This window comes from Caretta caretta, chromosome 2, assembly GCF_965140235.1.
Source record: "Caretta caretta isolate rCarCar2 chromosome 2, rCarCar1.hap1, whole genome shotgun sequence".
In the NCBI taxonomy this organism is placed as follows: domain Eukaryota; kingdom Metazoa; phylum Chordata; order Testudines; family Cheloniidae; genus Caretta; species Caretta caretta.
In genome coordinates this window covers 2,699,003-2,768,696 of record NC_134207.1, presented here as the reverse complement: position 1 = coordinate 2,768,696, position 69,694 = coordinate 2,699,003, and the positions used below count along the sequence as shown (strand labels likewise).

At 56.4% G+C, this 69,694-nt stretch overlaps 2 protein-coding genes across 3 annotated transcripts; one reads left to right on the top strand and one right to left on the bottom strand.

The window, feature by feature from the left end:
* The first annotated feature begins 10,698 nt into the window (after window positions 1–10,698).
* Window positions 10,699–20,164, top strand: LOC125630881 (cytochrome P450 11B, mitochondrial-like). 2 transcript variants are annotated; one of them, XM_048837082.2, is made up of 9 exons: window positions 10,699–10,990; window positions 12,614–12,769; window positions 13,500–13,699; window positions 14,384–14,587; window positions 15,542–15,696; window positions 16,952–17,118; window positions 17,632–17,710; window positions 18,639–18,830; window positions 19,448–20,164. In XM_048837082.2, exons 1-9 carry the CDS (start codon window positions 10,743–10,745, stop codon window positions 19,559–19,561), a joined length of 1,515 nt encoding a protein of 504 aa, XP_048693039.2. In that variant the 5' UTR covers window positions 10,699–10,742; the 3' UTR covers window positions 19,562–20,164. The 2 variants fall into 2 exon arrangements, with proteins under 2 accessions (XP_048693039.2, XP_048693040.2); XM_048837083.2 differs by lacking the exon at window positions 18,639–18,830.
* Window positions 20,165–40,045: 19,881 nt separating this feature from the next.
* Window positions 40,046–66,504, bottom strand: LOC125630887 (TBC1 domain family member 20). The gene is made up of 8 exons (XM_048837098.2): window positions 66,407–66,504; window positions 56,573–56,761; window positions 55,093–55,173; window positions 53,249–53,435; window positions 44,344–44,445; window positions 43,165–43,306; window positions 42,239–42,423; window positions 40,046–41,443 (listed from the first exon to the last, which is right to left on the bottom strand). The coding sequence occupies exons 1-8, from the start codon at window positions 66,477–66,479 to the stop codon at window positions 41,194–41,196; spliced, it is 1,209 nt and encodes a 402-aa protein (XP_048693055.1). The 5' UTR covers window positions 66,480–66,504; the 3' UTR covers window positions 40,046–41,193.
* Window positions 66,505–69,694: the final 3,190 nt, after the last annotated feature.

The following is a 69,694-nucleotide window of genomic DNA, read 5'->3' as shown; positions in this document are numbered from 1 at the left end:
GGACGGGTGCCTTGGGGGGACGGAGGGACAGGTGGGTTGGGAGGACAAAGGGACGGGTGCCTTGGGGGGATGGAGGGACAGGTGGGTTGGGTGACATGGGGACGGGTGCCTTGGGGGGACGGAGGGATGGGTGTTTTGGGGGGACAGAGCAGTGCTCCCACTCTACACACACTGGATCCAATGCAGCTGGAGCCCAGGCTAGGGAGCCAGGCTGGGGGCAGCCCAGGCCAGGCCAGTGCTAACCTTGCCCCAGAGTCTCAGCACCCAGGATGCCCGTTGGGGGGGTGTAGCACGGCCCCAGGCTGTGCATAGCAGCGCCCCGGCACAGGAGCAGGCAGCTACTGGCTTTCCCCGGGGGGGCCAGTCCTGTAGCTGGGGCTGGCGGTGCTGCTGGAGTTCCTGGTTCGATCCCCGCCCGCCGTGCCTCAGTGGATGTTGCCATCCAGGGATGCCGCGTCCACGTCCAGTGAATTCGTCTCTCAGTCGGGAACCCCTGAAGGACAAGGGTTCCGCGGTGCTGGGGCCAGGGGCTGCTGCCTGCTCAGGCCACGCCAGGCCCCACAGCTCCGGTACCAGCTTCTCCTGCTGTCAGAGGCTGCCAGGCCACGGCCGTGTTGTGGGGAGCAGGCAGATCCCCCTGTACGAGACACTGGAGAACCTGTGTTATGATGGCTCCTGCAGACCCTGCCTGGGAGCCCACCCCCAGGCCAAGGGGGGGACCCCTCCCGCGGGGAGGCTAACACGCAATGCACCTCTCCGCTCACGCTCCCTGGGGCCTGATTCCCCTCGGCACCCCGCCAGGGCAGGACTGGCCCCTCTGGGCGTCACCAGCCTGGCTGGCAGGGAGAGCGCCTGGCAGCTGCCCTTTCTCTTGACCCTGCTGTGGAGAGGAACATTGGGGGGGGGTCGTCTGCACTATGAATAGATCAGAGGGAGCCGTTCGCAAGACCTTGCGCTTTCCCTGCTCTGCCCGGCCTGCAGGGTATTTTTAGCACTCACGAAAATGAGGGATTAATAGCAGGGCTTAGAGCGAGGCAAAGCGCGGGAGGGGCTGTGTGAGCTGCACACACAGAGCTCTGCTGGGGCCCCTCAACCCCGACCTGCAGCCCCGGCTATCCCAGCCCCTCCCTTCCCCCCCCGACACACACACAGAGCTCTGCTGGGGCCCCTCAACCCCCACCTGCAGCCCCGGCTATCCCAGCCCCCCCTCACCCCCCCAGACACACACACACAGCTCTGCTGGGGCCCCTCAACCCCCACCTGCAGCCCCGGCTATCCCAGCCCCTCCCTTCCCCCCCCGACACACACACAGAGCTCTGCTGGGGCCCCTCAACCCCGACCTGCAGCCCCGGCTATCCCAGCCCCCCCTCACCTCCCCAGACACACACACACAGCTCTGCTGGGGCCCCTCAACCCCCACCTGCAGCCCCGGCTATCCCAGCCCCCCCCACCCCCCCAGACACACACACAGAGCTCTGCTGGGGCCCCTCAACCCCGACCTGCAGCCCCGGCTAACCCAGCCCCTCCCTTCCCCACCCCCCCAGACACACACACAGAGCTCTGCTGGGGCCCCTCAACCTCGACCTGCAGCCCCGGCTATCCCAGCTCCCCCTTCCCCCCCCCAGACACTCACACACAGCTCTGCTGGGGCCCCTCAACCCCCACCTGCAGCCCCGGCTATCCCAGCCCTCAGCTCCCTCCTCCCCACACCCCTACCTCACTAAGCCCATTTAGCCCAGTATCGGGTCTTCCAACAGTGGCCAGTGCCAGGTGCCCCAGAGGGAACGAACAGAGCAGGGAATCACCAAGTGATCCATCCCGTCGCTCATTCCCAGCTTCTGACGGTCAAAGGTTTAGGGACACCCACAGCATGAGGTTGCATCCCTGCCCATCCTGGCCACCGATGGCCCTATCCTCCTGGAACTTATCTAGTTCTTTGTTGAACCCTGTTATACTTTTGGCCTCACAACATCCCGTTAACGAGTTCCACAGACTGACTGTGTGTTGTGTGAAGAAATACTTCCTTTGGTTTAAAGAAAAGGAGGACTTGTGGCACCTTAGAGACTAACCAATTTATGTGAGCGTGACCTTTCGCGAGCTACAGCTCACTTCATATGGTAACACCCATTGTTTCATGTTCTCTGTGTATATAAATCTCCCCACTGTATTTTCCACTGAATGCATCCGATGAAGTGAGCTGTAGCCCACGAAAGCTTCTGCTTAAATAAATTGGTTAGTCTCTAAGGTGCCACAAGTCCACCTTTTCTATTAACCAGTATGAAGTGCTGGTGTCACGGCGTCCCCGGGCGATGCTCTGGAACTGCTCCCCATGAAGCCAGGCAGGACTCTGGGGAAGTCTCCTTTCTGGAAGCAGCCTGTCTCCAGGACACACAGCTCACCCAGCTTCCACCTTCCTGGGTCTGACCTCAGAGCATTCAGCCTCCTCTGCCCCTCCGTGGGCTTCCCACAGTGAGTCCGCTCAGGCAGGGCTCCTGGGGAAACCAGAGGGTCCTGCCCCCCAACTCTGCAGTCAGACGTGACTCTCAGCCAGCCAATAAAACAGAGGTTTATTAGACGACAGGAACATGGTCTAAAACAGAGCTTGTAGGTGCAGAGAACAGGACCCCTCAGCCGGGTCCATTTTGGGGGGCAGTGAGCCAGACAACCACGTCTGCACTTCACTCCATGTCCCAGCCAGCCCCAAACTGAAAACCCCTCCAGCCCCTCCTCCTCTGGGCTCTGTCCCTTTCCCAGGCCAGCAGGTCACCTGATTCCTTTGTTCTCCAACCTTTTAGCTCTCACCTTGCAGGGGGGAAGGGCCCAGTCCATCATTTGCCAGGAAACAGGGTGTCGACCATTCTCTGTGTCTAGACCCCTATGCAATGATCATACACCCTTACCCCACCCCCTAGATATTAAGAACTACCTAGGGGAAACTGAGGCACCCCCACACTATTCAGAGGAAACATTAAGAACAGTCCCACTCCAGTGGAAGCATTACGTCCTGCCCCACAGGGAAGGCCCATCGACACCTGCTGTGCCCCCCACCCCCGCTGAGTCATAGAATCATAGAATCATAGAATATAAGGGTTGGAAGGGACCCCAGAAGGTCATCTAGTCCAACCCCCTGCTCGAAGCAGGACCAATTCCCAGTTAAATCATCCCAGCCAGGGCTTTGTCAAGCCTGACCTTAAAAACCTCTAAGGAAGGAGATTCTACCACCTCCCTAGGTAACGCATTCCAGTGTTTCACCACCCTCTTAGTGAAAAAGTTTTTCCTAATATCCAATCTAAACCTCCCCCACTGCAGCTTGAGACCATTACTCCTCGTTCTGTCATCTGATACCATTGAGAACAGTCTAGAGCCATCCTCTTTGGAACCCCCTTTCAGGTAGTTGAAAGCAGCTATCAAATCCCCCCTCATTCTTCTCTTCTGCAGGCTAAACAATCCCAGCTCCCTCAGCCTCTCCTCATAACTCATGTGTTCCAGTCCCCTACTCATTTTTGTTGCCCTTCGCTGGACTCTTTCCAATTTATCCACATCCTTCTTGTAGTGTGGGGCCCAAAACTGGACACAGTACTCCAGATGAGGCCTCACCAATGTCGAATAGAGGGGAACGATCACGTCCCTCGATCTGCTCGCTATGCCCCTACTTATACATCCCAAAATGCCATTGGCCTTCTTGGTAACAAGGGCACACTGCTGACTCATATCCAGCTTCTCGTCCACTGTCACCCCTAGGTCCTTTTCCGCAGAACTGCTGCCTAGCCATTCGGTCCCTAGTCTGTAGCTGTGCATTGGGTTCTTCCGTCCTAAGTGCAGGACCCTGCACTTATCCTTATTGAACCTCATCAGATTTCTTTTGGCCCAATCCTCCAATTTGTCTAGGTCCTTCTGTATCCTATCCCTCCCCTCCAGCGTATCTACCACTCCTCCCAGTTTAGTATCATCCGCAAATTTGCTGAGAGTGCAATCCACACCATCCTCCAGATCATTTATGAAGATATTGAACAAAACCGGCCCCAGGACCGACCCTTGGGGCACTCCACTTGATACCGGCTGCCAACTAGACATGGAGCCATTGATAACTACCCGTTGAGCCCGACAATCTAGCCAGCTTTCTACCCACCTTGTAGTGCATTCATCCAGCCCATACTTCCTTAACTTGCTGACAAGAATATTGTGGGAGACCGTGTCAAAAGCTTTGCTAAAGTCAAGAAACAATACATCCACTGCTTTCCCTTCATCCACAGAACCAGTAATCTCATCATAGAAGGCGATTAGATTAGTCAGGCATGACCTTCCCTTGGTGAATCCATGCTGGCTGTTCCTGATCACTTTCCTCTCATGTAAGTGCTTCAGGATTGATTCTTTGAGGACCTGCTCCATGATTTTTCCAGGGACTGAAGTGAGGCTGACTGGCCTGTAGTTCCCAGGATCCTCCTTCTTCCCTTTTTTAAAGATTGGCACTACATTAGCCTTTTTCCAGTCATCCGGGACTTCCCCGGTTCGCCACGAGTTTTCAAAGATAATGGCCAATGGCTCTGCAATCACAGCCGCCAGTTCCTTCAGCACTCTCGGATGCAACTTGTCCGGCCCCATGGACTTGTGCACGTCCAGCTTTTCTAAATAGTCCCTAACCACCTCTATCTCCACAGAGGGCTGTCCATCTCTTCCCCATTTTGTGATGCCCAGCGTAGCAGTCTGGGAGCTGACCTTGTTAGTGAAAACAGAGGCAAAAAAAGCATTGAGTACATTAGCTTTTTCCACATCCTCTGTCACTAGTTTGCCTCCCTCATTCAGTAAGGGGCCCACACATTCCTTGGCTTTCTTCTTGTTTGCCAACATACCTGAAGAAACCCTTCTTGTTACTCTTGACATCTCTGGCTAGCTGCAGCTCCAGGTGCGATTTGGCCCTCCTGATAACATTCCTACATGCCCGAGCAATATTTTTATACTCTTCCCTGGTCATATGTCCAACCTTCCACTTCTTGTAAGCTTCTTTTTTATGTTTAAGATCCGCTAAGATTTCACCATTAAGCCAAGCTGGTCGCCTGCCATATTTACTATTCTTTCGACTCATTGGGATGGTTTGTCCCTGTAACCTCAACAGGGATTCCTTGGGATTCATGCACGTGGTTTCCTCCCATCAGCTGAGTTTGTGGCTCAGAGCACATGGCAGGAGGGGGATAAAACCCCCAGACAGAAGGAAATGATTATACTCTGCTTGGACTCTGGAGGGGCAGGTTTCTAGGCAGAAGCAAGAGATCCCCAGTGCTCAGCGTGGGTCAGCCCTAAAGGACGTATGGAGCTTGCGTGTGACAGATGCTTCTATTCCCTTTTGAAACTTGTGACTGTAACTCGGGTGTGTATCTATGGTTCCCTGCTTAACCTTGTCAATAACTCTCCTGTTTCCTTTTCCTGGTTAATAAAGCTTTAGACAGTTTATTATAGGACTGGCTACAAGCGTGGGCTTTGGTGTGAGAGCTAAGGTGCAACTGACCTGGGGTGAGTGACGGGTCCTTTGGGCCAGGGAGTAACCTGACTATTGCCGTATCCTTGGGGTAAGGGCCCAGCTATCACACAGGCAGCTCCCCTGGGTGGCAGGTCAGACGGGGGAGCCCACGGGGCCTGGCCGTGACTCCCGGGTTAGGCTGTTGTAGGGCCTGAGGAGCTCACCCGATAGCTGGTTGGTGAAATTGAATGCAGAGCTCACAGCCAATGTGGGGTTTGCTCCCTGGCTCCTAACAGCCTGCCCTGAGGCTGGTACCCATGCTTTTGAGTCACTGTAGGCAGCCTGACACCTCTGTCCCCCGTCCCCCCCCGGCCGGTGCCCCCAACCTGACCTGCAGTCCCCTACTAACCCGCCCCTGGCCTCCCCTCTCCCAGCGGAGTCCCACTGCTACTTGAGTATTGCTCCTGGGAACCCAGTGTGAATGCGGCCCACACACATTGCAAAGGCAGGGAAAAGCCTGCAGCAGGGGCTGGGAGCAGAGGAGAGCAGATCAGGGCTAAGGAGGGAAGTCTCTGGCTCAAGTTTCTAACCTTCCCTGATAACTGAACTCTGGGAAAGCCCATTTCGTGGCCCACTATGAGCCAGGCCCTGAGGCCCAAAGTGGGACGCAGCCCAGCCTGACCAGTCCCTGAAACACTGAACCAAAAGCTGGACCCTGAGGAGATGGGTGGCCAAATCCATGTGGGGGGGACAGCAGAGGAGGCTCACCCCCAGGCCCACACACAGAACAAGGGGCATGCCGTGCCAGAGAAGGAGGGGGTGCTCCAGCTGGGGTGGAGTGTGAGTAGAAATAAGGCACAGTGGTTTTCACCCTGTGTCACCTAACCCTGGCTAGATGTCCCTGGGGTCACAGAGGATGTGGTGTGGGGGACAGGCAGGGCTGGGGGATGCCGGGCGAGGAGGGACGTGGGGGGGATAGGCAGGGCCGGGGAATGCCAGGCGAGGAGGGGGGGACGGGACAGTCAGGGTCCAGGGGATGCCGGGTGAGGAGGGACATGGGGGAACGGGCAGGGCCGGAGGATGCCCAGGGAGGAGGGATGTGGGGGGACGGGCAGGGCCGGGGGATGCCAGGCGAGGAGGGATGTGGGGGGGACGGGCAGGGACGGGGAATGCCAGGCGAGGAGGGACAGGGGGATGGGCAGGGTCCAGGGGATACCAGGTGAGGGGGGATGGGCAGGTCCAGGGGATGCTGGGTGAGGAGGGATGTGGGGGGACGGGCAGGGGTGGGGGATGCCCGGGAAGAGGGGATGGGGGGGCGGGCAGCATCCAGGGGATGCCAGGTGAGGAGGGATATGGGGGGACAGGCAGGGCCGGGGGATGCCCAGGGAGGAGGGATTGTGACGAAGTGGGACTGTTCTTAATGTTTCCTCTGAATAGTGTGGGGGTGCCTCAGTTTCCCCTAGGCAGTTCTTAAGTATCTAGGTGGTGGGGTAAGGGTGTATGATCATTGCAGAGCCCTAGAGGGCATGTGTGTGCAGGAGTCTGGACACAGAGAATGGCCGACACCCTGTTTCCTGGCAACTGATGGCCTGGGCCCTTCCCCCCTGCAAGGTGAGAGCTGAAGGGTTGGAGAACAAAGGAATCAGGTGACCTCCTGGCCCGGGAAAGGAACAAAGCCCAGAGGAGGAGGGGCTGGAGGGGTTTTTCAGTTTGGGGCTGGCTGGGACATGGAGTGAAGTGCAGACGTGGTTGTCTGGCTCACTGCCCCCCAGAATGGACCCAGCTGAGGGGTCCCGTTCTCTGCACCTGCAAGCTCTGTTTTAGACCATGTTCCTGTCGTCTAATAAACCTTCTGTTTTACTGGCTGGCTGAGAGTCACGTCTGACTGCGAAGTTGGGGTGCAGGACCCTCTGGCTTCCCCAGGAGCACCGCCTGAGCGGACTCGCTGTGGGAAGCGCACGGAGAGGCAGAGGATGCTGAATGCTCCGAGATCAGATCCAGGAAGGTGGAAGCTGTGTGAGCTGTGTGTCCTGAAGACAGGCTGCTCACAGAAAGGCGACTACCCCAGAGTCCTGACTGACTTCATGGGGAGCAGTTCCAGAGCATCGCCCAGGAACTCCATGACAACTGGTGGCAGCGGTGGGATGTACTGCACCCCGTGGATGGCGCTTCCTGCAGTAAGTGACTGGGGAGCAGTAACACGAAGGGGGATTGCCGAGGACCAGGCCTGCTGAAGGCTCAGAAAGGAGCGGTTTCGGGGGGCGGTTAACCCCTGGGAGTGTGTGACCAGCGAGAAGTACTGTGCAGTAATGGGGTCCCCCTGGGGACTGCAGTGAGCAGTCTCAGGGGCGGAGGAGTCTGCAGCTCGACCCTGGCAAAGAGGTGGTGACCTTGAGAAGGGCTGGCACACTAGGGGTTCTCCCTGGAAACCGTGGGGAGCTGAGAACACACGGGCCTGTGAGTCCACAACAACTTGGGAGGAGCGGAGTGATGGCCTGTCACCGTCTCCTTAAGAAGGACATTGTAACCCTGTGCAGAAAGAGAGGGTTGAGCATTGGAAAGTTCACCAAAGCAGAGTTAATCGTGCAGCTGGAGGAGGATGACCGCTCTAAGGAACAGATTCCTGACCCCAACTGGGGCTATAGCAGGATCTGGGAGCAGCTGAAGCGGGAGCCAGGCATCGCCAAGACTCCTGTCCCCGACCAGACGAGGGTCTTCATGATCGGGTTCCCCATCGGGGGATCAAGACGGACAGGATTGCAGCTGAGTCTGAGAGAGCAAGAGGACCGTGGGAGACAGCGAGAGCCCGAGAAAGAGCTGCAGAAGCAGCAGCAGCATGAACTGGCGGTGGTGGGGCGGAGAGGCCTAGGGGACCTCCCCGGGGTGAGTGGGGATAGATCCCGGGGGGCCAGTTCCGCAGGGAACCTCGAGACTAAATTGCTGCCCCTGGTTAAGGAGGGGGGGGGTGTGGATGCCCACCTCACTGCCTTTGAGCAGGCTGGCGATTTGAACCAAGGGGACCCTGCGGAAAAGCCCCGGTGTCTAGCTCCCTTGCTGGGTCCCAAGGCCATAGACTCCGTCAGCCAGGTGGTTGGGGATGTGGACAGGCTCCCACTCCTGACCCCAACCTATATGTCTGTGTGGAGTTTCCTGGGGCCAGGCCCCCCGGACCTCCAGTGGGAGTAGAAGGTGATGGTCAATGGGGAGACATTCTTGGGGTGGCCAAAGGGCATGGGCTGCATAAACCTTCCCACATGCGGCCTGCGAGTGCTATCGACCACCCCTGACCTAAGGGAGGGCGTGAAACTGGAAGGGCCTGGTGTAACTCCTACCAAGGAATGGGAGAGATGCTGGGGCATCCATGGGAACGTTGGTGGCTTCGAACTTCCCCAGGTCACCGGCTAAAGTGACCCCGCTCAGTTCGATCTCGAAGGGGGGAGAGATGTGACGAAGTGGGACTGTTCTTAATGTTTCCTCTGAATAGTGTGGGGGTGCCTCAGTTTCCCCTAGGCAGTTCTTAAGTATCTAGGTGGTGGGGTAAGGGTGTATGATCATTGCAGAGCCCTAGAGGGCATGTGTGTGCAGGAGTCTGGACACAGAGAATGGCCGACACCCTGTTTCCTGGCAACTGATGGCCTGGGCCCTTCCCCCCTGCAAGGTGAGAGCTGAAGGGTTGGAGAACAAAGGAATCAGGTGACCTCCTGGCCCGGGAAAGGAACAAAGCCCAGAGGAGGAGGGGCTGGAGGGGTTTTTCAGTTTGGGGCTGGCTGGGACATGGAGTGAAGTGCAGACGTGGTTGTCTGGCTCACTGCCCCCCAGAATGGACCCAGCTGAGGGGTCCCGTTCTCTGCACCTGCAAGCTCTGTTTTAGACCATGTTCCTGTCGTCTAATAAACCTTCTGTTTTACTGGCTGGCTGAGAGTCACGTCTGACTGCGAAGTTGGGGTGCAGGACCCTCTGGCTTCCCCAGGAGCACCGCCTGAGCGGACTCGCTGTGGGAAGCGCACGGAGAGGCAGAGGATGCTGAATGCTCCGAGATCAGATCCAGGAAGGTGGAAGCTGTGTGAGCTGTGTGTCCTGAAGACAGGCTGCTCACAGAAAGGCGACTACCCCAGAGTCCTGACTGACTTCATGGGGAGCAGTTCCAGAGCATCGCCCAGGAACTCCGTGACAGGGATGGGGTGGGGAACAGGCAGGGCCGGGGGATGCCGGGCGAGGAGGGACGGGGCGGGGGACGGGCAGGGCTGGGGGATGCCAGGCGAGGGGGGACGGGGCGGGGGACAGGCAGGGCCGGGGGATGCCCGGGGAGGAGGGACGGCGGGGGGGATGGGCAGGGTCCGGGGGATGCCCGGGGAGGAGGGACGGGGCGGGGGACGGGCAGGGACGGGGGATGCCCGGGGAGGAGGGACGGGGGGGGACGGGCAGGGCCGGGGGATGCCAGGCGAGGGGGGCCGGGCAGGGCCGGGGGATGCCCGGGGAGGAGGGACGGGGGGGGCCGGGCAGGGCCAGGGGATGCCAGGCGAGGGGGGCCGGGCAGGGCCGGGGGATGCCCGGGGAGGAGGGACGGGGGGGGACGGGCAGGGCCGGGGGATGCCAGGCGAGGGGGGCCGGGCAGGGCCGGGGGATGCCCGGGGAGGAGGGACGAGGGGGGGACGGGCAGGGCCGGGGGATGCCCGGGGAGGAGGGACGGGGGGGGGACGGGCAGGGCCGGGGGATGCCAGGCGAGGGGGGCCGGGCAGGGCCGGGGGATGCCCGGGGAGGAGGGACGGGGGGGGACGGGCAGGGCCTGGGGATGCCAGGCGAGGGGGGCCGGGCAGGGCCGGGGGATGCCCGGGGAGGAGGGCCGGGGGGGGACGGGCAGGGCCGGGGGATGCCAGGCGAGGGGGGCCGGGCAGGGCCGGGGGATGCCCGGGGAGGAGGGACGGGGGGGGACGGGCAGGGCCGGGGGATGCCAGGCGAGGGGGGCCGGGCAGGGCCGGGGGATGCCCGGGGAGGAGGGACGAGGGGGGCCGGGCAGGGCCGGGGGATGCCCGGGGAGGAGGGACGGGGGGGGCCGGGCAGGGCCGGGGGATGCCCGGGGAGGAGGGACGGGGGGGGCCGGGCAGGGCCGGGGGATGCCCGGGGAGGAGGGACGGGGGGGGCCGGGCAGGGCCGGGCACAGCCTGTTCCTGGCGCTCGGCGCCGCCGTGTCCTTGCGGGGCGGGGCGGGCCCGTCGCGGGGCATTTAAGGGGCGAGCCCGGCGCCGGCTGCGCAGCGAGCCCCGCGGACCGCTCCGTGCGCTCGGCCATGGGCCCGCCGAGCCAGCTCTGGAAGCCGCCCGCCCAGCGCCGCCTCTCCCGCTGCCTCCCGTCGGGGGCCGCCCGCAGCTCCACGGCCCCGGCCCCGGCCCCGGCCCGGCCGCTGCCCTACGAAGCCATCCCGCGCAGCGGCCGCAACGCCTGGCTCAACCTGCTCCGCTTCTGGCGGAGTAACAGCTTCCAGCGCTTCCACCTGGTCATGCAGCGCAACTTCCAGCGCTACGGGCCCATCTACAGGTGCGGCCCGCCCGGCGGGCAGCCGGACTCCTGGGTTCTCCGGCTCCGCGGCGCCCCGGGGGCTGGGCTCCGCCGGGCGGCTGTTCAGGGATCGCGGGTTTGTCCCGCACCAAGCAGCCGCCTCCCCCCCTTGAAGGGGGAACTGGGCCCGCCCGGCAGGGCCCCCAGGCTGGCTGGTCAGGCGAGTGTGGGGGTGAGCCCCCACCGTGGGGAGCTGCCGGCCCCGGTGGATCAGCCCATTGCTGGGGTCTCTAGGGTGCCCTGCCCGGGCCGAGCTGCTCCCAGAGCCAAGGGATCCGACCCGGCAGCTGCTGAACCGGCCCCCGCTGGAGGGGACAGAGCCGAGCCGGGGGAGCCCGGCTCGCTCTGGGGTGGGAGGCGCCTGACAGCTCCGTGGTACTGGGGATGGCGAAGCTCCATCCGCCGACCTGTGCCCCGGGTTCAGAGCTGCATTTGCCTACAGCTGCTTTCCTGGGTTGCCCACCCCCCTCGGGCTGAGGTGTTCCCAGGGATGGGGGGCTCCCAGCACTTCCCTCCAGAGGGGCCAGCCCCTGTTCCGTTCAGAGCCACTGGCATGACAGGCCCAGCAGGGCCAACCCCTGGAACTCCCTGCAGCAGGAGATCAGAGTCAGACACCCAGGCTGGATATTTTGTAAAGGATAATTCCACAACCATCCCTCTCTGGCCAGAGGGGGGACAATCAGCTCTCATGCTTCAGGGCCTGAGCTGGCCACAGCTGCGGTCAGGAGACTGAGAGCACTGGCCCCAGCTTCCACACCAGAGCACCCAGCAGTGCTGGGAATCCTTTGCCCTGTGCGATACGCCCGTAGCTTGGGAAGAGGCAAGGAGAGGGTGGGTGATGGGATGGGAAGTGCTAGGGGCTGGCAAAGGATTGTCTCTATGGCACTTGCCCACGGGCTCTGGGTGGCACCGGCTCCGTCTGCGTGTAGAAGCTACATTTCCAGGAGAAGCAGCAGGACCAAGCCCAGCTCAGCAGCTGCTGGCACCAGGGAGCCTTGGGGAATCCGTCACAGTGACTTGCTCCACTCGGTTACCCTTTGGGAGGCCCCCCACCCGGGCCATATCCCAGCACAGCCAGGTGCCCAGCCAGTGCCTGGCCATGGGGGAGCGTGATGGGCCCCTGAGGGGAGAGGGACTCCCTGGAACAGGGCTGCATCTGGAGCGATGGATCCGGAGCACAGGGGAACCCACACTGAGCCTCAGGCTGCGACTGGCGCTGTGCCTGGCAACGGGGTTAGCTGCAGGTGCCAGCTCTTGGGGAGTGAACCCTGCTGGTGCCCACGGGGGCTGGGGCAGGACCAGCAGCTGGGAGAGGGGTGGGAATCCCCGATGGCTGGATTTTTAATCCCGAAGGCCTCCTGCCCTGAACCCTCCCTGGCTGGCTCTGGGAAGAGCTGCCCAGGACTCTGTACCCAGCCCCCGGCCCCTCGGTCCCCGGGAGAGGCTGCGTGACCCTCTCTTCTCCCCAAGGCCCTGCTCGCGGGGGTGGGGCAGCTGGGGCCCAGGCTGGTGCGACCTTGGAGCACCCGCTGCCAGGGCTGAGGCTGGGCTCGCCGGGCCGGGCAGCGGGCGCCAAGCTGAGGCCTGGGCTCTTTCGCACAGGGAGACCGTGGGCACCTATAACTGCGTCAATGTGCTGCTGCCCCGAGACGCGGCCCAGCTCTTCCAGTCGGAGGGGATCTTCCCGCGGCGCATGGGCATCGAGTCCTGGGTCGCCCACCGCCGGCTCCGCAACCACAAGTGCGGCATCTTCCTGCTGTAAGGGCAGCCACTCGGCTGGGCGGGAGGCGGGGCGGGGCGAGGGGGGAATGGGAGGCAAGGCAGAGGGAAGGGAGTTGGGGAGGGGGGTGGGCAGGGCGTGAAATGCAGGACAGGGAGGAGGGCAGGGGCAAGGCCTGGGGCAGGGAGAGACGAGAGGGGGTGAGAGACCTGGGGGACAGCGGGAGGGGAGGGGGAGGCTGGGCCCAGGGGAGCTTTCATCCCCCTGGGCATCGCCTGGGGCAGGGAGAGACGAGAGGGGGTGAGAGGCCTGGAGGACAGTGGGAGGGGAGGGGGAGGCTGGGCCCAGGGGAGCTTTCATCCCCCTGGGCATCGCCTGGGGCAGGGAGAGACGAGAGGGGGTGAGAGGCCTGGGAGACAGCGGGAGGGGAGGGGGAGGCTGGGCCCAGGGGAGCTTTCATCCCCCTGGGCATCGCCTGGTAGCTAGGATCTGCTAAGGTGAGAACTGAGCCAGTGACTGGCCACAGCCACGCAGGGACACTCCGCTCCCTGGAGCCAGGTGGCATGTCTAACTGTGCTCCCACGGGTGCCCCTTTGCTGCAGATGGTGGGGGCCAGGCGCTCAGCGCTCACACCCAGCCCTTCCTGCCCCTGGAACTGAAGGGGAATCTCCTGAGGCTGAGGGCAGTGCAGGGCTGATGATACACACCCAGGCAGTTCTGATGCCCCCAGCAGAGGGCAGTGTCGCTCACCAGCTCTCCCGCCCCCAGGAATGGGGAGGAGTGGCGCTCGGACCGCCTGATCCTGAACAAGGAGGTGATCAGCCCTGCAGGCACCCGGAAATTCCTGCCCTTCCTCAACGCTGTGGCCCAGGACTTTGTCACCCTCATGCACCGGCGCATCAGCAAGAACACGCGCCGCTCGCTCACCATCGACCTCTACGGCGACCTGTTCCGCTTCACCCTGGAGGGTAGGTGCAGGAGGGGCTCCAGGCCCTCGCCCCACGGCCCTGGTCGTCACAGCATCAGAGGAAGGCCCTGTGGCCAACGGGGGACATGCAAAGCCCTGCCACTGTGGGGTTGCCCCTGGTGCCCCCTGCCAGGCTCTGCCTGGCTTGTCCCGGGGTCCAGGCTCGCCGGTGAGGACGAAGCTGGGTCCAGTGCACCACATTCAGGAGCTCTGCATACCCTACTCCATCTAGACAAGCCAGGCCCAGGGACTCCTAGCAAACTGCCCTGCACCCGGCAAAGGTCGGGCTGAGTTCTCCTCTGCCCCAGCCATGGGCCTGCAGATCTGTGCAGGGTGGCCTCCTGCCTGCCTCCCATAGCCCAGCTGGATGGACACAACTGTCCACGGCCCCCTTGTGACCCAGGGCAGGTCGGCCCCCCTGGAGCATTGTGGTCGCAGCTCTCAGATGTGGTTTTGGTGTGGAGGGGCCCTGAACACGGTAGCAGGGTGCCGAGGGACAATCAGGGGAAGGTGGGGGTGGCCTTGTGCTTAACCACCGATCCAGGACACCTGGGTTCAATTCCTGGCTCTGCCATGCTGTGTGCGTGGGGGCAGGCTGCGCCCGGCTCCCGATCTGTACATGGAGATGCTGATTGAGTGGGAGCTGCAATTAGATCCATTCACGGTTCCCCTCTCCTCCGGCCAGCAAGCAGCTACGCCCTGTACGGGGAGCGGCTGGGGCTCCTGGAGGAAAGCCCCAACGCGGAGTCGCAGAGGTTCATCAGCGCCGTGGAGACCATGCTGCGGACCACCTTGCCGCTGCTCTTCATCCCGCCGGGCCTCATGCGTTGGGTTAACACCAAGCTATGGAGGGACCACATCGAGGCCTGGGACACCATCTTCAAGCATGGTGAGTCAGGGGCGGGGGGCATCACTGTACGAAGGAGTGGGGCATCCCTGCGGGGTCTCCTGCAAGAGGCCTCGGGGCCCCGCAGCAGGGGCTGCTCTCCTAGGGACGCCCGGCCCCTCCCTGAGAGCCACACGCGGTACAGGTCGGAGGGTCGCCTCTTAGCAATGAGCTCACACCCCGGCCACACAGTCCCATCCCCCCGCAGGGCCAGGCTGGGGCACTGTGCCCAATGCTAGGGCAATGAAAGAATCCCACGCAGCGCTCCCTGCGGCATGCAGGATTTTCCTTGTGGGTCTGCCTGGGGTCTGCCCACCTGAGACATAACCAGCTCCGAGCAGTAAAACAACTGCAAGACCGTGTCCAAGCACGCCCCTGAGTCGGGCTGACCCACACCTGCAGGAGCACCGTGGGGCTTGCCTGTCACTGCCTCTAGCAAACTCCCCATGGCCCCTTGCTCCCCCACACTCTTCCTCCCCCTTCCTGTGGCAGAAACGGCCAGTGGGGAGAGCCACAGAGTTTGAGCCAGGACTCCTGGGTTCCATTCCTGGTTCTGGGAGATGGTTTGGGGGGAGCTGGGAGCCAGGACTCCTGGGTTCCATTCCTGGCTCTGGGAGATGGCTGGGGGGAGCTGGGAGCCAGGACTCCTGGGTTCCATTCCTGGTTCTGGGAGATGGTTAGGGGGACGCTGGGAGCCAGGACTCCTGGGTTCTGTCTGGAGCTTTGCAGTTGTGGGATTCTGAACACTTGCCCTCTCAGTTCCTCTTCTCTAAAGTGGGGAAGGCCTCATTTTCCTCAGGGTTTCTGAGGCTCCGGAGGATGGTCCCTGCCTGCTCTGCTCCCCTGGCACCTGGGGCTCTGGTTTGTTTCCTGCCCTGGGGCTGAGGGGGGATTGTGACCCTGGCTGCGCGTCCCCAGCTGGGAGGAGTCGCTCACTGACCCGTGCTCATCCCCCAGCTGATAAGTGTATCCAGAACATCTACCAGGAGTTCTGCCTGGGGCAGCCCCGGAAGTACTCGGGGATCATGGCGGAGCTGCTCATGCAGGCGGAGCTGCCGCTGGACTCCATCAAGGCCAACATCACTGAGTTCACAGCAGGTGGCGTGGACACGGTGAGTACCTGGCACCCTCCCCTCCGGCAGGCTGGCTGCAGCCCCAGGCCAGCTCCCTGGCAGCGACGTGGTTCGGGATCGCGGGCAGCCCAGCCCATCCTCCCAGAGCGCTGGGCCTTCGCTGGCCTGGGCCGCGGCTCAGAGCTCCTGGGATGTCTGTGCTCACAGCTGCAGCCAGCTGCCCCTGAGCTACGGGGCACCCACTTGGGCCAGCCAGGGGCCAGCCTGGGATCCTGATGGGAAAGGTCCCTGTGGAACTGAGTGGGGAATTCTCTCCCTGCCACAGGACTCTATGGGGTTCCTGACCTGCTGTGGACAGGAACTTGTTCCTTATTGACTCCTCTGGGTCTCTAGTGCTCCCTGTAGCTCCCAGTTCAATCCCCATGGGGCCCTGTTGGCTTCACCCCCACTCAGGTATGGGAGCTCTCCTCATGGGAGAGAATGGCACTGACGTCCTTCCCAGTCAGCTTGGCGAGGGCGCTGCCAGGGCTGTATTGAGGTGGGCATGGCAGGGCTCAGCCCTGGGTTGGGCCTGCTCAAGACCCTCCCGAGCAGCCTGCTAAGCAGCCCCTCAGTGACTAAATCCACAGGACCGAGAAATGCTCCTGGGGGCCCTGGAGAAACCGGAGACCGACTTGGGGAACAATACTAGGCTCAGGCCAGAGACCTGCAGCTAATACTCATGGGCGGGGGGTGAACCAGACCCCCAGTGTGAGGGAGCAGGAACAGCTGAGGGACCAAGGGGGCAGCAAACAGACCCTGATTCAGCAAAGTGGCACAGCGTGTTGGGGGGTTGCATAGGCAGAGAGCTCCCCTTGGTGGGGCTCTGCGAGGTCCCCCCCAACTCAGGGCACCTGGATCCTGCAAGGAGGTAGCCATGCTGGAGAATGCTCAGGGAAGAGCTGGAGGGGCCAGGGGGAAGCACCTACATGAATGGGTCTGTTGTGACCAAGGGGCTTGAACCCCATGGAGGGAGAGGGGTGATTCAGGGGGGAGCAGGCCTAAGGTGCCGAGACTGGGGCAGGGGGACAGAGCCGAGGAAGGTTGAGGCTGCATCTCAGAGAACACAACTGAGACCGACAAGGCTGGGGATGTTTCAGTGGCTGATAATAGGGGGTTGGCCAAGGCAACTGGGCCCCTCCCGCATGGGCCCCTGGGGCCGGCCAGTGAGACCCCCCTGTGGTTGTGCCCAGCCTGCTGCGCCCCCAGGTGAGGCATGGGGGTGGGCCGGCTCTGACTGTCCCCTCTGGCCCAGACCGCCATGCCACTGCTCTTCACCCTCTTCGAGCTGGCCCGCAACCCCAGCGTCCAGACGGCCATTCGCCGGGAGATCGCCGAGGCCGAGTCGCAGGGCCCAAGGGAGCTCTCCAAGGTGCTGAACTCCATGCCCCTGCTCAAAAGCACCCTCAAGGAGACACTGAGGTGAGGGCCAAGGGCACAGCCTCTGGGGCCCATGGGGAGCTGCCCCTGGAGGGGTGGGGGAAAGGAGGGTGGGCTCTGCTGCCCGGGACTCCAAGGGCAACTTCCCCATCATGCCAGGCACTGGGTCTGGGGCTGAAACGCCCGCCCAGGGAGTGCTGGGGACGTGACTCTCCGGGGGCAGGACTTGGGGGGCCAGCCCGGCCAAGCGGTGCCTACAGCAGTGGGGTCTGGCCAGGCACGAGGTTGGGAGAGGGCGTGGGCATGTCGGGGCAGACACTGCCGGGCACAGATGGCTGGGGGATGATCCGGGATGAGGAGGGCAGCCGGAAGCAGGGAACCCTGGGTCCGTGGGGTTCAAAGCTCAGCAGCAGTAGTGGGTGAATGAATGGCAGCGGAAGTGACACGGGGCTCCCCCGAGGGGCCATTTGCCCTGAGCCGTGTCGGGCCAGCTGTCTAGATGGCGACGAGGGAGGCGCAGGGGACAGGCAGCTGACGGTGCGGCTCTGTTGGCAGGCTTTACCCTGTGGGCATAACGGTGCAGCGTTACCCAACCAAAGACGTGGTGCTCCAGAACTACTGCGTGCCAGCTGGGGTGAGTCCCTGCTCCTCTGTCCCCACCCCCATTCTCTGCAGCCGGGAGGTGCCCTCTTCCCATCACTGCTGGCCCCTCCCTCAGGAAGGGGGGACGCTCACTGGCCCGGGGGTCAGGCCGGCTGCTCGGACGCCCATGCAGATCACAAAGCTGGAACTCCTACTCCGTGCTTAGAAGAGGGCTGGGGGGTCTGGAAGGGAGCATCACACCCCATGCCCCATCCACAGCACTGCACAACTGCCCCAGCACATGATGGGCTTCTCACTCTGCCCCCTGATGCCGCAGGTACCAGCCGCTACAGGAAGCAGGGCACCAGAACTGCCGCGTGACGGGGTACGGCAGGGACGGAGCCCTTCGGCATCAGCATTTCCTGATTTGCCACAAAAAATCCTGGATTTTGATAAAACCACTATTCATGTTTTGCCAATTTTTTTAACCTAAATTTTGACTTTTTTGGGACTCGAGCAATATTTCACAGGGGAAGTGGACGGGGCCAAGCTGAAGGGCTGGCAGGGTCAGCGGGGGGCTCTCTCTGCCAGGGAAGCCAGTACCCTTGGGGTGCAGCCTTCTGTTACCCTCCTGGCCCCCACCCATCAGTACAGCCCCATCCACCTTCCCTGCCCAGTGGGGGAGTGACGGCCGGGGGGGGAAGCTCCCACAACAGCCACATGGCGAGTTACCCTCCCCCTCTCCCCGCTGCCCTCATTTTTGGGTTTTACTGCTACGTGGCAGGGAAATGAAAGAACTCCAACCCCAAAGGCCTCATGACCTCAAGGGCCCGTGGGCTGGGGGGAGAGGTCACCCCGTGACTTCTGTTTGACAAAGCAGCAGCTGTTGCAATGATGGAGGTGTAAACCAATCAGCTCTCCTGACTGGTGGAGCCTAGTGGCCACCCAGGTCCGTACCTCTCCCCTCTGCTGCCCCGCAGACCCTGTGCCAGGTGGGGCTATATGCCATGGGCCGGAGCCCCGAGGTGTTCAGCAACCCAGAGCGCTACGACCCCCTGCGCTGGCTGAGCAAGGAGGATAACAGCTTCAAGGCCCTGGCCTTTGGCTTCGGGGCTCGGCAATGCATCGGCCGCCGCTTGGCAGAGACCGAAATGATGCTGTTCCTCATGCACGTGAGTCGGGGAGCAGCTATGGGGAGAGGTGCCAGGGCTGAGAGCCGCAGAGCCAGGCGGCCTGGGGGCAGGCCTGGGGCTGGCCCGAGGTCAGGGGCCTCTCACTGTACGTTGGCCAAACTTCACACAACTCAACTTGTTTGTTGGTACTTCAAGAAAATGAGAGAGTTTTTGTAAGACTCTGTGACCTTCCCACTCAGCTCGGCCACCGTCCCTCAACCCCAGCCTGCTGTCCCCTGCTATCCCGGCCCTGGGCTCCCCTCAGCTCCGCACTATGTACCTCAGTCCTGACTCCCAGCCCCCTTACCTGTTCCAGGGCTCTGCTCTGCTCCTCCTCCATCAGAAGCCAGGTTATTTAGGAGCTTGACTTCTTCTCGTTCCATCTGCCCTGGACCGAGCCGGCCACGTGGCCTTTTCAGACACCGTCAGGAGAGACCGGCAGAAACAAGCCAGTAAATGCCCCTGCACGACCCCATCCCAGCCCCACGGCCTGCAGCGTCTGGGTCTCCCATCCCCACACACAGCAGCCCAGCCCGCCCCGGCTGTGGCTCAGGCTAGCCGGCCAGATCCCAGCCCAAGCTGCTCCGGTGTGTCACCAGCTGCCCGTCTCCTTTCAGGTCCTGCGGAACTTCCGGATCGACACCGTGTCCAAGGCAGATATTAAAACCGTCTTCGGCTTCATCCTCATGCCGGAGAAGCCGCCTCTGCTCACGTTTCGGCCCATCGACTGAGCCCCTCGCTCTGGCTCCCTGCCTGCTCCTTCCCCACCCTGGGCGTGGGGGAGGGAAGGAGGAATCCAGCAATGGGGGGAAGCAGGACCCCTCTCCTAGGCAGGGCAGCTAGCTGGCAGCCTCCCAAACGTGCCGGGGCAGCCTGGTGCAGAGAACAGCCACCCCACCTTGTAACAGAGAAGTAGGTGCAGACCAGAGAGCCTGTGGGCCTGCCCCTGGATCTCGGCCACACGCGGGGATTTGTAGTCTCTATGGGCTACATAGTGTGGGAGGAGGGTGGCCAGGGGCCACAGTTCAGCCACCTCTGTCCTAAGGGCATCTAGTCCCCCTTTGCCCATCTGCTGACAGGGGAAAGGGGTCTCCTTCCCTGGGAGAGACACAGCACTCGCAGGAGACCCCACCAGCAGCGTGGAACCATAAAGCCATGGGACGGGGCAGGAGAAGGAGGCAGGCTCTGTTGGGAGAGGAGGGGGCAGAGGTGCCAGCTCCCAAATTTCTCTTATTCAAATAAGTGGCCATCTCCCACTTCATGTCAATGGGTCTGAAGCCAGCGAGATGTGGGAGGGAGGCTGCCCTTAATAAAGATGGCTGCCATCTCCCATGCTTCTGTATGAGGTGAAGCTGTGCCACTGGCAACGGGACACAGAGACTGTGAGGAGCAGCAGAGACCCTGGGAAAGGGGGATGGGGAAAGTGAGGGGAGGAAGATGCGGATTTACGGGCTGCAGGGGATGTTGGGTGCAAGTGGGAGGCTGGGGGCTGCAGGGGAGGTGGGGGGCAGGGGGAGGTGCAGGGGAGGTGGGGGGTGGGAGGGAGGTTTTGGGGCTGCAGGGGAGGTGGGGGGCAGGGGGAGGTGCAGGGGAGGTGGGGGGTGGGTGGGAGGTTTTGGGGCTGCAGGGGAGGTGGGGGGCAGGGGAGGTGGGGGGTGGGAGGGAGGTTTTGGGGCTGCAGGGGAGGTGGGGGGCAGGGGGAGGTGCAGGGGAGGTGGGGGGTGGGAGGGAGGTTTTGGGGCTGCAGGGGAGGTGGGGGGCAGGGGGAGGTGCAGGGGAGGTGGGGTGGGGTGGGAGGACAGTGGTGGGGTGGGAGATGGAGGGGATCAGATAACAGCTCCCCCAGCCTGCATGTGGGGGGAAGGGGTGTCCCCTCCGAGCAGCCAGGGGAAGACCGTGTTACAGCATCAGCGGCTCTCAATAACTGATCTTGAGTCCCGGGATTTTGCTGCCTGCAGGAGGCGCTGTCATGATGCCACGAAAAGCTCATTCGCACCCAGGACTTTCAGGGCTAGGCAAGCGGGCAGAGCTCCGGGCGAGAACAGCAGGGCTGAGGACTCAGATCTGACCTGCCACGAGCCCTGCTGTGGTGTGACCCTCTAGCAGAGAGAGGGGCCTGGCAGGGGTGGGTGGGGGGTTGCTGAGACCCACCCACAGAGGAGCCCCAGGGCAGCAGGAGGCAGAGAAGCGAAGACAGCGCTAGGAAGTGGCTGGCTGCCCCCAGCTCAGGGGTGAGGAAGTCTCCAGCCGGGAGAGACGGCTGGAGCAGTGTGTGCAGTGACGTTTGATAGTTCAACCCAGAATTCTCACCCGCTGCCCAGCAGAGGAGTGGAGGGGCGTTAAAAAGGCAAAAGACAGGACCCAAAGCATCACGGGGTTATTTTTTATAAGTCATGATTTTTTGGGGCCCATCTCCATGGCGTTGGTGGATTGGACTCGTGGTTTTTGATCGCAGGGGGCTGGCGGTCCCCACGCAGGAGCACAGCAGCTGCCTCTGAGCAGGGCCCAGCCTCCGCTTCCGCTTCCCCATCTCAGTGCGAACACTCTGGGCTGCAGAGCAGGGGGCCCCTCACCCCGTCCGCCCCGGCGCCACAGCTCCTGGGGGGAGGGAGGGCATGGACGGGGGGAAGGGGACCGAGGCTGGGGCTGCAGCTGGGGCCGGGAATGGAGCCACGGCTGGGAGCGCGGCTGGGGTTGGCGCTGGAGTGGGGCTGGGTGGTGCTCCCTCCCCACCCCCCACAGGGGCTGGCCAGGCCCCACTGCACCCCCCACCCCCGAACGTTTCTCTGCACCCCCCCGGGGGCTTGCCCACAGGTTAGGGACCTCTGCTGTAGAGCAGGTGGTAGCCTGATCCCTGGTGGCCAATGCTGCCAGCCCTCGCCCTGCTCGGCTGCAGCGTCTCTCCTCCTCTCCTGGGCCTCTCCTGCCTGCCCCAGGCCGTTGTCTGCTATCATGAGGCTGTAATATAAATAAGTATCTTCTCCCTTTGTTAAACTGTTCATCCATTTTGATGAAGGCCGAGGTGTGTGAATTTGGCAACCGTGGCTTAACGGATGGATAGAAATAATTATTCTGGGTTTGGGTTTCTTTTCTAACTGCAAAGAGCTACGGTGCTTTACTTTTCACCGAGCCGCACACAGGTGACCTCCAGTGACGTGAGGCCCCAGAGAACTGGTTTTTAAGAGCTGGTGTTTGTTAGAATGAGATTCGGCCGTGCCATGCCAGTAAACCGAAACGCAGTGGGAGACGGAGTCATTAGACTAAAACAGGATCGCTTGCAATACACTCCCTTCCTGGTGGGGGTTAACACACGGTCTAACTAGAAACTATTCTTCGTTCTTCCACCTCGCATTAATCGCAATGCACCAATGGCTGGCTGGCTGGAGGAGTTAACAGTAAAAAGAAAAAGTACAAATACCTAAGGCCTGGTAAAGGCAGATTTCAAGTTGCTTCACTGAACGATCTTTTCTAAAGTACTTGACCACGAAGGGTACTCTGGTAAGATGCAGGTGGCTGGCGTAGAGCAATGTGGGAGCTGCACCTCTCTCGGAATTCAGCATAGACGCTGCCTAGGCCGATGGGGGGATTCTCCCGTCGGCGGAGTTAATCCACCTCCCTGAGCGGTGGTAGCTAGGTTGATGGAAGAATTTTTCCGTCCACCTAGCACTGTCTGCACCAGGGGCTGGGTCAGTGTAGCTACATCTCTCTGGGGTGTGGATTTCCCCCCTCCCCGGACAGGCACAGCTATACTGCGGTAAGTGCCTAGTGTAGACCAGGCCTTACTCTGCCACATGTATTTCCCCTTATCTGAACACTCTACACCAGGGGTTAGATTTCATCGTACCTCTTGCATGTGTTGATAGGTGATTTGCTGTAGACACTATACTGCCCTGGAATTCAGGAGGTTGCTGTTTCTTAGTTATTTTGCTTAAGGCTGAATAATAAACTTTGAAAGCAAGATAGGTACGCCAGCCCTTGCCTATGCTCCCAATAGAACGTGGAACGCTTCCAGGTCCCTATTCCCCGGGTAAGGAAGCCCTTAAGAATAGGAAGACTTAGTGCGGTGTAGTGCATTACAGGGCCTGGGAAAGCTGCCTGCACAGGGAATTGTTTGAGAAGAGCAGTTCCTGAATAACTCCCTGTGTAGATAAACCCCCAAAGTCAAACCGGGAGCTCCTGGCCTGCACAAACAAGTGTGGTTTGGGTTTTTTGGACAGCAGGGTTAGTAAGTATCACTGGTCCTTGGCAAATGCTACTTGGCAAAATCACTCAGGGCAGTATCTTTACATAAACCTATAAAGAATTCATAATCTGACCTGTTCTCCAGATTGTGCCAGCAGTATTTTAGGTAAATATTTGAACTGCGTGAAGGCAATGATGTTTACATAAGCCAGTGACTTAATGCACATGGACAACTGACCTTGTATCTTGTCCTCCGTTATCCCTTTGTATCGGTCGAGTTCCCGCCTTCGGCAGGGTTGGTGCTGGCTCCGTCTGTGTGGGGCGGAAGATGAACTAGGGCGGCTGTTGTGATCACAGCGGATAGTGACCCCAATGCAATGCCGCTAGTTCGGTCAGCAATAGTGCAGGGCTGCAGTGCATAGATCTTCTGACAGCCACGGGGAGACACGGCTGGACGTGGCCAGCTACTGAGTGAGCTTCTGTCTGCAGAGAACCGTTGAGGTTATCACTTGGAATGCAACTATTTTTATTATACAACCTGTTGGAACTGCAGAGTAAAACAACAAAGGCCTTTAAACGGCTATTTTGCATGCAAAGTAATAAAGTCTGAAGATGAGTGGCCAATATTCTGCTGATTAAAGATTAACACTTGGAGAAGTGACCTCAGCTGAGCCTCCAATATCCAAAGGACATGATGAAATTAGTGCATTATGATCAGAGCTCATCATCTGAAAGTCTCTCTTGACTGGCTTGGCCTGCCTAGGGTAGAGTTTGCACATGGGAAACAATAACAGGAAAGCATGTGATTCCATCGGACGCGCTCCGAGACTGTAGCTGGTACATACAACTGCACAACTGGAGTTTCCTTTCGTCGTTAGGCCGTGCAGCTCTAAGCAGCCTGTCTTGGACGCCATCGAAAATAAAGTGAATGTACCCAGGAGTTCCCTTTCCCTGCTTCCAACACTGAAGTCGTGTAGTGAGCTCCAAAGAATACAATACTTTGGGCAGCTGGATGTGGTCAGATCTCTTCTTTCCAGAACCTCTTTCAGAGTAGTGTGTATATTTCAGGGTTGCTCTGAATTTCCTTATCAGGGCCCTGCTTGTGACTCTCCAGACACTTGTGGTTCCCCATCCCTGCGGCTTTTTCTCTTTTTTAACGATGATCACAGTCCTGGGCCTGGCTGGCTGAGCTGGTTTGCTGAATGGGACTCATGGTAGAGGGAGGTTCACCAGGCTGCAGGGCAGCCTAAATTCTTGGTCTTTTTCTGCCGCTGGGTGCTGAAGGGCAGGTTTCCTTTACCATGTTACGAATGATGCTTCCTGAGCTGGCAAAGCAGATACAGTATCGATATAACATTTATTCAAGCCTGAAATTAAAAATAAATTAAAACTAGCCTAGCGGAGGGCTATGTTAATAGGGCTCGTGCGTAGGAATCGAGCAAAATCCTGCCCTTGCTTGAGGCAAGACTTAGAAAATAGAGCTTCCTAATGACCGTGTGGTGTTCACATGCTACTTTTCCCCAACTGGTTCAGTTTTCTGCTGGACAAGTAGGGCTCCCACTCTCTCCTGGCCCTGCTTTCTGACTAGAACTCTTGCTTATTGCAGTGGTTTTGTAGTTTTGTCGGTCCCAGGATATTAGCATATGAACATCCTGGGCCCAACACACCTACAAGTACAATGCTAGAACCAGGGGAGATCCTGGATTTTGTCGTCTGAATGGAAATGCCACAAGGGGAAGAAAAAGGAAGCAAAACTTACCAGCGACCTCGACTTCCTGAGCAAATGTAAGAAACAGAACAAAACATCCTCCCGGAGGACTCACCATCGCCAGCCCTCTGACCCCTGCCTACAGCTCTTGCTTCTCTTCCAGCATAAGTGAATGGCTACCTCCCTGTGGCTACCACTTACCACCTAGTGATAGGTGAGAGTGCATAGTTCTTCCCCTGCGTTTGGGCTGGGGCTACATTACAATGTGTTGTCAGCATGGCTGGCTGGGCGGCGGGGGCGGGAATAACCACACTCCCTGGCTGCCATAGTCGTGCTGGGAAAGCCCCCAGTGTAGACACAACTATGCCAACAGAAGAGTGCATCTGTCGACAGAGCTAACGTCGGGCGGGCAGGGGCTGCCTGCCGTGACCCCAGGGCGTGCATGCCAGCCTTAGGGCAGAGTGCTGGGAACCCGCCACCAACCCCCCATTGGCTGTGAGCTCTGTATTCGATTTCACCAACCAGTTACCAGGTGTGAGCTCCTCAGGCCCTACAACAGCCTAACCTGGGCATCACAGCCAGGCCCCGTGGGTGCTCCCATCTGTCCTGCCACCCAGGGGAGCTGCCTGTGTGATAGCTGGGCCCTTACCCCAAGGATACAGCAATAGGCAGGTTACTCCCTGACCCAAAGGACCCGTCACTCACCCCAGGTCACCTGCGCTTTAGCTCTCACACCAAAGCCAATGCTTGTAGCCAGTCCTATAATAAACTACACACAGATTTATCCGTAGGCAAGGGAAACAGGAGAGTTATTGACAAGGTTAAGGCAGGCAAATATACATACACAAATGAGCTACAACTGTAGGTTTCGAAAGGGAATAGAAGCTTCTATCACAAGCAAGCTCCATACGTCCTTTAGGTCTAACCCAGGCTGAGCACTGGGGATCTCTTGCTTCTGCCTAGAAACCTGCCCCCCACCCTGCCTGATTCCAAGCAGCAATGAGATCCCGTTTCTCCCTGTTAGGGGTATTTATTCCCCACCCACCATTTCCTCTGAGCTGTGAAGTCAGCTGATGGGAGAAATCCACTTGCATGACTCAGCTTCATGGGGGTGGGGGAAGAGCAGAGCAGCAAAAGCTTTTGTCCTCTCTAATGATCCACAACGGTCCGTCTGGTGTCAATGAGCCTTCCCTGTGGGGCAGGACGTAACACCTTCTGCTGGAGCCAGCACTTCACACTGCTTAATGTCTCTCTCCTGCCTGGTGAGTTGCACGGTCCAGAGGCTCAGACGCTCAAACATTCCCTTGCACTAGGGGATACAGATGTTAGAAGTGAGATTAATGCCGGCAGCAACTCATAGACTTTAAGGTCAGAAGGGACCATTATGATCGTCTAGTCTGAGCCCCTGCACAACGCAGGCCACGGAATCTCACCCACCCACTTCTGTAACAAACCCCTCACCTATGTCTGAGCTACTGAAGTCCTCAAATCGTGGTTTATAGACTTCAAGGTTCAGAGACTCCTCCAGCAAGTGACCCATGTCCCACGCTGCAGAGGAAGGCCAAAAACCCCCAGGGCCTCTGCCAATCTGCTCTGGGGGAAAATTCCTTCCTGACCCCAAATATGGCAATCAGTTAAACCCTGAGCATGTGGGCAAGACTCACCAGCCAGACGCCCAGGAAAGAATTCTCTGTAGTAACTCAGATCCCACCCCATCGAACATCCCATCACTGGCCATTGGGCATATCTACCGCTAGTAGTTGAAGATCAATTAATTACCGGAATTAAGCTATCCCAGCCCACCATACCCTCCATAAACTTATCAAGCTTTGTCTTGAAGCCAGACAGGTCTTTTTCCCCCACTGCTTCCCTTGGAAGGCTGTTCCAGAACTTCACTCCTCTGATGGTTTGAAATCTTCGTCTAATTTCAAGTCTAAATTTCCTGAAGGCCAGTTTATATCCATTTGTTTTGTGTTCACATTGATACTGAGCTTAAATAATTCTTCTCCCTCCGTGGTATTTATCCCTCTAATATATTTATAGAGAGCAATCATATCTCCTCTCCGCCTTCTTTTGATTAGGCTAAACAAGCCAAGCTCCTTGAGTCTCCTTTCATAAGACAGGTTTGCCATTCCTCGGATCATCCTAGTAGCCCTTCTCTGTACCTGTTCCAGTTTGAATTCATCCTTCTTAAACATGGGAGACCAGAACTGCACACAGTATTCCAGATGAGGGCTCACCAGTGCCTTGTATAACGGTCCTAACACCGCCTTATCTTTACAGGAAATACCTCGCCCGATGCATCCCAAGACCGCATTAGCTTTTTTCACGGCCATATCACTCCATAAAGGCTAAACACAAAGCACATTCTTGGACTCCTGACACCTGCTTGAACAATTCTAACAGGCAGGTGGGCCAGCCTGGTTCCAGAGACATATTTATCAGTGTTGAGTTGACACATGGGACCTTGGCATGAGCTGGCACCCGATCTTCAGCAGACCAATCCCGGCACAGCATTTGTAATATAGACCAGGCCTTAGTGGGACAGACGTGCAGGACAGTGCTGCAAAATGCTGATTTTAAAAAAGGTATTTTAGTGATAACTTGCTCTCTGCATATAATTGGCTGGTATGTATCCATTTTGAACAATGGAAAACTGTCCTTTAAAAATGTTAACTCTCCTCCATCACACATACACCTGTAAAGGTCTGTGGGGTCTTTCTGGCAGGTGCAGAGACATCACTGGCTGTTCTGCTAATGTTTGGCACCTGTTCCAAAGCAGGGTTCCAGGTTTATTAGTATATGGCCTACCCCCTATTGCGCCTCCTAGTCGGCATGCCCCAGCTAGCTTCCCCCCAAAAAAACTCTTCCCTTAGCTCTGCTCCGACAAGATGTTGAGGTCAGTGAGGCTGTTTACCTCCGTGGGAGTTGGGTTGGACCTTTACTAAACAGGGTCTTGCTGCCGGCCTACCCCCAGTGCGTTTAATGTGCAGTTAGGGTAAGCCCACACACTGGTATGTGATCGAGTTGGTCCTCTGACTAATGACTGAGCCCTGGGTCAGGTCGATGCCAGGCAGCTGATATCACCCTAACTCTGTAAAGGGCTACACTAAAATTTCACTCCTGCCAACGTAAGGTGCCCACTACAGCGACATAATAACCCCACTTCCATGAGAGGCGTAGAGTCAAGGTCAATATAGTTAGGTCGATGCAGTGTCAGTAAAGATGCTGCCTTGCTTACATCGACTGTTGCTGGCTTTCAGACACCGTCCTGCAAAGCCCCACACTGACAGTTCATAGAATCGTAGAAGATCAGGGTTGGAAGGGACCTCAGGAGGTCACCTAGTCCAACCACCTGCTCAAAGCAGGACCCACCCCAACTAAATCATCCCAGCCAGGGCTTTGTCAAGCCGGGCCTTAAAAACTTCTAAGGATGGAGATTCCACCACCTCCCTAGGGAACCCATTCCACTGCTTCACCACCCTCCTAGGGAAATAGTGTTTCCTGATATCCAACCTAGACCTCCCCCGCTGCAACTTGAGACCATTTCTTCTTGTTCTGTCATCTGCCACCACTTGAGAACAGCCGAGCTCCATCCTCTTGGGAACCCCCCTTCACGTAGTTGAAGGCTGCTATCAAATCCCCCCTCATTCTTCTCTTCCACAGACTAAACAATCCCAGTTCCCTCAGCCTCTCCTCGTAAGTCGTGTGCCCCAGCCCCCTAATCATTTCCGTTGCCCTCCGCTGGACTCTCTTCAATTTTTCCACATCCCTTCTGTAGTGGGGGGACCAAAACTGGACACAATATCCCAGATGTGGCCTCGCCAGTGCCGAATACAGGGGAATAATCACAGTTCAATCAGTGCAAGTGCTCCTGGTGAGTTCACACACCATTGACACAAGGAGCAAACTGTAGACAGGCACACAAGCAATGTAATTAGTGCAGCAGCTGTACGCCAACCTAAGTGAGGGCAACTTAATTTTGTAGCGTAGCCATGCCCTCGGGTGTCTAATGTGGAGATGGACTGACGCACAGAGCTGGATGAATAACTAAAATAATGAATTTACACATAAGTGGTAGACAAAATACCAAAATATCCTCAATAAATGTCATTTACAATGAACGGCTTGACCAGCTTCACTCATTAATTAGTTCCAAGCGTTTTGCTTCGGTTCCTGGTGCGACGAAGCAGCTCCTGTCTGGGATTGCTGGTTCCCTCTGCTCGCGCCAGCTGCTTATTCTCCACCATCACTTTTCTGGAGTGGGCTGGAGTTTTTGGCCGGAGGGAAGGTTTGGATTTTATATCTTTAAGAAAGATAAAACTTTCCAATAGTCTGACTATGATTGCAAGGTGCTCCTTGGAGGCCTTTTCAAGTTTCCAGAAATGCTGATCAGTCTCAAGGCTCGGTTCCTGGGGAAACCACCTCTGCCTCCCTCCTGGTCTCACTCAGGGCCCCCCTGCTCAGGTTTCAGGCCTCAAGCCATCAGCACAGACTGGGGCAATTCTCCCATTCTCAAACCAGAGCCTGAGGGGGCAGCCCTATGTATCATGTGTGCTTTACCTCAGCAGGTCTGACTTGGGTGTAGACCACGCAGGCCTCTTCCCTCAGAGGGTAATGCCAGTGGGTGCTACAGTGATCAAATGGCCTCCTTTAAGCAAAAGAATCATTTATTGTGAACAAAAGTATTTCAGAGAAAATATACGTTACTGTAACGATGCTGGTTCTGGCGGGACCCAACGGAGAGTGCCAATTCAGGACACATTGCTTCAAGCAGGGCAGTTACAGCCCAAGGCTGGCGTTTTTCCACCTCTAAGGCAAACCAAACCAGCCAGACAGAGCAGACTTTCGTCTCACCCCACTGGCTAAACACAAGTCACACAAGCAATTCCCTTAGACACTCGTTTCCCAGTATCCCCACCATTTATGGGGACGAATGGTTATGAAAACCAATACCCCAGTAAAAGAGAAAAGTTTCCCTCGATCCCAAAGGATCAAGCCCCAGACCCAGGTCAATATACAAATCAGATCTTACCCACAAATCACGCTTTTGCCAATCCTTTAGAATCTAAAATCTAAAGGTTTATTCATAAAAGGAAAAGGATAGAGATGAGAGCTAGAATGGGTTCAATGGAATCAATGACATACAGTGATGGCAAAGTTCTTAGTTCAGGCTTGTAGCAGTGATAGAATAAACTGCAGGTTCAAATCAAGTCTCTGGAGTCCATCCACAGCTGGGATGTGTCCTTCAGTTCTTGGTTCAAAGCTTCAGTGTAGCAAAGTCCCTCCAGAGGTATGAAGCAGGACTGAAGACCAGACGGAGGAGCTGCAGCAGCCTTTTATAGTCTCTTGCCATGTGGTCTGTCTTTCTTTGTCCCAAAGACAAGCTGCCCACCACATGGCCTCAGAGTTCTGTCCATAGGCAGGTCCCTGCCTACCTTGGTGAGTCCCAAGGGGTGTCTGCCTTCTCTCAATGGGTCAGTTGTATCGCTGATGGTCCTTAATGGGCCATCCAGCAGGCTAGGCAGAGCTGACCCCAAACTGTCTGGGGTGTCCCCCAGAAGCATAGCACAAGTTTGAGCTACAGACAGTATAGAGCCAATATTCATAACTTCAACTACAAAAATGATACACACATATAGACAGCATAATCCTAACCAGCAAACCATAACCTCGTCTTAGATACCTCATTTGACCCCCTTTATACAAGATTTGGTGCCACTACAGGACCTTGGTTGCAACCATGTTCTATAGGGTCCCAGATTATGTCAATAACGTCACAGTTACACACAATAATGCAGGGTATGCACAGAGCTGCTTCCTGGGTGTCTCCCTCTTTTCCATGCGCGGGGACCTTGGAAAGATGAACTCCCTCTCGACTTTTCATTAGAGACTTTCTCTGCTGGCTTTTCTCCCTCCCAGAGCTCCTCCCTGGGCAGCCCCTGGTGACTCATGCCCTGCTAAGGACTACGGTCATAGAATCATAGAATATCAGGGTTGGAAGGGACCCCTGAAGGTCATCTAGTCCAACCCCCTGCTCGAAGCAGGACCAATTCCCAGTTAAATCATCCCAGCCAGGGCTTTGTCAAGCCTGACCTTAAAAACCTCTAAGGAAGGAGATTCTACCACCTCCCTAGGTAACGCATTCCAGTGTTTCACCACCCTCTTAGTGAAAAAACAAGTTTTTCCTAATATCCAATCTAAACCTCCCCCACTGCAACTTGAGACCATTACTCCTCGTTCTGTCATCTGCTACCATTGAGAACAGTCTAGAGCCATCCTCTTTGGAACCCCCTTTCAGGTAGTTGAAAGCAGCTATCAAATCCCCCCTCATTCTTCTCTTCTGCAGGCTAAACAATCCCAGCTCCCTCAGCCTCTCCTCATAAGTCATGTGTTCCAGACCCCTAATCATTTTTGTTGCCCTTCGCTGGACTCTCTCCAATTTATCCACATCCTTCTTGTAGTGTGGGGCCCAAAACTGGACACAGTACTCCAGATGAGGCCTCACCAATGTCGAATAGAGGGGAACGATCACGTCCCTCGATCTGCTCGCTATGCCCCTACTTATACATCCCAAAATGCCATTGGCCTTCTTGGCAACAAGGGCACACTGCTGACTCATATCCAGCTTCTCGTCCACTGTCACCCCTAGGTCCTTTTCCGCAGAACTGCTGCCTAGCCATTCGGTCCCTAGTCTGTAGCTGTGCATTGGGTTCTTCCGTCCTAAGTGCAGGACCCTGCACTTATCCTTATTGAACCTCATCAGATTTCTTTTGGCCCAATCCTCCAATTTGTCTAGGTCCTTCTGTATCCTATCCCTCCCCTCTAGCGTATCTACCACTCCTCCCAGTTTAGTATCATCCACAAATTTGCTGAGAGTGCAATCCACACCATCCTCCAGATCATTTATGAAGATATTGAACAAAACCGGCCCCAGGACCGACCCTTGGGGCACTCCACTTGATACCGGCTGCCAACTAGACATGGAGCCATTGATCACTACCCGTTGAGCCCGACAATCTAGCCAGCTTTCTACCCACCTTGTAGTGCATTCATCCAGCCCATACTTCTTTAACTTGCTGACAAGAATACTGTGGGAGACCGTGTCAAAAGCTTTGCTAAAGTCAAGAAACAATACATCCACTGCTTTCCCTTCATCCACAGAACCAGTAATCTCATCATAAAAGGCGATTAGATTAGTCAGGCATGACCTTCCCTTGGTGAATCCATGCTGGCTGTTCCTGATCACTTTCCTCTCATGTAAGTGCTTCAGGATTGATTCTTTGAGGACCTGCTCCATGATTTTTCCAGGGACTGAGGTGAGGCTGACTGGTCTGTAGTTCCCAGGATCCTCCTTCTTCCCTTTTTTAAAGATTGGCACTACATTAGCCTTTTTCCAGTCATCCGGGACTTCCCCGGTTCGCCACGAGTTTTCAAAGATAATGGCCAATGGCTCTGCAATCACAGCCGCCAATTCCTTCAGCACTTTCGGATGCAACTCGTCCGGCCCCATGGACTTGTGCACGTCCAGCTTTTCTAAATAGTCCCTAACCACCTCTATCTCCACAGAGGGCTGGCCATCTCTTCCCCATTTTGTGATGCCCAGCGCAGCAGTCTGGGAGCTGACCTTGTTAGTGAAAACAGAGGCAAAAAATGCATTGAGTACATTAGCTTTTTCCACATCCTCTGTCACTAGGTTGCCTCCCTCATTCAGTAAGGGGCCCACACTTTCCTTGGCTTTCTTCTTGTTGCCAACATACCTGAAGAAACCCTTCTTGTTACTCTTGACATCTCTTGACATCACCTTTCAATTCTTTATAACCCTTTTGGTCGCTAGCCTCCCAGCCTGGCAAAACAGCTGTGTCACTTCAGACTGGCGCCAGAAAGTCTTTCAAGTGTGCGTGTGTGTTTTTATCTAGGAAGCCGCTGTCACCTGCCTGTCCAGACCCCCCTGAATTTGGAGCATTATAGGCATATAAATAAATATTTTACTAGCCCAGTGTGCTCTCACGTCCCCTCACTGACCCAGGTTACATGTAGTGCTCAGAACATTTTTACCTAGTTGCTAAGTGTCTAGCACAAGGCAAGGGATGGAAATTCTTTTAAAGGTTCCAAAAACGATCACATATCTTAGCCAACATTAGTAGAATTTTATGGGAACCATAAGGGCGGCCAGTTCAAATCAATTATTTAAAACAAAACAAAACCCCTTGTTTTTATTTTCTCCATTCTTAATGCACTTGTTTCTTGTAAAGTGGATTCAGTGCAGTCAAAAAGGAGCAGAAATTCCTAAAGGCTCACGCCACAGCAAAAGCACAAATTAACTAGCACTCTGTAAAGGCACATTAAGGGTATCCACAGCTCCAGAACTCTCCAACAACAATAAGAGGAGGTGGGGGGCAGGCTCAGTCCCTGTGTAGACGTTCAGTCCTTGGCCTCTTAGCTGAAACGTCAACAAGGGTCTCAAAGAAGAAGGCCATATTGGTTAAAAAAATCCTGGTTGAGAGGGAAAGTAACAGCAGCTAGAAAACATGTGACAAAGCGCAGAAAGGGGAAGTTGATAAAGAATATAAATTAGAAACTAGGAATTTTAGCAAAAAGAAAAGGAGTACTTGTGGCACCTTAGAGACTAACCAATTTATTTGAGCATGAGCTTTCGTGAGCTACAGCTCACTTCATCAGATGCATACCGTGGAAACTGCAGCAGACTTTATATACACACAGAGAATATGAAACAATACCTCCTCCCACCCCACTGTCCTGCTGGTAATAGCTTATCTAAAGTGATCATCAGGTGGGCCATTTCCAGCACAAATCCAGGTTTTCTCACCCTCCACCCCCCCACACAAATTCACTCTCCTGCTGGTGCTAGCCCATCCAAAGTGACAACTCTTTACATAATCAAGTCGGGCTATTTCCTGCATAGATCCAGGTTTTCTCACATCCCCCCCACCCCCATACACACACAAACTCACTCTCCTGCTGGTAATAGCTCATCTAAACTGACCACTCTCCAAGTTTAAATCCAAGTTAAACCAGAACATCTGGGGGGGGGGGTAGGAAAAAACAAGAGGAAACAGGCTACCTTGCATAATGACTTAGCCACTCCCAGTCTCTATTTAAGCCTAAATTAATAGTATCCAATTTGCAAATGAATTCCAATTCAGCAGTTTCTCGCTGGAGTCTGGATTTGAAGTTTTTTTGTTTTAAGATAGCGACCTTCATGTCTGTGATTGCGTGACCAGAGAGATTGATAACACCATCCTGGCCACTATGGATGTAGAAGCCCTCTACACCAACATTCCACACAAAGATGGATTACAAGCCGTCAAGAACACTATCCCCGATAATGTCACGGCTAACCTGGTGGCTGAACTTTGTGACTTTGTCCTTACCCATAACTATTTCACATTTGGGGACAATGTATACCTTCAGATCAGCGGCACTGCTATGGGTACCCGCATGGCCCCACAGTATGCCAACATTTTTATGGCTGATTTAGAACAACGCTTCCTCAGCTCTCGTCCCCTAACGCCCCTACTCTACTTGCGCTATATTGATGACATCTTCATCATCTGGACCCATGGAAAAGAAGCCCTTGAGGAATTCCACCATGATTTCAACAATTTACATCCCACCACCAACCTCAGCCTGGTCCAGTCCACACAAGAGATCCACTTCCTGGACACTACAGTGCTAATAAACAATGGTCACATAAACACCACCCTATACCGGAAACCTACTGACCGCTATTCCTACCTACATGCCTCCAGCTTTCACCCTGACCACACCACACGATCCATCGTCTACAGCCAAGCTCTGTGATACAACCGCATTTGCTCCAACCCCTCAGACAGAGACAAACACCTACAAGATCTCTGTCAAGCTTTCTTACAACTACAATACCCACCTGCAGAAGTAAAGAAACAGATTGATAGAGCCAGAAGAGTTCCCAGAAGTCACCTACTACAGGACAGGCCTAACAAAGAAAATAACAGAACGCCACTAGCGGTCACCTTCAGCCCCCAACTAAAACCCCTCCAACGCATTATTAAGGATCTACAACCTATCCTAAAGGATGACCCAATACTCTCACAAGTCTTGGGAGACAGGCCAGTCCTTGCCTACAGACAGCCCCGCAACCTGAAGCAAATACTCACCAACAACCACATACCACACAACAGAACCACTAACCCAGGAACTTATCCTTGCAACAAAGCCCGTTGCCAATTGTGCCCACATATCTATTCAGGGGACACCATCACAGGGCCTAATAACATCAGCCACACTATCAGAGGCTCGTTCACCTGCACATCCACCAATGTGATATATGCCATCATGTGCCAGCAATGACCCTCTGCCATGTACATTGGTCAAACTGGACAGTCTCTACGTAAAAGAATAAATGGACACAAATCAGATGTCAAGAATTATAACATTCATAAACCAGTCGGAGAACACTTCAATCTCTCTGGTCACGCAATCACAGACATGAAGGTCGTTATCTTAAAACAAAAAAACTTCAAATCCAGACTCCAGCGAGAAACTGCTGAATTGGAATTCATTTGCAAATTGGATACTATTAATTTAGGCTTAAATAGAGACTGGGAGTGGCTAAGTCATTATGCAAGGTAGCCTGTTTCCTCTTGTTTTTTCCTACCCCCCCCCCCCCCAGATGTTCTGGTTTAACTTGGATTTAAACTTGGAGAGTGGTCAGTTTAGATGAGCTATTACCAGCAGGAGAGTGAGTTTGTGTGTGTATGGGGGTGGGGGGGATGTGAGAAAACCTGGATCTATGCAGGAAATAGCCCGACTTGATTATGTAAAGAGTTGTCACTTTGGATGGGCTAGCACCAGCAGGAGAGTGAATTTGTGTGGGGGGGTGGAGGGTGAGAAAACCTGGATTTGTGCTGGAAATGGCCCACCTGTTGATCACTTTAGATAAGCTATTACCAGCAGGACAGTGGGGTGGGAGGAGGTATTGTTTCATATTCTCTGTGTGTATATAAAGTCTGCTGCAGTTTCCACGGTAAACATCTGATGAAGTGAGCTGTAGCTCACGAAAGCTCATGCTCAAATAAATTGGTTAGTCTCTAAGGTGCCACAAGTCCTCCTTTTCTTTTTGCGAATACAGACTAACACGGCTGTTCCTCTGAAACCTAGGAATTTTAGAAAATTTATAAGGGAAGCACAAGGACACAAGAAGAAATCTATGGCCAGCAGAATTAAGGACAATAAGAAAGAGTATATTAGGAACAAAAATAATTGTCCATTCATTACTAGATGGAAATTATAGACTTATCAAGAATAATGCAGAAAAGGCAGAAGTGTTCAATAAATATTTTTGTTCTGTCAAAAAAAGATGTAGTCATCCCATATAATGCTCTTTCCAGTCCACTAGTCTCTCAGGAGGATGTTGAACAGTAGCTACTAAAGTTAGGCATTTAAAAACCAGCAGGTAATGTGCATACAAGAATTTTAAAAGAGCTGGCTGAGGTGCTCACTGCACCTTAATGTTGATTGTCAATGTTTTAGAACACCAGGAAAGTTACAGAAGACTAGAAGAAGTCTGATGTATGCCAATATTTAAAAAGGGTAAAAGGGATGACCAGGGTAACGAGAGGCCTGTCAATCTGACATCTATCCCAGGGAAGAGAGTGGAGCAGCTGATATAGTACTTGATTAATAAAGAATTAAAGGAGCGTGCTATAATTAATGCCAATCAACCTGGGTTTATGGAAAATAGATCCTGTCAAACTAACTTGATATTTTTTTTTATGAGATTATAAATTTGGTTGAAGAAGGTAAGAGTGTTGATGCAACATAAGCAGACTTTTGGGCATTCGCTTGATACGTCCTGACATTTTGATTAAAAAACTAGAATGATATGAAATGTAACTTGGTACACAGTGAATGGATGGAAAGCTGGCTAACCAATAGGTACCAACTGGTAATTGTAAACGTGGACTCATCCTTGAGCCGGTGGGTTTCTAGTGGGGTCCCACAGGGATCAGTTCTTGGCCCTACAGTAACATTTTTATCAATGAGCTGGAAGAAAACATAAAATCATTGCTGATAAAGTTTGCAGCTGACTCAAATTGGATGCGTGGGAAATAATGAAGAGGACACGTCATTGGCCCAGCGTGATCTGGGTCACTTAGTAAGCGAGGCACAAGCAAACAATGTGTGTTTTAATATGGTTAAATGTAAACGTATCCATCTGGGACCAAAGGCTGTCAGCCGTACTTACAGGGTAGGGGACTCTTTCCTGGAAAGAGCGACTCTGAAAAAGATGTGGGGTGGTGGTGGATAACCAGCTGAATGTGAGCTCCCAGAGTGATGCTGTGGCCAAAAGGGCGAATACGATCCTGGGAGATTGTCACGGAGTGTGGGGGAGTCCAGGCCCTGCACCCCTCTTCCTGGGATTCACTGAGACTCTCAGCCAGCCAGTAAAACAGAAGGTTTATTGGACAACAGGAACACAGTCCAAAACAGAGCTTGTGGGGTACACCCAGGACCCCTCAGTCAAGTCCTTCTGGGGGAGCAGGGAGCTTAGACCCCAGCCCCGGGGTTCCCTGCATTCCTCCACCCAGCACGAAACTGAAACTAAACCCCCCCAGCAGGCTCCCTTCTGCAGCCTCTGTTCACATTCCTGGGCAGAGGTGTTACCTCCCCCTCCCCCTCCTGGCTCAGGTGACAGGCTCTCAGGTCTCCCATCCCCAGGGCACATTCCCAGGTCAACACTCCCCCCTCCCTGCTGGGTCACATCGCTCCAGAGATACACACGGGAATCTCCAGGAGGGGCAGAGCGGTTATGTCACCTCTGTATATGGCCCTGGTGCAAGAGCTGCTGGGGTCCTGGGTCCAGTTCTGGCGTTCACGGTTCAAGAAGGACGCTGATAACTTGGGGAGGGGTCAGAGACGAGTCACGGGAACAATTACAGGGTTAGAAACCGGCCGTACAGCGAGAGACTCCAGGAGCGCCGTCTGCTTAACGTAACAAGGAGCTGGTCAAGGGGCGACTGGGTCACAGTCTAGGTGCCTGCGTGGGGAACACACATTTGATCGTGGGCCCGTCAGTCTAGCAGAGAGAGGTCTGACGCGAGCCGAAGGCTGGACGTTGAAGCGAGACAAATTCACGCTGGAAATAGGTCGCAGGTTTTTGACAGGGAGAGTAACTCACCACTGGAACAATTTCCCAAGGGTCTTGGTGGATTCTCCGTCACTGACAATCATAGAATCATAGAATATCAGGGTTGGAAGGGACCCCAGAAGGTCATCTAGTCCAACCCCCTGCTCGAAGCAGGACCAATTCCCAGTTAATCGTCGAACTCGGACGGGCTGTTTCTAAGAGCTCCGCTCTAGGGATGATTTGGGGGCAGGGCTCTGGCCTGTGTGCCACCGGAGATCAGAGGAGATGAGCCCCACGGGCCCTTCTGGCCTTGGCCTCTCGGTATCTATGGGAACCTCCCCTGCCAGGCTGCCAACAGGTAACGGCTGTGGCCATTCTCTGTGCCAGGTCCTTGCAAGCCAGGGGCCGAGAGCCCATGGGGCTTTGGGTGCCGGGTGCAGGACAGAGGCTTTCAGCTCTTGCCAGACGGCTGGCAGAAGGAGGCAGCACCAGCGAACCCTCCAGCCTGGCTGGCACCAGCGGAGGAGAGCAGGGCTCGGGTGGGGGTGTGTGTGGGGGGGTAACTGGGGGCTGGAAAGGCCGGTGCACCACAGCTCCCTTCGAGGCAGGACTGCAAGACAGCCACAGCCTCGTCCGCACCCCTCACCAGCCATGCAAACCCTGCCCCAGGCTGCACCCAATGCCCCTCCCCGACCCCACCCTCCTCCTTCCACCTGCACAGTGACCCCTGCCAGGACCAGGGCAAATGCTCCCCTGGCACAGCTGTGCCCCATGGGGTGCTGAGACCCCCAGCTCCCCCCACCCCCAGCCCTGCTCGGTGAGGCCATGAGCCCAGCTGGCTGTCCTGTAACACATGCCTGGACCCCGGGCCTCTGCTCAGGGCCCTTCCTCCACCCGGCCCCAGGCAGCTGCAGCCTCCACCTCCTGGCACGGCTCACAGGCTGCTCTGCAGCCCCACTGCACCCAGAGGCACCCTGCGTCCGAGACTGCCACAGGGTCAGACTGGCCCAGCCAGACCCTCACCCTCTGAGCCATGGGTGCACGGCCCCCATGACATGCCAGCAGGGCAGGGGCTGCCTGGGGCACCCATCCACCAGCGCAGCTCTGGGCAGCTGCTCCTGGCTCTGCTCAACCCGGCTCTGGGCTCACGCCGCTGTCCTCCTCCCAAGTTTAAACCCCACTCACCCCAGCCGGACACGGCCGCCCCAGGGCCAGGGGGACTCGCCTATGATCGGGGCTGCCAGACGGCTGGAGCCCATGTAGAAGCACCGCTGGGTCAGCGCCACCCAGTGGCGGGGCTGAGAGCCACCCCGGCACATTGCACTGAGCAGGCCTGACCTGGCGGAGGGTCCCACGTCGAGGGGACGAGGAGCCACTAATGGCCCGGGCCCTGGAGCTGGGGGGTGGGGGGGGTCTGCTGTTGGGGATTCCCAGGGTTCCCAGGCACCGTTCCCCAGGGTGCAGCCAAATGCTGGTGTCGCCAAGGCCAAGTGCCACTGGCCGGGGGTGGGGTAGCTTCCAGCACGGCTCCAACAGTCCAGCCCCGGAAGCCCCTCATTTCCCTGGTGACCCCGGTGCAGGAGGGGCTGCTGCCCCCCAGCCCAGTGCCAGTGGTGGAATGGTATCTCCTGCCCCTCGTGCCGATCCCCAGTGGTGCCTGTGAAGTACCCTACACCGGTGGCACAGGGTCTCCAGCACCCACGTGTGGCACCGGGCACCACAACCCCCTAATGATCCAGCACCATGCAGGGCCTGGCTTCACAGCTCCCCCCAAAACGCCATGGGAGAAGCACTGAGCCTCAGCCAGCAGGGAGTGTATCCACCCCAGGCCAGCCAGCCGCTTGGCAACCGTCCCGCAGCCCAGCTCTTCCCTGCCTGCCCAGGGGCAGCTCTCAGGCGGCAGGCAACTCGGGCCTAACTGGCAGAAGTGCTGGGCACCCAAAGCTGCCATTGACTGCACCTGGGGATGGGGGTTTGCTTAGCCCCGAGGAAATCGAGCCTGGGGGGCTCACACTGAGCTCCCCTAACCCAAGCACCCAGGGAAGCCGGCCGTGCGGCCTCTTGCTCTGCCCAGCCGCAGAGGCTGTGAGGGGAGAGCAGAACCCAGCCCTCCTGCAGCCGCACCCCCGGCTCAAACCCTTGGAACTGCTTCCCCCAAACCCGCCCCCACCCCAGCCAATGAGACACAGGGGGTCAGGCTCACACACTTTATTCACACACATACCCAGTGCGCCCCAGGCTGAGCCTTTCCCAGGCAGCACCCTGCAGCGGGGGGAGCCCAGCCTGCCCCGCTTGCTGCTGCCACCTCTGGGGACTGGCAGGGGGAGGCGGGTGCCACGGGCTGCTTTCCCAGCGCTGGGGGAAGGGACAGCTGATGTGCTGCAAGGGCTTTATGTGGAAGAACTAAAGTCGAAGCCCTGAGAAAAGGGCCTGCCCCAGACTCTGGGCACAGTGTCCCTCCATGCTGGGCGGAGGGGCCGGGCTGGCAGGGCCGAGGCGAGAGCAGAGGGTGGGTACAGAGGAGATGCCAGGAGGACCCTGGGTGCAACGCCGGCAGCGGGAGAGAAGCAGCAATTTAGGCGAGGCCTCTCCCCTGGCACAGCCTGTGCGGGGCGCCCTTCCTCGCTGCCTTCCAGGCTCCGCCCAGGCCTGTGCGCCCTCCCTCCTCTAGGGATCCCTGCCTGCCGCCATTCCTCACACCCTGCCCCGGCCCGCAGCACCCCCCAACCGCTCTGCTGGGACAGCGCTTCCCGCAGAGCCCGCAGCCGCTCGCACCCTCCTGCTAGCAGAGGAGGGGCTGCCTGGCCCCTCCGGGTGGGAACGGCTCTCTCCTTGTGTCCTGTGCACAAACACGCAGTCAGCTGGTACTTAGCAAACTCCCACCCCACGTGCACCAGCACAGCCCCACGGGGCAGAGGCTGGGAAAGGGACCTAGGAAAACTCTCGGGGGCCATGGGGGGGGCCTGGGGATTAGTGCTCCGTTCCCCTGCAAGCGCCCCGAGGTCACCGTTCTACGCTTCCCCAAGAGAGCTGGCGTTGGGCCTGCCACAGCCCTAGGAGAGACCCAGTGGTTGAGTCCCAGCTCTCAGCCAGGGTGTAACCCCAGCCCTCCCCGCTGCAGGCCACGAATGGCTCAGGCAGCAGCAGGACAGGCCCGGCCCAGTTCTGTGCCGCTGTGGCTAATGCTTTGGCTACTGGCCGCTCTGAGCTGGGCGCAGCCTGTCGGAGCTCGGCTGCCCTGGCGTTTGAGACAGTCCAATAAATTAAGACGGAGGCGGCCCAAGGGGGCCGCCCCCCCACCAAAGGGCTGTGGCTCCAGGGCCCGGTGTCCACGCCGGGCACTAGAAGAGCTGCAGTAAGAACTCCGGTGCCCACTCCAGGGCAGTCTGTGTGACGGCCAGAGCCGCTGCCCCCAGCGTGGCCGAAATCCCCCACACGGCCGCTTTCACCAGCGGGCTGTGCCCGGCCGTGGGCAGGAGAGCAGCAGCTTCGGGGTGGGCGCTGTCCTGTTGCTTCTGGCTGCGCAGCACGGAGTCTGGGCGCTGGCGGGAGGCGGCCAGCTGGAAGGCGGTGAAGGTGCCTATGGAGATGCTGGGAACAGACGGGGAGGGAGCTGGTTAGCACAGGGATGAGTGGCATGCAGGGTTGGCCAGGGCCCGGCTGGGGCTCTGCTCCCTAATGCCGAGGTGCGAGGGCAACTCTCTTCCCAGGCTGCATGGGGGGACCTGTCCTCCTCGGCTGCACTGCCATGTTAAGAGAAGGCAGGGGGGCATCTCTGAGCACAACCCCCAGTGCAGCCCTCGGCTCTGCCGAGCTGGACACCCTGGGTTACTGCCCTGGGTAGGAGGGAATCAGACCTGCTCCAATGTCCACCATTACCTCGCTGCCTAGGGGCTGGAGACCCACAGAAAAGCCATTTACACTCGTCCTCCCACAGCCAGGGGCCTTCCGCTCCGGCAGCGCCAGCCTGTGCCGTAGTCTTGGAGCCGCTCAGCCCCAGGGCTGCATGGGGGGGGTTGGCCGGACGTGTGTGACAGCGGAGTGGGACGAGCTCACCGCCAGCCTGCCAGACACCATGAGCTAAGAGGGGTGCCCAGTCCCCCCACTGCAGCCGCCAGCATGTCTGAGAGCTTGGCCAGACCGCCTGGTTTTCTCACTGCTCCAAGGGCAGAGGGAAAAATCGACAAGGCGTTTGGGAACCCTGGCCCCTGGCAGCAGGGATGGTCGGGGAGTGGGACATGACAAGGAAAGAGAAGAGCTGCACCTTTAACCAGACACTCCTGCCAGGGCCCGGGGCAGCCCCACACCTAGGAGACCACTGGGGGCCGGGTGCAGGTCCAGCAGCAATTGGCCTCCCGCTCCCCCCGCAGCCCTGTCCTCCCTCACCTCTTGTGGTGCTGCAGAGCCGCCTGCTTGGCCAGCTCGGTGTGTGGGTGGCGCTGGAAGAGCTGCAGGGCCCGGGAGATGAGGCTCTCGTACGGGAGGTTCTGGGGGATTTGGGACAGAAGCTGGTGGACGCTGGGCATGTCGCAGTCACACGCCAGCACCTCCTCTTCCCGGTGCAGGACGATCTGCCGGGAGAGCACGCCATGGTCACATGGGACACGTGCCCCTGCAATAACCCCCAGCCCCGACAAGGGCTCTCCGTGGGCTGCCCCTGCCACGCCCCGGTCAGACGGTTCTAGGTTTTACACCACGCCTAGCACCTTACCACGCCTCTGACAAAACAGCCACCTCTGGGGTGGAGCACAGCAGCTGTTTCGCAGAGAACAGGACAGTGCACACCAGTTTGAGACAGGAAGTAAAAGAGAACCCCGTGACCAAGTGAAGTTGCAGGGGGAGCTGCGAGCCACAGAACACAGTCACCCTCCTGGGAGTTGGGCTGGGACTCCACGTTAAGCAACTCAACTGGCTAAAAGAGCCAGAGGATCATCCGTGGCCAGGAGCAAAGGCACAGGGACCTCGCACCACACCGGGGCGCTGGGCTCAACGCTGGCTCCCCCTCTGAGTTACTCACCCCCTCCCTCCAGCAACTCAGTGGTCTCCCATCCAGCTACGGACCATCCCGGCCGGCTTAGCTTGTGAGATGGGCCAGGGGACAGAGCTGCGCTCGCTGGCCTGCGTTCGAGGGACGTCGGGCTGGGGGATCGCAATGGGCCCTTCTGGCTTTGGAAGCGGGGGAGGCAGGCTGGCAGCCGGTCACCTTCCCCTGCTAAGCCCCCCATGGAAGCGGGGTGCCAGGGGACAGGACTCCCTCCCAATTCCGCTCCCTGGGGTGGGAAGCCAGGGCTGAGGACTGCAGGCAGACGTACCGCGGCAGCGAAGTAGACAGGCAGGAGCGGGTGCGAGGCCAGGAAGAAGTCATAAAGGCGCAGGACGTGGGGGAAGCTGGTGAGGACGTGGCCGTACCACGTGATGAGCCAGCTCAGGGCAAAGATCGTCCCCACCTCCGCTCTGCAGACACGGGAGAGAGGGTCCTGCTCAGACGCTGACTGTCTCCATCCTGCCAATACCCACCCCCAGTGCTGCCCCCGCACCCCAACCCTGACCCGCCGCCCCCAGCTTGCAGCCTTCTGCCCCATCCCCTAACCTCGACCCACTGGCCCCCAACCCTGACCCACAGCCCCCCACCCCCAACCCGCAGCCTCCTGCCCCATTCCCCAACCTCGACCCGCTGCCCCCCAACCCTGACCCGCAGCCCCCCGCCCCATCCCCCAACCCACCACCCCCCAACCCTGACCCACAGCCCCCCATCCCCAACCTCAACCCCTACCCGCAGCCCCCGCTCCCAACCCCACCACACAGTTCCCCGTCTCCCAACCCTGACCCACAGCCCCTCAACCTGTCTCCCAATCCCATCACACAGTTCCCCGTCCCCCAATCTGGCCTCACAGCCCCCCGCCCTCCAATCCTGCCCCAGAACCCCCCAACCCTGCCCCCCAGCCCCCTGCCCCCAATCCCAACCCACAGCCTCACATCCCAACCCCAACCCGCAGGTCTCAGCCCCACAGTCCCTCACCCCCGCCCCACAGCCCCCCAACACTGCCCCACAGCCTCCTGCCCCCAACCCGCAGTCCCCTACCCCCAACCCTACCCACAGCCTCCAATCGCACCCCACATCCCCCCTCCCAACCCCAACCTGCAGCTCACTGCCCCACAGTCCCCCACCCCCAGCCCCCAATCCCAACCCTCTGCCCCAACCCGCAGCCCCCCGTCCCAACCCCTACCTGCAGTCCCCCGCCCCCACCCTCCAATCCCGACCCACAGCCCCTGCAGCCCCAGCTCCTCCCCCACACCCAACCAGTTGATACCTCCCAACCTGCAGGACCCAACCCAATTATTTCCATCCTGGGCCCATCTTGGGGGGTGGGAGTGGAGAGGGGTGGGCTCTGGGAAGATCAGTCACATTGCTGCTGGGCCTGGGAAGGAGGCAGAGTTGCATGGCGCACAGCCCCTGCCCGCCCCCAGCCCAGCCCCACGACTGACGGTACCTCAGCATGAAGTCATGGAGGCAGAGGCTCTCCCGCTGGAGGATGGGCATGAGATAGTTCAGGATGTGCTTGGTGCTGTCCATGGTGGGGTCCATGAAGTCCCTGCAGACGGGGAGAGGTTAGAAGAGGGTGTCCCCAGTGAGGCACCAGGAGTGCGGACGGGCGTGATCACCACGCCCCCACTCAGTGCATGCTGCGACTGGGAGCCTCCCCGCTCCTCCCCGCACTGGAGTACAGGCAGGGTGGATAAAAATCAATGATTTAAAAAAAAAAAAAAAAAATCAGATTTTTTTGATAAAATGTTTTTTGAGGAAAAAACCTACCTAAAGATAGTTTTAATTAAGATACATTATAGCTCAAATATATCATGGATTATAGGATTATAAATTCTAATTCTATAGTTTGAGACAATATATTCATGTAATGTTTAAGAAAAGTTTTGTAAATGAGTTCCAATAGATCATGGATTAGGGATCCAATCTGATGGGGTTCCAGGGGCTTCTGTATAGATTATTTAGGGTAAATCTTTCTATCTACCTAATAGGACTCAGTGCTCAGTCTGGAAGATACCATCAGAGATGCTTCGTTTAGCAGTTCTCAAACTGTGGATTTGTGTCTCCAGAGATAACATGCTTGTTAACAGCAAAAATGGTTTTAAATAAATAAATAAATAAAATATAGAGGTGAGAAATAACAGAGCTCAACCCTATTGTCCATCAGGAAATTTGTGTACACAGAGTCAATCCTTTACCTCTCTTTAAAAGGGCAATGTTTCAAAAAGTTCAATGAATAGAAGATTGTTGGGGGCGGAACAGATCTGGACAAGGAGAAGAAGTCTGGAGATAAATGTGAGACGGGAGGGACAGGCAGTAGAAACAAAAGTAAAACTATTTGAGCAGCATATTCCAGAAGGCTCGAGGTCTTTCTGAGTGTAGCCTTCATTGATTTGATATCTACCATACCATTCTCTCACTAGAAGGGAAAACCTATAATAGCAGCAGGAGGTAAGACAGACCCAGTTTGGGAATATTTGAATGAAGTTCCTCTACCTGTGGCTAAGACAGGCATGCGTGCAAAATGCAAACAGTGTGGAGATGGAAGGGGATTAGGCTTGTCTGAATGAAACAACATCAGGAGAAGTGTTCCTTCTCAGGAGGAAGCTGCATTGAAGATGATGAAAGGAACATGTCTGAACATGCAGGATCTTCAGGTTGGTAAACTTTTTTATTTCACACTTCTCTCTTAAGGACGGCCTGACTTCCTTCTGGACTATTATTGAATTCTCATATTTGAGCAAAAAATACAGTTGTTACTCTATGGTACTGTCATTTTAGATGCAGCTGTGATAAAAAATAAAGAGCTGAAATAGGCAGATCTTCCTTTTACAATTTCACCTTTACAGTAGTGCTGAGTGTCAGCGAATGCAATGAGTAACAAACACTAAATGAGCAGTATGGTAATAATTAAATAACTGCATTGACTTATTTTGTTTAGGAGAATCCATCCTCAACATACAGGATTCTGAAGACTCTCCACCTTCAAGATCACCATCATTTTCTATAGTTTCAGAGTTCTCTGCCAATGACAGTGTTTCAGTCACATCATGCATGTCACACAGCTACAGTATGGCACCTGTAGCAAAAAGAAAAAAAAAACTCCATCGTCCAGAAACAACCAAAGATAAAGTTAGTGATAAGAACCAACTGATTACAAAAAAAGAGGTAATTGATGAAAAAATTGCCCGATTTGTTTACACAACAAACTCTCCTTTCCGTATGATTGAGAATCCACACTTCATTAACATGGTTCAGTCATTAAGACCAGGATACAGATGCTCCCTGGGTTACGCAAGACCCGACTTACACAAATTCGACCTTACGCAAAAAGTCCCATAAGGCATAAGTAAAGTTTTCGAGTTGCGGAAAATATTGCATAGTTTATGGAAATGCAAAGTACTGTAGTGCGGAGGAATACAGCAGCAGGACCTCCTACAAGGGAAGGCTTTGCGCTCTCACAGCCTCGTGTTATTTCAGTGATACTGTATTTCTGTTATTTCACCCTATTATTTCATTCAAGTCATGCCTGGAAAGCGACCAAATGATAGCAAGAGTGCAGGACCAGCTCGTAAGCGAAAGAAGATTGATTTAGAGCAGAAAATGAAAATAGTGAAAAAGTATGAAGGCGGACAAAGCCTGCCGTCAATTGCTCGTGAACTCGATTTGGCTACCTCAACAGTGAAAAGTATTTTGAATGATAGTGCACATATAAAAGAGCATGTGAAAGGCTCTGCTCCTTTAAAATCAACCGTCATAATGAAGCAGCGTTCTGGAGCTATCTACGAAATGGAAAAGTTATTAACAATGTGGATGGAAGATCAGATTCAAAAACGTGTGTCGCTTAGCTTCATAGGTATTCAAGCGAAGGCTAAGAGTATGTTTGAAGTCATAAAGGGAAAATATAGTGATCCTAATGCAAAGTTTGTGGCTAGTCATGGGTGGTTTAATCGATTTAAACAACGTGCAAATTTTCACAATGTAGAAGAGAGTGGTAAGGCTGCTAGTGCTATACAAAAGCAGCTGAAAAGCATCCCAAAGTGTTACAAAAACTTATAGAAGAATGTGGTTATACAGCCCAGCAAATCTTTAATGTTGATGAAACTGGATTGTTTTGGAAAAAAAAAAAGCCAGACAGAGCAAACATTTCAAAAGAGGAAAAGACAATGCCAAGGTTTAAGGCTGTGAAAGATAGGCTAACGCTTTTGCTTGGAGGTAATGCTGCTGGAGATTGCAAATTGAAACCATTGCTTGTTTATCATTCAGAAAATCCCCATGTGTTTAAAGGCATAAGTAAGGCTACCCTTCCAGTTCATTTCCATTCAAATCGAAAGGCTTGGATCACAATGGCACTTTTCGAAGACTGGTTCATATATTTATCCCCGAAGTGGAAAAATTCTGCAGAGAAAACGACATCCCATTCAAGATTATGCTTATCGTCGATAATGCTCCTGGACATCCCGCACATTTAGACAACTTTCACCCTAATGTAAAAGTCGTGTTTCTGCCTCCTAACACGACTTCGATCCTACAGCCCCTGGATCAGGGGGTCCTTGCTAATTTTAAAGCCTATTACCACCTATAAAGAACATTTGCACCGGCAGTAGAAGCAACTGACAGAGAGACTGGCAAGACTTTACGCGATTTTTGGGAATTGTGTAACATTTACCAAGCCATCCTAAACATTGCTAAGGCCTGGGCAGGGGTTACCCAAGTTTGTTTGAATGCCGCATGGAAGAAAGCATGCCCACAGTTCGTACACAGCTTTAAAGGGTTCAAAAAAGAGGAAATCTCGGAGGAGGTGGCAGATGACATAGTGAAGCTTGCAGAGCAACTTGAGCTGGAGGCTGATGTTGGGGGTGTGGATGAGCTTATTGAATCCCATGGAGCTGAATTATCCAATGAGGATCTCATGGAATTTGAAGTGGAGGAAGAAGTTGAAGAAGTAGAAGAGCCACGACACTTCAACACCCAGGAGATGGCACTTGCATTTTGTGAGATTGAGTCTGCAATGGCAAGGTTTGAGAAGATAGACCCCAATTCCTCACGATTCTTGAAAGCGAACAGAGGCATTGACGAAACGCTGGCCTGTTACAGACAGATATATGAAGAGAAGAAAAAGGCCACTATCCAGTCATCTCTCAATAAGTTTGTAAGGAAGGTTGAAAGGTCTGCAATGTCCATATCTCCACAGCCTTCCACCTCCAAAGCCCCTTCTTACGACCCCAATGATGTAATGCCTGTCTCCTCCTCTCCTTCCTCATCTACAAATTAAGCCCATTGTCATTCACCACCAAAACGCAGCCTTCAGTGCGCCAGGATAACAATAGGATTAAGGTAAATGCAATATTTTTGTTGTAATTGTTTTTTATGCTTGAACAATATACGTTTCCAACTTGCATAACCCGAATTTTACGTAAGGCTTTTCGGAACGGAACGATTGCGTAAGTAGGGAAGCATCTGTACACTCCACCCAACACAGCAGAAGTTGCAAGAAAATTGCTGGACAAAGTGTCTCAAAGAGAAACTGAGCAGTGTACCAAAAACCTAGACGGTGAAATTGTTAACATGAGTCTTGATGGGTGGAGCAATGTCCACAACGATCCTGTTGTATGTGCTTGTGTGACAACAGAAGAAGGGAATGTCTTCCTCACAGAAACAATTGATCCATCAGGAAATGCTCACACAGCAGAATACTTACAAGAAGTAGCAGTAAAACAAACTGAAAAAAAATTCAAATGTCTACTACGCAGCTTGGTCACAGACAATGCTGCAAATGTATCCAAGATGAGAAGAAATTATTTAGAAGAGAGAGTCCCAAGCTAATAGCATATGGCTGCAGTGCTCGTTTGATGCACCTCCTAGCCAAAGACGTCAGTGTTCCAGAAATAAAAGTTGAAATTGCAAAATACTTCCGTAACAACCACTTTGCAGCAGCTGCTCTGAAAAGAGTGGGAGGAACCAAGCTCACTCTCCCACAAGACGTGCAATGGAACTCAGTCGTGGACTGTTCTGAGCACTGTAACAAGAACTGGCCTAATCGGATGACAGTTTGTGAAAAAAATCGTGAAAAAATAGATGGCCCTGTCATAGCCTAAGTTCTCAACATTGGGCTTAAGAGAAAAGTTGAACACGTGCTGAGCACCCTGAAGCCTGTTTCCGGGGCCTTGAACAAAATGCAGGGAAATCGCTGTTTTATTGCGGACGCTGTTGAAATCTGGAAGGAACCGAGCAAGATCTTAAAATAGAGAAATATGCAATGACAGAGTTAAATTAGAAGCATTAACAAAAAACAGATGGGACAAGCACCATCTCCAGCTCATTTTCTTCCAAATATTCTCAATACTGGGTACCAGAGTCAAACCTTAACTGCTGAAGAAGAGGAGTTGGCAACGACATGGACATCCAGCAATCATCCCTCCATAATGCCAATTATAATAAACTTCAGAGCTAAGGGTGAACCATTCAAGAAATATATGTTTGCTGATGATGTTTTAAAGAAAGTCACAGCAGGGAACTGGTAGACGTCACTTAAGCACTTGGATTCAGAGACTGTTGAAGAGATCATCTCACTTTTACCAGCAGTAGCTTCTTCTGCCGGTGTAGAAAGAATATTTTTCTTCCTTTGGACTAACTCATTCCAAATTGAGAAGTCATTTGGGACCTGAAGAAGCAGGAAAGCTTGGTTTTCTTTTCCAGATTATGAACAAACAGGAAAATGAAGGTGAAGACGACTGAGTCAGCTGCCAAAGCCAATATTTTAAGTTTCTCATGTTGATCTGGCTGACACAGTCGAGTTAATTTTTGGGTTGTTGTTTTTTTTTTTAAATATTTCATTGAACTATTTTACTTAAAAACAAACCTGATTTTAAAAAAAAGTGAAGGTTTAACTAAATTCAAAAATTCATATACTTGTTTTGTTAAAATATTATATCTTTGCGGTTGAAGAAAAAAAATCCAGAATACATAACACTGTTGTTTTAGTGAAATAAAACAATTTAAATGTCTGTCTGGTGATGTTCTCCTCCTAATACAGCATGGCAAGAAAATCCTCCAAATATTAATGATTAACCTGTTGGATTGGAGATAGTTCACCTCCCAATGACTTCATAAACATCAGCCTCATTTACCTTTGGTAAATGAAATAACCAAACAATTATTCATTTTCTGATATAGCTGTAAAACTCATCTGAAAAGTTTTCAAAATAAATCACTTTAAAAGTGTGTACCTTCTAAAAATGAAACCTACTTCTCTCTCTGAGTTGTGAAGAATATGTATTAAAGTTATAACAACCAACAAGAATGGACATTTATGTAGAAATCCATGATTAAATCGAGTCTTCCTGACTTTTGATATAAATCAATTTGATTTAAATCAAATCCACCCTGCTTATAATGAAACAAACGAAGGTTTATTTAGGAAAGAACAGAGATTCAACTAAGAACAGGAGAAAGTGATGGAAACAAACGATGACTGTACAAAACCAAACCACAAAACGCATGTGGGTCTGCACTTAGTTACAGTTACCTTTCCTGCCTAACACAATAGTCTCCTCACAGAGACAGCTGGCTTCCTGGGAACCAGCATCCAAACATTCAAAAAACACCCCACCTCCACAAGATGTTTCCTCAGTGAATTAATCCAGAGGCCCTTCCCGCACGACGTGTTACAGTGACAGTAAATTGTCTTTACTCACACAGGGCGATCCTGTTCCTTTTTTACCTCCAAGTGGTTGATTGTTTGCAGTTGTGTCTGATGGTTTCCATCGATTAGCCTTGCTCCATTCCAAGGCTGACAACTGAGCCTTGCAGTACATCACCAGCTAACTAGGGAGCAATGACAACTCCCTCCTGCTTGAGTGGGCCGTCACCAAGACACATTATCCCCTGGTGAGTAACTTCTTCTCCAAGCCCATAAAGCACACAGTCAATAGAGTTACATTAGTCCCTAAGTATTACTCGTATATACACCTCACAAGGATTATGAGATGTGGTAAATTACAAGCTTGCCATATACCCCTCACGGATAAATAGACATGCGTTTGGTATAGCAAGACATGCGTTTGGTATAGCAAGTTTGTCAGGTCTGAGAAGAGACTTTTTGGAAAGAAGAGGGGACCCTTTGCTACGGGTCACAGAGGTCTCAAATAAAAGCCACTGCTGCACCAGTCATCATAGAATCATAGAATATCAGGGTTGGAAGGGACCTCAGGAGGTCATCTAGTCCAACCCCCTGCTCAAAGCAGGACCAATCCCCAACTAAATCATCCCAGCCAGGGCTTTGTCAAGCCTGACCTTTAAAAACCTCTAAGGAAGGAGATTCCACCACCTCCCTAGGTAACGCATTCCAGTGCTTCACCACCCTCCTAGTGAAAAAGTTTTTCCTAATATCCAACCTAAACCTCCCCCACTGCAACTTGAGACCATTACTCCTCCTTCTGTCATCCATCCTCTTTGGAACCCCCTTTTAGGTAGTTGAAAGCAGCTATCAAATCCCCCCTCATTCTTCTCTTCCGCAGACTAAACAATCCCAGTTCCCTCAGCCTCTCCTCATAAGTCATGTGTACCAGTCCCCTAATCATTTTTGTTGCCCTCCGCTGGACTCTTTCCAATTTTTTCACATCGTTCTTGTAGCGTGGGGCCCAAAACTGAACACAGTACTCCAGATGAGGCCTCACCAGTGTCGAATAGAGGGGAACGATCACGTCCCTCGATCTGCTGGCAATGCTCCTACTTATACATCCCAAAATGCCACTGGCCTTCTTGGCAACAAGGGCACACTGTTGACTCATATCAATATCCTTGCAAAACGCATGCACAGATGCTGCGTGCGGGGGTACGCTCCTAAGGGCTGTGTCTAGAGACGAGCCACTGGCAGAGGTGAAAAACAGGTTTTCGGTCAGACAAGGAATGTTTCTCTAGCAGGCTGTTTTCATGTACTTTAAGCAGCGTCTGGTTCACAACCTCATCGATCCGAGCTGAATGCTAATGCAGGATCGGGAAACCGTCAGAGAGAGAAAAGTAACAGGAGGAAGCAAGTGGCAGCTATGTTCATTCCCTCTGGAGCCCCTGGCACTGGCCACTGTCGGAAGACAAGCTACAGGGCTAGATGGCTGGGGGAAGGGATAGCTCAGTGGTTTGAGCATTGGCCCGCTAAACCCAGGGTTGAGAGTTCAATCCTTGAGGGGGTCATTTGGGATCTGGGGCAAAAATTGGGGATCGGTCCTGCTTTGAGCAGGGGGGTTGGACTAGCTGACCTCCTGAGGTCCCTTCCAACCCTGGTATTCTAGGATTCTATGGACCTTTGGTCTGACCCGGTCTGGCTGTTCTTATCTTAAAATGCACCTCGAAGCTTTGCTCTCTAGGACATTTGGGAGACAAAGACGACATCCTGGCATTCTTTGCCTGGGAAGTAAACAGTCAGCGATTTGCTTCATGACAGTGGGGTCTCAACCAGGCCTGGCTGAAAACGCTGGCGAGAACCTTGGGCGAGATAAGCTGCTGTAGACCGGAGGGTAACCTGGTCGCTAAGTGCAGTCTCTAGGAACTGTGCTGTGATACTGTTTTTCATGCAACCGTTTGTTTCCAATATTCTTACTTGCTGTCCCCTGAATCTCTGTCTTTGATGATAAACTTATTCTTGTTTTCACTCTAAATATACCCAGGTGCTGCGGGCTAAGCACAGCGCTGGCCCTCAGCTGAGCCATACCAGCTGGTGAGTTCTGTGTGCGCAGGAGGGCTGGTCACTCTGTGAGTGCCCAGTGGCTCGGGGCTGGGCCCTCCAGAGGGACGCTCTGAGGACTCGGGGGTGGGCGTGTGCCTACCGCTCCCTGCGGAGGAAGCGGGGCCTGCGGAGGCCTGGCAGGCAGTGCTTGGTGGTTTTGGGGAGCTGATCCCCAGCAGGCCCAGACAAGACTTCCTCACAGCCTTTAGACAGACACGGCTACAACTGCCAGAGGACCCAGCGCAGCGGCAGCAGCTCCCCTCCCTGCAATGAGCTATCCCCAGGGGATGCCCCTTCTGAGCTGGAGCAGCCTGTCCCTGGGAACCCAGCCTGGCGGGTGTGGGGAAAGGGGCACTGCTAGTCCCAGGGAGACCCTGTGAGATTCCAGTCCAGATCTCTCAAGAGCCAGACTGATGCCCCAGTGGTTAATGCTCTGCACTGCAATGCAGGAGATTCAGGCTCAAAGCCCCCCAGGGCCGCAGTGAACACCGCGGGGGACAGGGCTGGTGCCCCAGGGGTCCCTGGCCGGCACAGTGCCCTGCAGTGCCACACTGACTCCCAGACCAAGGCACAGGCTGGCCGAGGGGACGTCCCACCCCACTCCAAGGCAGCCCTGTTGGCCTGATACCGGAGATGGTGGGTGGAGAGTTTCTCCAGCAGTGCGCTGCCCATGCGCTCGCCGGCCACCAGCAGGAGCGTGACGGCGATGTCATGGTAACCCTGGTAGTAGTGCAGCTCGGGGTGAGCCCTCAGGATGTGCAGGATGAGGTCGATGAGCTGCTCCTGCAGGACCTGGCGCTGCTCGGGCCGCATGCCTGCGCAGAGACGGAGGGTCAGAGCCCCAGGGCACCGTGCAATGCAAAAACCCTGCTCCAGCACCTCCCACCCCGCCAGCTCCTCAGAGCCGGCCCCCACTGGAGTCTCCAGCTCCCCCACCCTGGCTCTGCTTGAGCAGGGGGTGAGGTGGGAAGACTGTCAGACAGGAGGCCCCTGCAGCGGTCCCTTGGGCTGACTGCAGACCCCTCTAAACCCCTCTGGCCATTGGTCCCAGCCAGGTCCTCCTGACCGAGTGCGCTGTGCCTCGGGCCCAGGTACCCAGGCTCCACGAGCTGCCCTGTCCCAGCTGTCTCAGCGGGTCCCAAGCGGAGATGTGGTCTCTGCTGCAGCTGGGCCTGCTTCCTTTGAGGATTAGCACCAAGGCCATGAGCCAGCAGCCCCCAGAGTGCCAGGAGCACAGCAGACTGGAACCAGCAATTAGGAGCTGGGGGGCCCCATATCGTCCCTCCCCATCCTGCTGAGCCAGCCAGTCCCTCATCCAAGCCCGGGCTTATGGAGAAGAAGAAGAGAGGCCTGGAGTGGCCAGCGAGCCCCAGTGCGGGGCGCACGTGGGGCGGGAGCGTGATCGCCGCGTTTGGTATTGTGAGTTGGTCAGGTCTGAGAAGAGAACTGTTAGCAAAGAACAGGGACCCTTCGCTCTTCCAGCCTGACTCGCACACGGAGCTTCCTCACCACACCTTTTTCAGCTGAGCGGCCCCCACTGGCCCCATGAAGCCAGGTGAGACTGGTGCCCCACCAACCCCCCCCAAATATCCCACCACCTGGCTGGCCAGATTCACCCTCAGAGACAGCAGAGGAGCGACAGGGAGAGGAGGGAATGAATCTCTAGGCAAGGGATGTGGGCAGGGGGCTGCTACAGCCAGACGCTCGGGTGCGGGGCTGGGTTAGCGGATGTTCTAAGGCAGGACCTTGGAGGGGGAGCACAGGATCCAGCGAGGGGCACAGGTACCTTCCAAGGCAGGTGGCTCCCCTCCGGCACCAGCTCTGCAGGGCAGAGCCAGGAACAGGCAGGACAGAAAGAAAACACAGTTACCAGGGAGACCCCCCTGCAGCATGTTCCCCACTGCACTGGACCCAGGCTGGGCTCTGCCCGGTGAGGAGGGGCACGTGCCGTGGAGCCTAGCCATGCGTGCGGGTGCACAGGACGAGCCTCAGGAACCTGCGGGGGCGTCGAGAGCCCTGGGCCCTCGCTGACTCTTGCAATGGGGAAGTGGGGAAGCACTTAACCCTTCCCTGGCCACTCTGAGCTGAGAGCAACAGCCTAACGCAGGAATGAGGACACGACCTCTGGGAACGCTCCACCCCACCCTTACAAAGCTACCTGGCCCCACCTCACACACCCCTGGGCAGGAGGTGGCCTTGGGTCTCCATCCCACCAGTGCAGCCTTTGGGGAGAGGGGAAACAAACACCCCTTCTCCCCTCAAATCCTCCTGCTCCCCAGCAACTCCAGCCACCCTTCCCCACAGCTCCCATGGGAGGGAGGTGGGGCCATCAGGCCTCTGCCCCCTGGGACTAACCGATGCCCGATCCCAGCAGACAGAAAAGCTCTCCCCAGCTGCCACCACTTCAAACCAGGAAGGGCCTGCGGGAACCTCGCTGCCCACAGGCACGCCCGGCACCAGGGCACGTCTCACCTTGGGGGAAGCGGCGTGTGGAGCGGTTCACGTCCAGCTGCACTTGGGTGTAGTCCTTGTGGTTCCGGCGGACAGCCCTGCCTGGGGGGAGAGGCCAGTGGGGTCAGGGGCATGCTCAGGGCTAGCAGCAATCCTGGCAGTCCCACATACCTCCTCAAGGAGCTGCCCGGCTGACATGGGGGTCTGCAGCATGGACCTCAACTCAGACCCAAGAGCTGCAAGAACAGGACGATAGCAGAGGCAGCCCCTCCTCCCCACTGCCCTGTATCCCTCCTTGGCTGGAAGGACTGGTTCAGCCTGGCATCGGAGAGGTGAGAGCTTAGGTACCCCGTCTGAGCCTTTGCCCTCTAGGACAGGATCACTGGGTTAGGCACGTCCAGCCAGTCACATGGCCCCTGCTCAATGCCCCCCCAGACAGCTCTGATTGACAGCTCATTGGAGGGCCGGTACCCATACAGCACTGGGCTGGCGAGCAGGGAGCTGGCAGCAGTTCCAGTGTCACAGTGGCAATGACTGCTCTGTGCCCATCACCCTGGCCCCAGGGCATGCCAAGGAGATGAGGAGCAGTCAGCTAGTGGGCAGAGCACACAGCTGGAGTTAACAAGGCAGACATTAACCCCAGCTCTAACAGGAGCCTGGGCAAGTCTCTGGCCCGGTCCCCATGTTCCTCAGGCATTAGTCCATCTCCTGGCTCAGGGCATGCAGAAGGGGGTCACAGCTCCACTCCCAGGGCGGCGAGAATTAGTCAGCACCCCAGTCAGGCTCAGTGTCTGAAGTCAGCAGCTTCTCGTCCACTATCCCCACTACAATGACGATGAACCACTGTGAGGCAGCAGGGAGGGGGGAGTGTTGACCTGGGAATGTGGCAGGGGAGTTTCACTGGGGATGGGAGACCTGAGAGCCTGTAACCTGAGCCGGGAGGGGGAGGTAACACCTCTGCCCGGGAAACTGGACAAAGGCTGCAGGAGGGAGCCTGCTTGGGGAGGGGGCGGGGGGGGGGGAGCCTTGGCAGCCACACATATTTAAACACCTTCTGGACACACCAGCCCACAACCTCCCATGTCTATCATGAGGTGCCACCCACGGGGACTACAAGCCCCAGCATGCACTGCTCTCCCAGCGTCCAAGCAGGATGAAATGTAAGCACGCTACGAATATGAATTAACCCCATGGAGATCTATACGATCCCCATTACACAGGGGATGTTGATGAACAGAGGGGCAAAGTGATGCGACAGCAGCAGAGGTAGAGAGAGAACCCAGGAGTCCTGGCTCCTAGGTTCCCTGCTCTAACCACTAGCCTATAGTGTCTCTGCATAGAACCAACCATGCAAGTGAGACCCAAGCACTTCCCGCTCATGTGACAGTCAATCAGAACTCTCCCCCGGTGCCCGGAAGCCCGTTAAGGTGCTGGCCAGCCCAGCAGCGAGGCCCTGGGGCACAGACACGCCCCTGTACGCCAGGGAGCTGAGCCCCCCTACCTGGCTTGGGAGGCAGGTTGTACACGTTAACGCTGAGCAGCTTCGGCCAGACCTTCCTGCGGATCTCATCTGTGAGCAGCCCCCCCTCGCTCACAGCTGCCCCACGGAGGGTCTCCACAGCCACAGGGTCACTCATTAGGGCCTGGTGGATTAACAGCAGCTTCTGCTTCCTCTTCGACCCGAGCAGCTCTGCCAACAGGAGAGAGATGGTCACCGTCTATGCCCTGCCCAGCTCCCCACGCTTGGCCGTCGCCACCTATATCCTTCTCCTGGCTTAGCCTTCACTCGAATCCCTCCCTGCAGCACCCAGCGTGATCCTCCCAGGGCTTGGGGCACTGGGCACACGCTCAGCTCTGCCACCTACCTAGGCCTGCAGACTCCTCAGGGAGGGGCCTGGGACTCCACCTGTGGGATGCACCCAGGGAGAGGAGAGACAGAAAGCTGCGCAGCCAGTTTCCCCAGATTCAACGAGGATAAAGGCAAACGAATAAGCCTGGCGAATTAGCCGAACTCCCAGCGGCTCAAGGGGAGACAGACCAAGGGCGCAGGTAGGCAGCGAGTAGGTACCAGTTTGGTTTCGTCTCCCATCACAAGAGCAAGCAGCCCAGCGTAGCTGTGGGCGCTGCACGCACAGGGACCAAGTCGCAGAGCAGGGAGGGGAAGCTCCCACCTGGGGCACTGAGCCTAGTTCCAGCCACCCCATGCCCAGAAAGAAAGTGACAAACTGGAAGGAACTCAGAGAAACGAGTGACTGGAGGCTCCTTACTGGAGAGAGTCTGACACGAGCAAGGCTTGGCTCAACGACAGCTGTGGGGCCATGGGGCAGAGATGGGGATGCGAGGCCAAAAGGCCAGGGGACACTCCAGCTAGCACAGAATGCTGCAGCTTGTCTCCTCAGCGACACTGGCTACCACGAGTGCAGCAGGCCCGTCCTCCGCTGATCTCGCAGAGAACAGAGTCTAGCTCAAGGTACTGCACGGCCTAGCAGTGGGGAGTCTGAATGGAGTCCATCGTGGATAGCACCGGTCCTCTGGCCCCAGGGGACCTTTCTGCCATCAGGCGGCAGAGATTTCCCAGGGGCCATCCAGACTATGCAACGGCCACCCCGGGGACAAAAGGTCACCCCAAAGCTCGCCAGCCCTGCTCCCTGTGCCAGCTGAACATGGGCCAGATGGGACCGCCGGGGTCTCAAGTCCAGCCCCTGCTATTGCAGGTGACCCCATTGTGTGATCCTGACAGGACAAGTTCCCACCAGCAGGTCTGCAAGAGAAAAGCTGCCCCACTCCTCTGATCAAGCTGTCCAGGCACGGCCACAACAGCAGAGAACCAGAGAGCCCTTGGCAAAGCCCCTCGCAGGAGGTTGTTATGAAAACAAAGCAGACAGGGGAAGACACAAAATCTTGCGGTGAATCAGAAACTAGCCAAGGCTGAAAACAAGGATGAGGAGGAGTACGTGGGCAAAGGGTGCGTGAGCTCTCTGGGGCAGGGACGACCTTTTCTGCAGAAAAGGACCTGGGGATTACAGTGGACGAAAAGCTGGACATGAGTCAGCAGTGTGCTCTTGTTGCCAAGAAGGCTAACGGCATATTGGGCTGCATTAGTAGGAGCATTGCCAGCAGATCGAGGGACGTGAGTATTCCCCTCTATTCGGCAGCGGTGAGGCCACATCTGGAGTCCTGTGTCCAGTTTTGGTCCCCCCACTACAGAAGGGATGTGGACATATTGCTCTCCGCTGGACTCTCTCCGAGGAAAATGATTGGGGGCTGGAGCACATGGCTTATGAGGAGAGGCTGAGGGAACTAGGCTTGTTTAGTTTGCAGAAGAGAAGAGTGAGGGGGGATTTGATAGCGGAACTACCTGAAGGGGGGTACCCAAGACGATGGAGCTCGGCTGTTCTCAGTAGTGGCGGATGACAGAAAAAGAAGCAATGGTCTCAAGTTGCAGGGGGGGAGGTCTAGGTTGGATATTAGGAAACACTAGTTCACTAGTGGGAAGCACTGGAATGGGTTCCCTAGGGAGGTGATGGAATCTCCGTCCTTAGAAGTTTTTAAGGCCCAGCTTGACAAAGCCCTGGCTGGGATGATTTAGTTGGGGATTGGTCCTGCTTTGAGCAGGGGGTCGGACTAGGTGACCTCCTGAGGTCTCTTCCAACCCTGATCTTCTATGATTCTATGACCTGTGCAGCCCCATGCCAATGGGGCTCTGGTCCTGAATGGTGATTCTGGGTTCTGTACTGGGACCAGCATTTAATTATTCATTACACAGGGAAAAAAACGACATTAAAAAGAACATTATTAAGGTTGCCAAATCAAGCACTCAAAAATTACAAAAAGCCTTAATTCGGCCCCCTTTGTGCAACTGCATTACAATGCAGTCCTTAATTATGTGATCAGATACTATTTGTTCCCCAGGATTCCTGCCTCATTCAGTTCACAGGATGGATGATGCTCATTTATCCTCATCCGCCACTGTGCAGCCCCAGGCCTTATTCACCCACAGCATCTGAACCCTGCTCTTCAGCACTATTGTTCATTTCCTCTTGGGCTTTTCTAAGGCCCTCAGCACTATAGCATCCGAGTGCTTCACAAACAATTCATCTTTGCAACACCCCTGGGAAACCGGCTATCACCCCATTTTACAGATGTAGCCCTGAGGCACAAAGGGATTCATTTTGGGGTGGCCAATCTGAGACACCTAGGACCTGATTCTTCAGAGTACTTAACATCAACAGCACTTTGTATGTTCAAAGCACAGCTCCCGTTGAGTGCTCAGTGCTTCTGCAAACCAGCCCCCAGGGTCTCAAGTCAGGCACGCAGAAAATGAGGCACACACAGTTAGCACCCACCTGTAAAGAGCCTGGTTTAAGTGACTTGCCCAGCAGCACACAGGAACTCTGTGGCAGAGGGAGGGATAGAATCCAGTTCTCCAAGGCAGCATTCAACCGCCTTAACCATGAGACCAGCCTCTCCGCCTGCATTCCCCTGCCTCCTTCACTACACACCTTCCAACTTCTGCAACAGATGAGGCAGCTGCCTTCAAGACACAGCCCTGACTGCATCCCCAAAGCAGGTCCCTCCTGTTCACTGAACTGGGGGGTAGGGGCACTGAGAGCACAGGGGAGACAGTCCCCCTGTTCCCAGTTGTGGTCTCTCCAGCCTCAGGGCTGGAGCATGCTCAGAGCTGATGAAATCTATGGAGCATGTGTGAACTACAATTTCTCAAAGGCTTGTTACTTGGCCAACTGTGGACGGATTGACACAGGGATGGCAAAAGGCACCACCCTAACGCAAAGTCCAGGCCCACGCCCAATTTCGAGTCCCTGCTCCAAAGCATGGAGGTGCCAGAGCTTCTCAAAGGCACGGTCGCCAGGACTGTAACATGGGCTGACCCACTGTAGCTGAAATTTTCAAAATAAAATAATAATAATAATTAGCCTGAGGCAGACACCTGGCTTGAAAAGCTTTATCCCAGCCAATTAAAGACTGGGAAAGTTATAAGCAATTGAAAACAGGGTGTTATCATGGGAAATGTCAGGCATCCATAACAACGGCGGATGCTCCGAGCCCTGCCCAGAACGACGTGGGAAAGGGAGAGGGGAAGTCTGCAGAAGACACAATTATTTTAGTTTGTCGAGAGTGGAGACGGCTGAGGAGCTTCTGAGACTGGCCCAAGCAGTGCCGTGGCCAGCGGATTCACTTGTAACCAAAGCGCAGTGATGCCCCTTTGGAGTGACTAGCCTGAGCTCCTCGGGCCGCTCTAACAGAACCAGAGCGGCTCAGGCAAGGGGCCTGGGCAGCACGCAGGACAGGAAACAAAGGTCCGGCTCAACGGGCAGCAGCAATCCAGAGACAGACAAAACGTCAGGGTGAAGAATCGTACAGAGGCTGCCCCCCTGCCACTGCATGAATCAATGGGGCAACCTGCGCTGGGATACTGGAGCAGCTCCAGCCATGTTAGGGATGTAGCAGAAAGAGGGGTGGGGGAGGGTGCAGGGGAGTGCCGGGTATTACAGATGGGCAGGTTGGCTCCCTTCAGTGTCCCAGGGCTGGTGTGAAGCCTGCTGTCTCCCCCGCATGCAGCCAGCTTGGCGGGTTTCACAAGCACGCTGACTTCCCGGCAGGCTCCAGCAGCATCAGCAGCTCACAGGACGGGCTGGCAGGGGGAGGTGGAGAAGCAGATGTTGGGACATCCATCCACTGCAGCTGTCACCCTCCCCTCCGTGCACCTGGCCCCGCGACTAACCCCACCACGGGACCCAGGAGCAGCCCTTCTGCGCAGCCCTCGCTCGGGAAGCGGCCACAAGCCGGGACGGGGGTGAACACAAGCAGGAAGGCTCCAGCAGGGCAGCTGGATGCCATCCCCTGCTCAGGGATCGCACCCTAGAGGATGCCTTCCAGACTCGTAGCCCCTCTAGCCTGAGGCACCCCAAGTGACGGGGTTCCACTGCGTGGGGAGGGGCTCTACAGCCTGAGCCAGCTCACTGCAGGGCAGCGATGGGGCTCCCAGCCCTTCCCACAGGGAAAGGACTTCCCATCTCAATGCATCTCACCTACCTACATTCCATCCCCTTCCTCCTGACTCCACCCTGCTCCTCCCCACACTCCCTCCCTCCTTCACCCCTTGTTGGCTGCCTTCACGGGGATAGACGCATGGGGCGCTTTTAATCTGGCCATCCAGCTCTGGCTCTCCAGGCCCTGAGCATTTCTGTAGCTCTTCTCCGAATTCCCCGCAGCTGGCTTTCTAGGGGCCAGCGCAGAACGCACTATTCCAGGAGCAGAAGCCCCAGAAGCCACGTCAGGGACTCTCTCCTCCTTGCTCCAGGCTGGAGACCTCTCCCCACGATGGCATCACTACCGATATCATTGCGAACGTCACCCCACACCTCAGCCCTGACGCCTCCAACTGAGTGCTCCAGGGACAAGGGGAGGGAGCAGACTCGGACACAGAAGTGGCAGAAAGGCGCAGCGGGTTTGGAAGCCACTCCCCACCGTTTTCCCCATTACCGGCCTCCCATAAATCACCACTAGAAACCAGAACGTTCAGGGCTGGCGCGTCAAGGCTATGACACCAGTCGCACGTCACCAGCACCTGCATGGGTCAGGCCCTGAGCTTCACAGCGCATCAGACACTTCCCAGGGAGCCCCAAGAGGTCGAGTGCTCAGGGACCAGTTTATGCAGCAACATGTTTGCCCAGCTAAGCGCAGGTCTGGAGCATCCTCTGGCGCGACGGGATGCAGAGACAGGAAGCAGAAATGCTCTATAAAGAGAAGCCAGCAATTCAGCACACTCCACCGTTCTGTTGGGTGCACCCTGGCTCTCCTTCCCTCCCATCACGGGTTCTCCCAGCTGTTCCACAAAGCACCTCCCTTAGTTTCTTTTCCAGCAGTGAAATTACAACCCTGGCCCGTATTCCAGGCAGCGCCCCTCTGGCGCCGAGGGGTTAATGCGCCCAACTGCAACCCTGAGGGTCGCTGGTTCGGCTCCATGCCGCACTGAAAGGTCACCTCCAGCTCACCCAGCTGCGAAGTGGGTACCCGGTCCATTGGGCTGGGGCAGTCAAAGGCAGTGGACGTGATGCTGGCACAATTGCCTCCGTGTGCCGCTGGCTGTGAAACGGACAGGCCTCAGGCACGTCGGCCCAATGAGCCACGGCCCCCCACCTTTCCTCCTGCAGCTCCTGCCTGAGCCCCAAGGAGACAGGCGGGGTCCTGCCAGCACTGCCTGGCCACAGCCTTTCCACCCCCATCACAGAGCAGCCACGTAGGGAATGAGGCTGCTCCCTCAGGAGACACAGCAACGGGGCCGAAACTCCCAAGCACCCAAACCCTCCTCCTCTCCACGCAGAGAGCGCGGACCCACCCTTGCCCAAGAGCCTGGCTGGAACGTCCCAGGAAGCTGCATCGTGAACTGCCAGCCAGGCTGGGAGCAGGGCACATGCGACCCCACGACTCCCTTTGCCGCTCTGCACAGTTGCCCTGAAGAGGCCTCAAGGCCAGAAGGGTGAAGCGAAACCGGGGGGCAGCACGTTTCCCAAGCCAAGGGCAGGGGGGTCAGACACAACACGCTAGCTCTGCGGCAGCTTTGGGAAGCCGCAGATAATAGAATGCCAGTTCCTAGAGCTATCATCCACAGATCTCACAGCGCTTCACCGGGTCCAGTTTACAGAGATGGGGAAACTGAGGCACGGAGCAAGGAAGTGACTTGTCCAGGGTCACCCAGCAGGCCAGGGGTAGAGTCAGGAACTGAACCAAAGTCTCCTGAGTCCCTGCCCGGTGCCCTACCCACTAGGCCACCTTGCTTCCCATGGACACAGGGCAGCCAGTCACCAGAGCTGCCTCTCGGCAGACAGCCCAGCACTGGGCTGCGCTCTAAACACAGCACTCAGTCACCAGAGCTAGAAGCCCCAGCCTGGGCCTGCCCAAGGGCTGTCCCCTGTCCCCAAGCAAGGCCAGCAGTGGCTCCCAAGGAGGACACAAGAAGCCAGTAGCGGGCACTCACGGGATAGCCTGTCCCAGGGGAAGTGCCTCCCTAGCCCCCACCAATTAGCACTGAATCATGCCCTGTCGTGGGGGAAGGGGTCTATAGCTCCCTACAGCCCTGACAGCCCCACTGGAGAGGGACGGGTGGGGCATCCAGCCAGGACCATCCCAGCCCCACCGCCGGAGCTGCACCTGCGACACCCACCCATAGACTTTAAGGTCAGAAGGGACCATTATGATCGTCTAGTCTGAGCCCCTGCACAACGTAGGCCACAGAATCTCACCCACCCGCTCCTGTAACAAACCCTCACCTATGTCTGAGCTACTGAAGTCCTCAAATCGTGGTTTATAGACTTCAAGGTTCAGAGACTCCTCCAGCGAGTGACCCATGTCCCACGCTGCAGAGGAAGGCCAAAAACCCCCAGGGCCTCTGCCAGTCTGCCCTGGGGGAAAATTCCTTCCTGACCCCAAATATGGCGATCAGCTAAACCCCGAGCATGTGGGCAAGACTCACCAGCCAGACACCCAGGAAAGAATTCTCTGTCGTAACTCAGATCCCACCCCATCGAACATCCCATCACAGGCCATTGGGCATATCTACCGCTAGTAGTCGAAGATCAATTAATTGCCAAAATTAGGCTATCCCATCCCACCATCCCCTCCATAAACTTATCAAGCTTTGTCTTGAAGCCAGATAGGTCTTTTCCCGCCACTGCTCCCCTTGGAAGGCTGTTCCAGGACTTCACTCCTCTGATGGTTGGAAACTTTCGTCTAATTTCAAATCTAAACTTCCCGATGGTCAGTTTATATCCACTGCAGCATGTCAAAGAGCAGCATCCCCTTCTGCCCTCCCCCCCACAGAGCATGGGGGTCCCCAAGGGTCAGTGCCCCCCAGCAACTCCCCCCCACCCCAGAGCGCCCTGAGGGGTCAGCACCCCCCAGCACCTCCCCTCACCCCAGAGCACAAGGGGCCCTCAGGGGTCTGTGCCCCCCAGCACCTCCCCCCACCCCAGAGCACAAGGGGCCCTCAGGGGTCTGCACCCCCCAGCACCTCCCCCCGCCCCAGAGCACAAGGGGCCCTCAGGGGTCAGCGCCCCCCAGCACCTCCCCCCGCCCCAGAGCACAAGGGGCCCTCAGGGGTCTGCGCCCCCCAGCACCTCCCCGCACCCAGAGCACAAGGGGCCCTCAGGGGTCAGCGCCCCCCAGCACCTCCCCCTATCCCAGAGCACAAGGGGCCCTCAGGGGTCAGCGCCCCCCAGCACCTCCCCTCACCCCAGAGCACAAGGGGCCCTCAGGGGTCTGCGCCCCCCAGCACCTCCCCCCGCCCCAGAGCACAAGGGGCCCTCAGGGGTCAGCGCCCCCCAGCACCTCCCCCCGCCCCAGAGCACAAGGGGACCCCCAGGGGTCTGCGCCCCCCAGCACCTCCCCCCACCCCAGAGCACAAGGGGCCCTCAGGGGTCAGCGCCCCCCAGCACATCCCCCCACCCCAGAGCACGGGGGCCCCCCAGGGGTCAGCGCCCCCCAGCACCTCCCCCCACCCCAGAGCACAAGGGGCCCTCAGGGGTCTGCGCCCCCCAGCACCTCCCCCCACCCCAGAGCACAAGGGGCCCCCCAGGGGTCAGCGCCCCCCAGCACCTCCCCCCACCCCAGAGCACAAGGGGCCCCCCAGGGGTCTGTGTCCCCCAGCACCTCCCCCCACCACAGAGCACAAGGGGCCCTCAGGGGTCAGCGCCCCCCAGCACCTCCCCCCACCCCAGAGCACAAGGGGCCCCCCAGGGGTCTGTGTCCCCCAGCACCTCCCCCCGCCCCAGAGCACAAGGGGCCCTCAGGGGTCAGCGCCCCCCAGCACCTCCCCCCACCCCAGAGCACAAGGGGCCCCCCAGGGGTCTGTGTCCCCCAGCACCTCCCCCCACCACAGAGCACAAGGGGCCCTCAGGGGTCAGCGCCCCCCAGCACCTCCCCGCACCCCAGAGCACAAGGGGCCCTCAGGGGTCAGCGCCCCCCAGCACCTCCCCGCACCCCAGAGCACAAGGGGCCCTCAGGCGTCAGCGCCCCCCAGCACCTCCCCGCACCCCAGAGCACAAGGGCCCCCCAGGGGTCTGTGCCCCCCAGCACCTCCCCCCGCCCCAGAGCACAAGGGGCCCTCAGGGGTCAGCGCCCCCCAGCACCTCCCCCCACCCCAGAGCACAAGGGGCCCCCCAGGGGTCTGTGTCCCCCAGCACCTCCCCCCGCCCCAGAGCACAAGGGGCCCTCAGGGGTCAGCGCCCCCCAGCACCTCCCCCCACCACAGAGCACAGAGCACAGCATGTCAAAGAGCAGCATCCCCTTCTGCCCTCCCCCCCACAGAGCATGGGGGTCCCCAAGGGTCAGTGCCCCCCAGCAACTCCCCCCCACCCCAGAGCGCCCTGAGGGGTCAGCACCCCCCAGCACCTCCCCTCACCCCAGAGCACAAGGGGCCCTCAGGGGTCAGCGCCCCCCAGCACCTCCCCGCACCCCAGAGCACAAGGGGCCCTCAGGGGTCAGCGCCCCCCAGCACCTCCCCCCACCCCAGAGCACAAGGGGCCCCCCAGGGGTGTGTCCCCCAGCACCTCCCCCCACCCCAGAGCACAAGGGGCCCTCAGGGGTCAGCGCCCCCCAGCACCTCCCCGCACCCCAGAGCACAAGGGGCCCTCAGGGGTCTGCGCCCCCCAGCACCTCCCCCCACCCCAGAGCACAAGGGGCCCCCCAGGGGTGTGTCCCCCAGCACCTCCCCCCACCCCAGAGCACAAGGGGCCCCCCAGGGGTCAGCGCCCCCCAGCACCTCCCCCCACCCCAGAGCACAAGGGGCCCTCAGGGGTCTGCGCCCCCCAGCACCTCCCCCCACCCCAGAGCACAAGGGGCCCCCCAGGGGTGTGTCCCCCAGCACCTCCCCCCACCCCAGAGCACAAGGGGCCCCCCAGGGGTCAGCGCCCCCCAGCACCTCCCCGCACCCCAGAGCACAAGGGGCCCTCAGGGGTCTGCGCCCCCCAGCACCTCCCCCCGCCCCAGAGCACAAGGGGCCCTCAGGGGTCAGCGCCCCCCAGCACCTCCCCCCGCCCCAGAGCAGAAGGGGCCCTCAGGGGTCAGCGCCCCCCAGCACCTCCCCCCGCCCCAGAGCACAAGGGGCCCCCCAGGGGTCAGCGCCCCCCAGCACATCCCCTCACCCAGAGCACGGGGGCCCCCCAGGGGTCAGCGCCCCCCAGCACATCCCCCCACCCCAGAGCACAAGGGGCCCCCCAGGGGTCTGCGCCCCCCAGCACCTCCCCCCGCCCCAGAGCACAAGGGGCCCCCCAGGGGTCAGCGCCCCCAGCCCAGAGCACGGGGGCCCCCCGCTCACCTCCCCGCCGCCGGCCCGGGGGGGGCCGCTCGGCCGAGCCGCCCCCCCGCTGCCTCGGGCCGCCGCCACTCATCGCCGCGCAGCCAACTCACAGCCCCCCCCAGCCGGGCGACAGAGCCCGCCCCCCCCGCCGCTTCCACCTCCCCATTGGCGCTGCCTCCGCTGCTCATTGGACAGAATCGCCGTCGCTCAACTTCCAGGCGCAGGAGTGGGAGGGGAGAGGAGGCGGGGCGCAAGGCGCGCTGGGAAATGTAGTTCACGGGGAGCTGAGGGCCTTGGGTTGTGTCAAAGAAGGGTGGGGGGCATCGGCATGGGGGAGGTCTGCATGGGTGAGGGTGGGGATGCAAGAGTGAGGGTGCAGGGAGGAGGGTGTGTGGGGTGGGGGGGATGCAGGGGTGGGAGGTGCATGCGTAAGGTGGTCTGGAGGGGTGGGGTGTCTGGGGATGAGGGTAGGGGGTGCATGGGTGAGGGGGTCTGCGAGGCTAAGGGTGGGGCCTGCGTGGGTGATGGTGCAGATGATGGGGTCTGTGGGGGTGAGGGGCATGGGGTGAGGGGTCGTGTGTGGGGATGAGGGGAGGGGATGCATGGGTGGGGGGTACCTAGGTGAGGTGGTCTGCAGGCATGAGGGGGTCTGCAGGGGTGAAGGTGTGTGGAGTGGTGAAAAGGTCTGGGGTGAAGAGGGTGCACAGATGGGGTGGGGGCATGGGTGAGTGAGCAGAAGAAGGGGGCAGGTTCATGGGTGAGGGGGTCTGTTCGGGGTGCTCCCTATGGTTGACGTTTGGGTTTAATGATTTAGGGCCCCTATAATTATAGAAATCCATAACATGCAGTTCTTCAACCTCCTGCTTCAGGGTTTAAACCAGTCTCTGGGTAGCAGAGACCAGGATGAGAGTTATGTAGGGGGCAGATCAGTCCACATCTGCTCCTGCAGGCTTCTTACACCTTCTGCCGCAGTGTTGGGCGCTGGCCCCTGCCCTGTCAGAGACAGCAAACTGGGCTAGCTGGACCTCAGGTGTGCTCTAATCTGGCCATTGCTACGTTCCTCTGTGGCGTCTGCACATCTGAACAATTCTGGCCCAGTGCCTGAAGTACTGCCCACTCTCATCCTGTTAGCACAAGGCTCAAACGATTCAGTGTGTTTTCCAGCAGCCCCAGCTCCCGGAGTCATGTGATTACATAAGACTCCCAGCTTTCATTTTTAAAAAAGAACAGTTTCTAGCCCTGCTCGTTGTGGAGAAAAACTTGGAACCATGACCCCTAAGGGCTCATGCCCGGCAGGCAGAGAAAAAAAGTTTATATTTAAGATCTCATGGTTTTTAAGCTAATCCCCTGATTTGGGAGGCAGGATTCTGTAATGTCTGGCATTGGCCATACTGAGCCTCTCTGGGCCACAAATGCATCTGCAGGTTTTGTGCCCTTGCCCTGCTGGGGGTCAGGTGTGTTATTTATATGGTACCACATGTGTGTCACCCCACCAGCGCCCTAGCACCGCATACCCGGCAGCAGGGGGACTATACCCAGCCAATCACGATCCTCAGCTTTGGTCTAGAGGCTTCCTGCAAACAAGCTGAGACAACATTATAATACATTTACAAAGTCACTTGCAGGCAGCCAGCCCCTATCCAACTCCACCCCATTGTTGTTATAGTCTAGCAGTGCCTCCACACAGCCTGGATCAGGGCCCCAGCGTACAGACAGATGGAGGCACTGGAGAGCTGCCCGTTTTGATACAGGCAGACCAAGAGAGGAATGTTATTTCCATTTGACAGGTGGGAAACAGAGGGCTTTAAGATTAAGCCAGTGGCCCAAGGAGTCTTGGGTAGAGCAGGAATTTGAACCAAGGTCTCTATAAGCCCTAGTCTAATGGCTTAGCCACCAGGCCATCCACTCCATCCTCTCTTACTTAGTCTCATCCTCATTTGCTGAATCCTGGCTGCATTCCAGCCCGGACGATCTTCAGGGCAGGGATTTTATCTCTGTTCCAGGGAAGAGCCGTTTCAGTCCTCGGATGTATGAACAAGGGACTCACAAGATGGAGCAGAGAGGTTATGTCGCCTTCGTATGTGGCCCTGGTGCGAGCGCTGCCGGGATCCTGGGCCCAGTTCTGGTGCCCACAGTTCAAGAAGGATGGTGATAAATTGAAGAGGGTCCCACAAAGAGCCACAGGAATGATTACAGGATTAGAAAACCTGCCTTAGAGTGAGAGACTCCAGGAGCTCCATCTCTTTAGCTGAACAAAGAGCAAGGGAAAGGGTGACTTGATCACAGTCTAGGAGTATCTACCCAAGGAACAAACATTTAATAACGAGCTCTTCCATCTAGCAGAGGAAGGTCTAACACGATCCAACGACTAGAAGTTGAAGCTAGAGAAATTCAAACTGGAAATAAAGTGTAAATTTTTAACCAAGAGGGTAATTAACCGCTGGAACACCTTACACCGGATCATGGTGGATCCTCCATCGCTGTCCATTTTTAAATTGAGATTGGATGTTTTTCTAACAGCTCTGCTCTAGGAATTATTGTGGGCAGGTCTCTGGCCTGTGTTCTACGAGAGGTGAGACTGGACGATCACAGTGGTCCATTCTGGCCTTGGAATCTATGACCTGCCCATCTTTGGGCATCGCACAGAGAGTAAATGAGAGGGGAATTTGCTCTCTGCAGCCCATTCAAGCCTTGTCCTTTCCCAAAGCCACTAACCAGGGCCAATTAGTGACACCTGCCATGGTGGCTTTAGTTCTGTGACCTCCTGTCCCAGCAGAAGCTGGACTAAGACATTTATCTCCCAAAAGCCATCAGATGATCATGACTTTAGGTCCCTGGCTCCAATAGAAGCGGAGGTGAAAAACTATATCCCATTATCACTCTCCTGAGTCATCCAACCCCCCACATCTAAGAACTTAAACCATCATCATGATGATGGCAAATCCCAGGGGACACAGCCTCCTGGGAAACAGAAGACCTCCTGGATAGATCTCTAGCAAGGTGCTGAAGGTAGTCTGGTTCCATTTTCAGTTTATAGCCGTCATTGGCAATCTTGTTGCTCCCCAAAGCTTTTGATGCCCATGTGGTTGCCACCATGTAGCAGCATTCCTTGGTAGCCATGCTTTGGAACTCGTTGGTCTTCCATTCTAACAATACCAAGAAACCCATCAAATCCAAACCAGCGCTGATCACAGCAGGAGCTGAGTTTGGGCTGGAATATCCTCATTTCTGATCTTGTCCTGCCACTTGATATGGAGCAGCTGATGAAGACAAGACTCAAAAACATCAATCCAGGAGTGTTCTTCA

Coding starts and splice junctions, on each gene's coding strand:
- LOC125630881 (XM_048837082.2), top strand. CDS start 10,743: ATGGGCCCGCCGAGCCAGCTCTGGAAGCCGCCCGCCCAGCGCCGCCTC. Junction 15,697..16,951: donor CAGCAGGTGGCGTGGACACG/GTGAGTACCTGG, acceptor CCTCTGGCCCAG/ACCGCCATGCCACTGCTCTT. Junction 17,119..17,631: donor ACCCTCAAGGAGACACTGAG/GTGAGGGCCAAG, acceptor CTCTGTTGGCAG/GCTTTACCCTGTGGGCATAA.
- LOC125630887 (XM_048837098.2), bottom strand. CDS start 66,479: ATGAGTGGCGGCGGCCCGAGGCAGCGGGGGGGCGGCTCGGCCGAGCGG. Junction 55,174..56,572: donor CAACCTGCCTCCCAAGCCAG/GTAGGGGGGCTC, acceptor CTCTCCCCCCAG/GCAGGGCTGTCCGCCGGAAC. Junction 43,307..44,343: donor CTCCATGACTTCATGCTGAG/GTACCGTCAGTC, acceptor CCGTGTCTGCAG/AGCGGAGGTGGGGACGATCT.